Below are 72089 nucleotides of genomic sequence, written 5' to 3'. Positions count from 1 at the left end.
GTCGCCCGCGAGGGGCCTCCTCGTCGCCCGCGAGGGGCCTCCTCGTCGCCCGCGAGGGGCCTCCTCGTCGCCCGCGAGGGGCCTCCTCGTCGCCCGCGAGGGGCCTCCTCGTCGCCCGCGAGGGGCCTCCTCGTCGCCCGCGAGGGGCCTCTTCGTCGCCCGCGAGGGGCCTCTTCGTCGCCCGCGAGGGGCCTCTTCGTCGCCCGCGAGGGGCCTCTTCGTCGCCCGCGAGGGGCCTCTTCGTCGCCCGCGAGGGGCCTCTTCGTCGCCCGCGAGGGGCCTCTTCGTCGCCCGCGAGGGGCCTCTTCGTCGCCCGCGAGGGGCCTCTTCGTCGCCCGCGAGGGGCTCCTTCGTCGCCCGCGAGGGGCCTCTTCGTCGCCCGCGAGGGGCCTCTTCGTCGCCCGCGAGGGGCCTCTTCGTCGCCCGCGAGGGGCCTCTTCGTCGCCCGCGAGGGGCCTCTTCGTCGCCCGCGAGGGGCCTCTTCGTCGCCCGCGAGGGGCCTCTTCGTCGCCCGCGAGGGGCCTCTTCGTCGCCCGCGAGGGGCCTCTTCGTCGCCCGCGAGGGGCCTCTTCGTCGCCCGCGAGGGGCCTCTTCGTCGCCCGCGAGGGGCCTCTTCGTCGCCCGCGAGGGGCCTCTTCGTCGCCCGCGAGGGGCCTCTTCGTCGCCCGCGAGGGGCCTCTTCGTCGCCCGCGAGGGGCCTCTTCGTCGCCCGCGAGGGGGCCTCTTCGTCGCCCGCGAGGGGCCTCTTCGTCGCCCGCGAGGGGCCTCTTCGTCGCCCGCGAGGGCCTCTTCGTCGCCGCGAGGGGCCTCTTCGTCGCCCGCGAGGGGCCTCTTCGTCGCCCGCGAGGGGCCTCTTCGTCGCCCGCGAGGGGCCTCTTCGTCGCCCGCGAGGGGCCTCTTCGTCGCCCGCGAGGGGCCTCTTCGTCGCCCGCGAGGGGCCTCTTCGTCGCCCGCGAGGGGCCTCTTCGTCGCCCGCGAGGGGCCTCTTCGTCGCCCGCGAGGGGCCTCTTCGTCGCCCGCGAGGGCCTCTTCGTCGCCCGCGAGGGGCCTCTTCGTCGCCCGCGAGGGGCCTCTTCGTCGCCCGCGAGGGGCCTCTTCGTCGCCCGCGAGGGGCCTCTTCGTCGCCGCGAGGGGCCTCTTCGTCGCCCGCGAGGGGCCTCTTCGTCGCCCGCGAGGGGCCTCTTCGTCGCCCGCGAGGGGCCTCTTCGTCGCCCGCGAGGGGCCTCTTCGTCGCCGCGAGGGGCCTCTTCGTCGCCCGCGAGGGGCCTCTTCGTCGCCCGCGAGGGGCCTCTTCGTCGCCCGCGAGGGGCCTCTTCGTCGCCCGCGAGGGGCCTCTTCGTCGCCCGCGAGGGGCCTCTTCGTCGCCCGCGAGGGGCCTCTTCGTCGCCCGCGAGGGGCCTCTTCGTCGCCCGCGAGGGGCCTCTTCGTCGCCCGCGAGGGGCCTCTTCGTCGCCCGCGAGGGGCCTCTTCGTCGCCCGCGAGGGGCCTCTTCGTCGCCCGCGAGGGGCCTCTTCGTCGCCCGCGAGGGGCCTCTTCGTCGCCCGCGAGGGGCCTCTTCGTCGCCCGCGAGGGGCCTCTTCGTCGCCCCGCGAGGGGCCTCTTCGTCGCCCGCGAGGGGCCTCTTCGTCGCCCGCGAGGGGCCTCTTCGTCGCCCGCGAGGGCCTCTTCGTCGCCCGCGAGGGGCCTCTTCGTCGCCCGCGAGGGGCCTCTTCGTCGCCCGCGAGGGGCCTCTTCGTCGCCCGCGAGGGGCCTCTTCGTCGCCCGCGAGGGGCCTCTTCGTCGCCCGCGAGGGGCCTCTTCGTCGCCCGCGAGGGGCCTCTTCGTCGCCCGCGAGGGCCTCTTCGTCGCCCGCGAGGGGCCTCTCGTCGCCCGCGAGGGGCCTCTTCGTCGCCCGCGAGGGCCTCTTCGTCGCCCGCGAGGGGCCTCTTCGTCGCCCGCGAGGGGCCTCTTCGTCGCCGCGAGGGGCCTCTTCGTCGCCCGCGAGGGGCCTCTTCGTCGCCCGCGAGGGGCCTCTTCGTCGCCCGCGAGGGGCCTCTTCGTCGCCCGCGAGGGCCTCTTCGTCGCCCGCGAGGGGCCTCTTCGTCGCCCGCGAGGGGCCTCTTCGTCGCCCGCGAGGGGCCTCTTCGTCGCCCGCGAGGGGCCTCTTCGTCGCCCGCGAGGGGCCTCTTCGTCGCCCGCGAGGGGCCTCTTCGTCGCCCGCGAGGGGCCTCTTCGTCGCCCGCGAGGGGCCTCTTCGTCGCCCGCGAGGGGCCTCTTCGTCGCCCGCGAGGGGCCTCTTCGTCGCCCGCGAGGGGCCTCTTCGTCGCCCGCGAGGGGCCTCTTCGTCGCCCGCGAGGGGCCTCTTCGTCGCCCGCGAGGGGGCCTCTTCGTCGCCCGCGAGGGGCCTCTTCGTCGCCCGCGAGGGGCCTCTTCGTCGCCCGCGAGGGGCCTCTTCGTCGCCCGCGAGGGGCCTCTTCGTCGCCCGCGAGGGGCCTCTTCGTCGCCCGCGAGGGGCCTCTTCGTCGCCCGCGAGGGGCCTCTTCGTCGCCCGCGAGGGGCCTCTTCGTCGCCCGCGAGGGGCCTCTTCGTCGCCCGCGAGGGGCCTCTCGTCGCCGCGAGGGGCCTCTTCGTCGCCCGCGAGGGGCCTCTTCGTCGCCGCGAGGGGCCTCTTCGTCGCCCGCGAGGGGCCTCTTCGTCGCCCGCGAGGGGCCTCTTCGTCGCCCGCGAGGCCTCGAGGCCTCTTCGTCGCCCGCGAGGGGCCTCTTCGTCGCCCGCGAGGGGCCTCTTCGTCGCCCGCGAGGGGCCTCTTCGTCGCCCGCGAGGGGCCTCTTCGTCGCCCGCGAGGGGCCTCTTCGTCGCCCGAGGGCCTCTTCGTCGCCCGCGAGGGGCCTCTTCGTCGCCCGCGAGGGGCCTCTTCGTCGCCCGCGAGGGGCCTCTTCGTCGCCCGCGAGGGGCCTCTTCGTCGCCGCGAGGGCCTCTTCGTCGCCCGCGAGGGGCCTCTTCGTCGCCCGCGAGGGGCCTCTTCGTCGCCCGCGAGGGGCCTCTTCGTCGCCCGCGAGGGCCTCTTCGTCGCCCGCGAGGGGCCTCTTCGTCGCCCGCGAGGGGCCTCTTCGTCGCCCGCGAGGGGCCTCTTCGTCGCCCGCGAGGGGCCTCTTCGTCGCCCGCGAGGGGCCTCTTCGTCGCCCGCGAGGGGCCTCTTCGTCGCCCGCGAGGGGCCTCTTCGTCGCCCGCGAGGGGCCTCTTCGTCGCCCGCGAGGGGCCTCTTCGTCGCCCGCGAGGGGCCTCTTCGTCGCCCGCGAGGGGCCTCTTCGTCGCCCCGCGAGGGGCCTCTTCGTCGCCCGCGAGGGGCCTCTTCGTCGCCCGCGAGGGGCCTCTTCGTCGCCCGCGAGGGGCCTCTTCGTCGCCCGCAGAGGGGCCTCTTCGTCGCCCGCGAGGGGCCTCTTCGTCGCCCGCGAGGGCCTCCTTCGTCGCCCGCGAGGGGCCTCTTCGTCGCCCGCGAGGGGCCTCTTCGTCGCCCGCGAGGGGCCTCTTCGTCGCCCGCGAGGGGCCTCTTCGTCGCCCGCGAGGGGCCTCTTCGTCGCCCGCGAGGGGCCTCTTCGTCGCCCGCGAGGGGCCTCTTCGTCGCCCGCGAGGGGCCTCTTCGTCGCCCGCGAGGGGCCTCTTCGTCGCCCGCGAGGGGCCTCTTCGTCGCCCGCGAGGGGCCTCTTCGTCGCCCGCGAGGGCTCTTCGTCGCCCGCGAGGGGCCTCTTCGTCGCCCGCGAGGGGCCTCTTCGTCGCCCGCGAGGGGCCTCTTCGTCGCCCCGCGAGGGGCCTCTTCGTCGCCCGCGAGGGGGCCTCTTCGTCGCCCGCGAGGGGCCTCTTCGTCGCCCGCGAGGGGCCTCTTCGTCGCCCGCGAGGGGCTCTTCGTCGCCCGCGAGGGGCCTCTTCGTCGCCCGCGAGGGGCCTCTTCGTCGCCCGCGAGGGGCCTCTTCGTCGCCCGCGAGGGGCCTCTTCGTCGCCCGCGAGGGGCCTCTTCGTCGCCCGCGAGGGGCCTCTTCGTCGCCCGCGAGGGGCCTCTTCGTCGCCCGCGAGGGGCCTCTTCGTCGCCCGCGAGGGGGCCTCTTCGTCGCCCGCGAGGGGCCTCTTCGTCGCCCGCGAGGGGCCTCTCGTCGCCCGCGAGGGGCCTCTTCGTCGCCCGCGAGGGGCCTCTTCGTCGCCCGCGAGGGGCCTCTTCGTCGCCCGGAGGGGCCTCTTCGTCGCCCGCGAGGGGCCTCTTCGTCGCCCGCGAGGGCCTCGCCCAGGGGCCTCTTCGTCGCCCGCGAGGGGCCTCTTCGTCGCCCGCGAGGGGCCTCTTCGTCGCCCGCGAGGGGCCTCTTCGTCGCCCGCGAGGGGCCTCTTCGTCGCCCGCGAGGGGCCTCTTCGTCGCCCGCGAGGGGCCTCTTCGTCGCCCGCGAGGGGCCTCTTCGTCGCCCGCGAGGGCCTCTTCGTCGCCCGCGAGGGGCCCTCTTCGTCGCCCGCGAGGGGCCTCTTCGTCGCCCGCGAGGGGCCTCTTCGTCGCCCGCGAGGGGCCTCTTCGTCGCCCGCGAGGGGCCTCTTCGTCGCCCGCGAGGGGCCTCTTCGTCGCCCGCGAGGGGCCTCTTCGTCGCCCGCGAGGGGCCTCTTCGTCGCCCGCGAGGGGCCTCTTCGTCGCCCGCGAGGGGCCTCTTCGGTCGCCCGCGAGGGGCCTCTTCGTCGCCCGCGAGGGGCCTCTTCGTCGCCCGCGAGGGGCCTCTTCGTCGCCCGCGAGGGGCCTCTTCGTCGCCCCGCGAGGGGCCTCTTCGTCGCCCGCGAGGGGCCTCTTCGTCGCCCGCGAGGGGCCTCTTCGTCGCCCGCGAGGGGCCTCTTCGTCGCCCGCGAGGGGCCTCTTCGTCGCCCGCGAGGGGCCTCTTCGTCGCCCGCGAGGGGCCTCTTCGTCGCCCGCGAGGGGCCTCTCGTCGCCCGCGAGGGGCCTCTTCGTCGCCCGCGAGGGGCCTCTTCGTCGCCCGAGGGGCCTCTTCGTCGCCCCGAGGGCCTCTTCGTCGCCCGCGAGGGGCCTCTTCGTCGCCCGCGAGGGGCCTCTTCGTCGCCCGCGAGGGGGCCTCTTCGTCGCCCGCGATGGGGCCTCTTCGTCGCCCGCGAGGGGCCTCTTCGTCGCCCGCGAGGGGCCTCTTCGTCGCCCGCGAGGGGCCTCTTCGTCGCCCGCGAGGGGCCTCTTCGTCGCCCGCGAGGGGGCCTCTTCGTCGCCCCGCGAGGGGCCTCTTCGTCGCCCGCGAGGGGCCTCTTCGTCGCCCGCGAGGGGCCTCTTCGTCGCCCGCGAGGGGCCTCTTCGTCGCCCGCGAGGGGCCTCTTCGTCGCCCGCGAGGGGCCTCTTCGTCGCCCGCGAGGGGCCTCTTCGTCGCCCGCGAGGGGCCTCTTCGTCGCCCCGCGAGGGGCCTCTTCGTCGCCCGCGAGGGGCCTCTTCGTCGCCCGCGAGGGGCCTCTTCGTCGCCCGCGAGGGGCCTCTTCGTCGCCCGCGAGGGGCCTCTTCGTCGCCCGCGAGGGGCCTCTTCGTCGCCCGCGAGGGGCCTCTTCGTCGCCCGCGAGGGGCCTCTTCGTCGCCCGCGAGGGGCCTCTTCGTCGCCCGCGAGGGGCCTCTTCGTCGCCCGCGAGGGGCCTCTTCGTCGCCCGCGAGGGGCCTCTTCGTCGCCCGCGAGGGGCCTCTTCGTCGCCCGCGAGGGGCCTCTTCGTCGCCCGCGAGGGCCTCTTCGTCGCCCGCGAGGGGCCTCTTCGTCGCCCGCGAGGGGCCTCTTCGTCGCCCGCGAGGGGCCTCTTCGTCGCCCGCGAGGGGCCTCTTCGTCGCCCGCGAGGGGCCTCTTCGTCGCCGCGAGGGGCCTCTTCGTCGCCCGCGAGGGGCCTCTTCGTCGCCCGCGAGGGGCCTCTTCGTCGCCCGCGAGGGGCCTCTTCGTCGCCCGCGAGGGGCCCTCTTCGTCGCCCGCGAGGGGCCTCTTCGTCGCCCGCGAGGGGCCTCTTCGTCGCCCGCGAGGGGCCTCTTCGTCGCCCGCGAGGGGCCTCTTCGTCGCCCGCGAGGGGCCTCTTCGTCGCCCGCGAGGGGCCTCTTCGTCGCCCGCGAGGGGCCCTTCGTCCCGCGAGGGCCTCTTCGTCGCCCGCTAGGGCCTCTTCGTCGCCCCGCGAGGGGCCCTCTTCGTCGCCCGCGAGGGGCCTCTTCGTCGCCCGCGAGGGCCTCTTCGTCGCCCGCGAGGGGCTCTTCGTCGCCCGCGGGGGGCCTCTTCGTCGCCCCGCGAGGGGCCTCTTCGTCGCCCGCGAGGGGCCTCTTCGTCGCCGCGGGCCTCTCGAGGGCCTCTTCGTCGCCCGCGAGGGGCCTCTTCGTCGCGGCCCGAGGGGCCTCTTCGTCGCCCGCGAGGGGCCTCTTCGTCGACTCCACAGCATCAGCCCCCCACTCTGGATGTGACAAGGGTAGGTGACATTCTCATCACTTCTCTCCCTTACTTGGCCCGTCTCCGTGGTCTCCCTGTGGTTCCGTCATTCCAGATCTGTTGTGGAGATGGTTGCTCCCTCCTCACAGCATCAGCCCCCCACTCTGGATGTGACAAGGTAGGGACATTCTCATCACTTCTCTCCCTTACTTGGCCCGTCTCCGTGGTCTCCCTGTGGTTCCGTCATTCGCAGATCTGTTGTGGAGATGGTTGCTCCCTCCTTTCTCGTATCTGTGGTGATGGATTCCACCTCCGGGATCCGTCCCATCGCCTTGGCCGCTCACATTCCGTACTGCCATTGTTTCCCCTAGAACTTCATCCACCAACGGGGCAAAAATGCCCTTTTCTCACATTGAGTCCCTGGCTGAGAGTCTCCGTGACCACTAGTAGGCCCCAGCTCTTTCCATCTCCTCCTGTCTGTGTTCTTGCCAGTGCCATGGAGGAGGACAAGCTAATTTCCTTATTCAGCCAGCAGCATGGGGAGACTCAAAGATGGCACACAAGCGAATTCAGCACACAAATGTCTGCATGGATACCCAAGCGCTTAATTGAAAAAGTAGTAGAACCCCTCATGGTTTTTTTGTTTTCCACCCTGCTCTAATGTGAGTGTTTTAGGCAGAAGCCTCCTGGTGCAGGAGCGACTCACAGGACTCTCTGTGCCCCGTGGCCATTCGGTTGTCCCCGTCGAGGTGGTTTCTTGGGTCAAGGCAGGCATGAGCTTGTCGTGGGCTGATTTCTGAGCACGGTCTTCTTTGGCGCGTCGCGTGGGGCAGGAGCTGCGGCTGGGGACACCGAGGTGCTCAGGAGCCTGCCCTGTGTGTGGGTGGCCAAGAAGGCCAGCGGTGCTGCGGGTGCATGAGGAGCAGAGTTGCCAGCAGGTGGAGAGAGGGGATGGTTCCCCTCTGCTCGTCCCTGCTGAGCCCACGGCTCAGCTGAGAGAAGAGAAGGCTGAGAGAGACCTTCTTGATGGGCACAAATCTCTTAAGGGAGTGTGTCACAAGGTCAGGACCGTTTGGGGACTCTTTGTTTGTAGCGCTAGGGCTTGGGCTTCAGAATATTCTGGAGGAGTGAGCTCTGGGAGTAGAATCTTGTTTCCTTGGGCTGTGATTTCCTTCTGACTCTCAGGCTGGTTCAAAGTGAGAGGAAAAGCTCCGCTCTTGGAGTCTGTTCTTTCCTCACATGCTTTCACAGACATCCTGCAGCCATTTAGAAATCATCCTGAGGAGTCCGTGTGTGGTGAATGACTACACGGACTCCAATTTGTAGTTAATCAGTATCAGAATCCCTTATTGGAATCCCTTATTGGAATTCCCCATTATTGGAATCCCCCCCTTGCTCCAGTGAACACCTTATATATTAAGGCAGTGTCTGCTCGAGCCGATCACAGACATTTGCATTAAAGGCCAGGTCATTGTCCCTCCATGTTGATTAAGAATAGAAATGTTGGTGCCATATCCTCCAGTCCTGTAAATGCTTTACCACCGATCATAATCGTTAGCATGGATTGCCCTGGTAATACTTTCTGTGTCCAAAAAATACCCGGTGCCCCTGCACTACCCAACACTCCTTCTTGCCTTTGTTTATTGTCTGCCACATCAGCATGATACGGTAATAAAATCAAGTGTGCAATGCACTCCCCTTTCGGGATAGTACAGGGAGGATTTGCAGCCCAGACCGTTATTTTAATCTGCCCAAGAAAATGGGATCGCTAATTCCAGGCAATAAGAAAAGTCCTGACTTGGTGGCTGAAGAATGTCCAATTAACAGACCGCATCCGTTGCGAGGTAGGGGCCATGTACCGAGGCAGGTTTAAGGTTTACTGATCCATCTGATATTGTAGCCGTTGTCGCTGTGGCCAGATCCAGCCCGGCGCTGCGGGCTGTGCTGTGTCGGAGGCGCTGAACGGTTTTTGCGCCGAAATTCAGTGTGGTTTTTTTTGCATTTTCCATGGCAAGCTGAAGTAACAAAATCTCATCTTGGAGAAGGGACAGATGATCTCCAGAAGCTGCTCCCCATATAACTCACCTGTCTGGTCAGTTTGGAAACCAGATGGGAGGTGGCGACTGACAATTGGTTATGGGTGCCTCAGTGCTGGTACTGCCCCATTAACAGCTGTGTACCAAATATTGCAAACTTAACGGCTTCCTTACAAGCAGCTGCACACCCGTAGATGGCAGCACTAGATGCAAAGCACATGTTTTTCACAGTTCCCTTACCAGAGAAGAACAGGGAGAAATTTGCTTTTGGGTGGCGTGGCACACAATACACATTCAAACGACTCCCACAGGGTATAAACATTCACATCCCATTGCACCCACTGCATTGGCTGAGCTTTTACAGGCAGTCTCACTTCCACAGGATGTGAAATTGTACCAGTTCATAGATGACATCTAATTGGGGGTGATTTTCCCAAAAAGGTTGGGAAAGCAGCCACAGCAGTATGGCAAATCCTACCTGAAGCTGACATTGAGGTACCACCTGAGGAATGCCAGGGACCAAGCAGAGAGGTAAAATTCCTAGGGACTTGGTGGATAGCTGGCAATGCAGGGATTCCTGCAGATACCTTAAGAAAAATTGAAGAGCTGCAAATGCCCCGATCAAGGAAAGAATTACAAGGATTGATGGGAACTTTAGTATATTGGAGGAAGCACCTACCTGGATTTTCTATCATGGCCCGTCCATTATATTCGCTCTTAAAGAAAGGCAAACCTTGGAAGTGGGAATTAGAGCACAAAGAGTCAGTGAAAACTCCAACTGGAGAATTAGAAACATTTGAGTCACTGGGACCAGAACACCCCCACAACACTCTTACAGCTGAATGGGGTTTCGCTGATCATGCTACTTACTGTAAGTTACAACAAGTAACTTATTGTTACTAAGTTACAGTAACTTACTGTTACTTACTGTAACTTCCTTCGTCGCCCGCGAGGGGCCTCTTCGTCGCCCGCGAGGGGCCTCTTCGTCGCCCGCGAGGGGCCTCTTCGTCGCCCGCGAGGGGCCTCTTCGTCGCCCGCGAGGGGCCTCTTCGTCGCCCGCGAGGGGCCTCTTCGTCGCCCGCGAGGGGCCTCTTCGTCGCCCGCGAGGGGCCTCTTCGTCGCCCGCGAGGGGCCTCTTCGTCGCCCGCGAGGGGCCTCTTCGTCGCCCGCGAGGGGCCTCTTCGTCGCCCGCGAGGGGCCTCTTCGTCGCCCGCGAGGGGCCTCTTCGTCGCCCGCGAGGGGCCTCTTCGTCGCCCGCGAGGGGCCTCTTCGTCGCCCGCGAGGGGCCTCTTCGTCGCCTCCACAGCATCAGCCCCCCACTCTGGATGTGACAAGGTAGGGACATTCTCATCACTTCTCTCCCTTACTTGGCCCGTCTCCGTGGTCTCCCTGTGGTTCCGTCATTCGCAGATCTGTTGTGGAGATGGTTGCTCCCTCCTTTCTCGTATCTGTGGTGATGGATTCCACCTCCGGGATCCGTCCCATCGCCTTGGCCGCTCACATTCCGTACTGCCATTGTTTCCCCTAGAACTTCATCCACCAACGGGGCAAAAATGCCCTTTTCTCACATTGAGTCCCTGGCTGAGAGTCTCCGTGACCACTAGTAGGCCCCAGCTCTTTCCATCTCCTCCTGTCTGTGTTCTTGCCAGTGCCATGGAGGAGGACAAGCTAATTTCCTTATTCAGCCAGCAGCATGGGGAGACTCAAAGATGGCACACAAGCGAATTCAGCACACAAATGTCTGCATGGATACCCAAGCGCTTAATTGAAAAAGTAGTAGAACCCCTCATGGTTTTTTTGTTTTCCACCCTGCTCTAATGTGAGTGTTTTAGGCAGAAGCCTCCTGGTGCAGGAGCGACTCACAGGACTCTCTGTGCCCCGTGGCCATTCGGTTGTCCCCGTCGAGGTGGTTTCTTGGGTCAAGGCAGGCATGAGCTTGTCGTGGGCTGATTTCTGAGCACGGTCTTCTTTGGCGCGTCGCGTGGGGCAGGAGCTGCGGCTGGGGACACCGAGGTGCTCAGGAGCCTGCCCTGTGTGTGGGTGGCCAAGAAGGCCAGCGGTGCTGCGGGTGCATGAGGAGCAGAGTTGCCAGCAGGTGGAGAGAGGGGATGGTTCCCCTCTGCTCGTCCCTGCTGAGCCCACGGCTCAGCTGAGAGAAGAGAAGGCTGAGAGAGACCTTCTTGATGGGCACAAATCTCTTAAGGGAGTGTGTCACAAGGTCAGGACCGTTTGGGGACTCTTTGTTTGTAGCGCTAGGGCTTGGGCTTCAGAATGTTCTGGAGGAGTGAGCTCTGGGAGTAGAATCTTGTTTCCTTGGGCTGTGATTTCCTTCTGACTCTCAGGCTGGTTCAAAGTGAGAGGAAAAGCTCCGCTCTTGGAGTCTGTTCTTTCCTCACATGCTTTCACAGACATCCTGCAGCCATTTAGAAATCATCCTGAGGAGTCCGTGTGTGGTGAATGACTACACGGACTCCAATTTGTAGTTAATCAGTATCAGAATCCCTTATTGGAATCCCTTATTGGAATTCCCCATTATTGGAATCCCCCCCTTGCTCCAGTGAACACCTTATATATTAAGGCAGTGTCTGCTCGAGCCGATCACAGACATTTGCATTAAAGGCCAGGTCATTGTCCCTCCATGTTGATTAAGAATAGAAATGTTGGTGCCATATCCTCCAGTCCTGTAAATGCTTTACCACCGATCATAATCGTTAGCATGGATTGCCCTGGTAATACTTTCTGTGTCCAAAAAATACCCGGTGCCCCTGCACTACCCAACACTCCTTCTTGCCTTTGTTTATTGTCTGCCACATCAGCATGATACGGTAATAAAATCAAGTGTGCAATGCACTCCCCTTTCGGGATAGTACAGGGAGGATTTGCAGCCCAGACCGTTATTTTAATCTGCCCAAGAAAATGGGATCGCTAATTCCAGGCAATAAGAAAAGTCCTGACTTGGTGGCTGAAGAATGTCCAATTAACAGACCGCATCCGTTGCGAGGTAGGGGCCATGTACCGAGGCAGGTTTAAGGTTTACTGATCCATCTGATATTGTAGCCGTTGTCGCTGTGGCCAGATCCAGCCCGGCGCTGCGGGCTGTGCTGTGTCGGAGGCGCTGAACGGTTTTTGCGCCGAAATTCAGTGTGGTTTTTTTTGCATTTTCCATGGCAAGCTGAAGTAACAAAATCTCATCTTGGAGAAGGGACAGATGATCTCCAGAAGCTGCTCCCCATATAACTCACCTGTCTGGTCAGTTTGGAAACCAGATGGGAGGTGGCGACTGACAATTGGTTATGGGTGCCTCAGTGCTGGTACTGCCCCATTAACAGCTGTGTACCAAATATTGCAAACTTAACGGCTTCCTTACAAGCAGCTGCACACCCGTAGATGGCAGCACTAGATGCAAAGCACATGTTTTTCACAGTTCCCTTACCAGAGAAGAACAGGGAGAAATTTGCTTTTGGGTGGCGTGGCACACAATACACATTCAAACGACTCCCACAGGGTATAAACATTCACATCCCATTGCACCCACTGCATTGGCTGAGCTTTTACAGGCAGTCTCACTTCCACAGGATGTGAAATTGTACCAGTTCATAGATGACATCTAATTGGGGGTGATTTTCCCAAAAAGGTTGGGAAAGCAGCCACAGCAGTATGGCAAATCCTACCTGAAGCTGACATTGAGGTACCACCTGAGGAATGCCAGGGACCAAGCAGAGAGGTAAAATTCCTAGGGACTTGGTGGATAGCTGGCAATGCAGGGATTCCTGCAGATACCTTAAGAAAAATTGAAGAGCTGCAAATGCCCCGATCAAGGAAAGAATTACAAGGATTGATGGGAACTTTAGTATATTGGAGGAAGCACCTACCTGGATTTTCTATCATGGCCCGTCCATTATATTCGCTCTTAAAGAAAGGCAAACCTTGGAAGTGGGAATTAGAGCACAAAGAGTCAGTGAAAACTCCAACTGGAGAATTAGAAACATTTGAGTCACTGGGACCAGAACACCCCCACAACACTCTTACAGCTGAATGGGGTTTCGCTGATCATGCTACTTACTGTAAGTTACAACAAGTAACTTATTGTTACTAAGTTACAGTAACTTACTGTTACTTACTGTAACTTCCTTCGTCGCCCGCGAGGGGCCTCTTCGTCGCCCGCGAGGGGCCTCTTCGTCGCCCGCGAGGGGCCTCTTCGTCGCCCGCGAGGGGCCTCTTCGTCGCCCGCGAGGGGCCTCTTCGTCGCCCGCGAGGGGCCTCTTCGTCGCCCGCGAGGGGCCTCTTCGTCGCCCGCGAGGGGCCTCTTCGTCGCCCGCGAGGGGCCTCTTCGTCGCCCGCGAGGGGCCTCTTCGTCGCCCGCGAGGGGCCTCTTCGTCGCCCGCGAGGGGCCTCTTCGTCGCCCGCGAGGGGCCTCTTCGTCGCCCGCGAGGGGCCTCTTCGTCGCCCGCGAGGGGCCTCTTCGTCGCCCGCGAGGGGCCTCTTCGTCGCCCGCGAGGGGCCTCTTCGTCGCCTCCACAGCATCAGCCCCCCACTCTGGATGTGACAAGGTAGGGACATTCTCATCACTTCTCTCCCTTACTTGGCCCGTCTCCGTGGTCTCCCTGTGGTTCCGTCATTCGCAGATCTGTTGTGGAGATGGTTGCTCCCTCCTTTCTCGTATCTGTGGTGATGGATTCCACCTCCGGGATCCGTCCCATCGCCTTGGCCGCTCACATTCCGTACTGCCATTGTTTCCCCTAGAACTTCATCCACCAACGGGGCAAAAATGCCCTTTTCTCACATTGAGTCCCTGGCTGAGAGTCTCCGTGACCACTAGTAGGCCCCAGCTCTTTCCATCTCCTCCTGTCTGTGTTCTTGCCAGTGCCATGGAGGAGGACAAGCTAATTTCCTTATTCAGCCAGCAGCATGGGGAGACTCAAAGATGGCACACAAGCGAATTCAGCACACAAATGTCTGCATGGATACCCAAGCGCTTAATTGAAAAAGTAGTAGAACCCCTCATGGTTTTTTTGTTTTCCACCCTGCTCTAATGTGAGTGTTTTAGGCAGAAGCCTCCTGGTGCAGGAGCGACTCACAGGACTCTCTGTGCCCCGTGGCCATTCGGTTGTCCCCGTCGAGGTGGTTTCTTGGGTCAAGGCAGGCATGAGCTTGTCGTGGGCTGATTTCTGAGCACGGTCTTCTTTGGCGCGTCGCGTGGGGCAGGAGCTGCGGCTGGGGACACCGAGGTGCTCAGGAGCCTGCCCTGTGTGTGGGTGGCCAAGAAGGCCAGCGGTGCTGCGGGTGCATGAGGAGCAGAGTTGCCAGCAGGTGGAGAGAGGGGATGGTTCCCCTCTGCTCGTCCCTGCTGAGCCCACGGCTCAGCTGAGAGAAGAGAAGGCTGAGAGAGACCTTCTTGATGGGCACAAATCTCTTAAGGGAGTGTGTCACAAGGTCAGGACCGTTTGGGGACTCTTTGTTTGTAGCGCTAGGGCTTGGGCTTCAGAATATTCTGGAGGAGTGAGCTCTGGGAGTAGAATCTTGTTTCCTTGGGCTGTGATTTCCTTCTGACTCTCAGGCTGGTTCAAAGTGAGAGGAAAAGCTCCGCTCTTGGAGTCTGTTCTTTCCTCACATGCTTTCACAGACATCCTGCAGCCATTTAGAAATCATCCTGAGGAGTCCGTGTGTGGTGAATGACTACACGGACTCCAATTTGTAGTTAATCAGTATCAGAATCCCTTATTGGAATCCCTTATTGGAATTCCCCATTATTGGAATCCCCCCCTTGCTCCAGTGAACACCTTATATATTAAGGCAGTGTCTGCTCGAGCCGATCACAGACATTTGCATTAAAGGCCAGGTCATTGTCCCTCCATGTTGATTAAGAATAGAAATGTTGGTGCCATATCCTCCAGTCCTGTAAATGCTTTACCACCGATCATAATCGTTAGCATGGATTGCCCTGGTAATACTTTCTGTGTCCAAAAAATACCCGGTGCCCCTGCACTACCCAACACTCCTTCTTGCCTTTGTTTATTGTCTGCCACATCAGCATGATACGGTAATAAAATCAAGTGTGCAATGCACTCCCCTTTCGGGATAGTACAGGGAGGATTTGCAGCCCAGACCGTTATTTTAATCTGCCCAAGAAAATGGGATCGCTAATTCCAGGCAATAAGAAAAGTCCTGACTTGGTGGCTGAAGAATGTCCAATTAACAGACCGCATCCGTTGCGAGGTAGGGGCCATGTACCGAGGCAGGTTTAAGGTTTACTGATCCATCTGATATTGTAGCCGTTGTCGCTGTGGCCAGATCCAGCCCGGCGCTGCGGGCTGTGCTGTGTCGGAGGCGCTGAACGGTTTTTGCGCCGAAATTCAGTGTGGTTTTTTTTGCATTTTCCATGGCAAGCTGAAGTAACAAAATCTCATCTTGGAGAAGGGACAGATGATCTCCAGAAGCTGCTCCCCATATAACTCACCTGTCTGGTCAGTTTGGAAACCAGATGGGAGGTGGCGACTGACAATTGGTTATGGGTGCCTCAGTGCTGGTACTGCCCCATTAACAGCTGTGTACCAAATATTGCAAACTTAACGGCTTCCTTACAAGCAGCTGCACACCCGTAGATGGCAGCACTAGATGCAAAGCACATGTTTTTCACAGTTCCCTTACCAGAGAAGAACAGGGAGAAATTTGCTTTTGGGTGGCGTGGCACACAATACACATTCAAACGACTCCCACAGGGTATAAACATTCACATCCCATTGCACCCACTGCATTGGCTGAGCTTTTACAGGCAGTCTCACTTCCACAGGATGTGAAATTGTACCAGTTCATAGATGACATCTAATTGGGGGTGATTTTCCCAAAAAGGTTGGGAAAGCAGCCACAGCAGTATGGCAAATCCTACCTGAAGCTGACATTGAGGTACCACCTGAGGAATGCCAGGGACCAAGCAGAGAGGTAAAATTCCTAGGGACTTGGTGGATAGCTGGCAATGCAGGGATTCCTGCAGATACCTTAAGAAAAATTGAAGAGCTGCAAATGCCCCGATCAAGGAAAGAATTACAAGGATTGATGGGAACTTTAGTATATTGGAGGAAGCACCTACCTGGATTTTCTATCATGGCCCGTCCATTATATTCGCTCTTAAAGAAAGGCAAACCTTGGAAGTGGGAATTAGAGCACAAAGAGTCAGTGAAAACTCCAACTGGAGAATTAGAAACATTTGAGTCACTGGGACCAGAACACCCCCACAACACTCTTACAGCTGAATGGGGTTTCGCTGATCATGCTACTTACTGTAAGTTACAACAAGTAACTTATTGTTACTAAGTTACAGTAACTTACTGTTACTTACTGTAACTTCCTTCGTCGCCCGCGAGGGGCCTCTTCGTCGCCCGCGAGGGGCCTCTTCGTCGCCCGCGAGGGGCCTCTTCGTCGCCCGCGAGGGGCCTCTTCGTCGCCCGCGAGGGGCCTCTTCGTCGCCCGCGAGGGGCCTCTTCGTCGCCCGCGAGGGGCCTCTTCGTCGCCCGCGAGGGGCCTCTTCGTCGCCCGCGAGGGGCCTCTTCGTCGCCCGCGAGGGGCCTCTTCGTCGCCCGCGAGGGGCCTCTTCGTCGCCCGCGAGGGGCCTCTTCGTCGCCCGCGAGGGGCCTCTTCGTCGCCCGCGAGGGGCCTCTTCGTCGCCCGCGAGGGGCCTCTTCGTCGCCCGCGAGGGGCCTCTTCGTCGCCCGCGAGGGGCCTCTTCGTCGCCCGCGAGGGGCCTCTTCGTCGCCCGCGAGGGGCCTCTTCGTCGCCCGCGAGGGGCCTCTTCGTCGCCTCCACAGCATCAGCCCCCCACTCTGGATGTGACAAGGTAGGGACATTCTCATCACTTCTCTCCCTTACTTGGCCCGTCTCCGTGGTCTCCCTGTGGTTCCGTCATTCGCAGATCTGTTGTGGAGATGGTTGCTCCCTCCTTTCTCGTATCTGTGGTGATGGATTCCACCTCCGGGATCCGTCCCATCGCCTTGGCCGCTCACATTCCGTACTGCCATTGTTTCCCCTAGAACTTCATCCACCAACGGGGCAAAAATGCCCTTTTCTCACATTGAGTCCCTGGCTGAGAGTCTCCGTGACCACTAGTAGGCCCCAGCTCTTTCCATCTCCTCCTGTCTGTGTTCTTGCCAGTGCCATGGAGGAGGACAAGCTAATTTCCTTATTCAGCCAGCAGCATGGGGAGACTCAAAGATGGCACACAAGCGAATTCAGCACACAAATGTCTGCATGGATACCCAAGCGCTTAATTGAAAAAGTAGTAGAACCCCTCATGGTTTTTTTGTTTTCCACCCTGCTCTAATGTGAGTGTTTTAGGCAGAAGCCTCCTGGTGCAGGAGCGACTCACAGGACTCTCTGTGCCCCGTGGCCATTCGGTTGTCCCCGTCGAGGTGGTTTCTTGGGTCAAGGCAGGCATGAGCTTGTCGTGGGCTGATTTCTGAGCACGGTCTTCTTTGGCGCGTCGCGTGGGGCAGGAGCTGCGGCTGGGGACACCGAGGTGCTCAGGAGCCTGCCCTGTGTGTGGGTGGCCAAGAAGGCCAGCGGTGCTGCGGGTGCATGAGGAGCAGAGTTGCCAGCAGGTGGAGAGAGGGGATGGTTCCCCTCTGCTCGTCCCTGCTGAGCCCACGGCTCAGCTGAGAGAAGAGAAGGCTGAGAGAGACCTTCTTGATGGGCACAAATCTCTTAAGGGAGTGTGTCACAAGGTCAGGACCGTTTGGGGACTCTTTGTTTGTAGCGCTAGGGCTTGGGCTTCAGAATATTCTGGAGGAGTGAGCTCTGGGAGTAGAATCTTGTTTCCTTGGGCTGTGATTTCCTTCTGACTCTCAGGCTGGTTCAAAGTGAGAGGAAAAGCTCCGCTCTTGGAGTCTGTTCTTTCCTCACATGCTTTCACAGACATCCTGCAGCCATTTAGAAATCATCCTGAGGAGTCCGTGTGTGGTGAATGACTACACGGACTCCAATTTGTAGTTAATCAGTATCAGAATCCCTTATTGGAATCCCTTATTGGAATTCCCCATTATTGGAATCCCCCCCTTGCTCCAGTGAACACCTTATATATTAAGGCAGTGTCTGCTCGAGCCGATCACAGACATTTGCATTAAAGGCCAGGTCATTGTCCCTCCATGTTGATTAAGAATAGAAATGTTGGTGCCATATCCTCCAGTCCTGTAAATGCTTTACCACCGATCATAATCGTTAGCATGGATTGCCCTGGTAATACTTTCTGTGTCCAAAAAATACCCGGTGCCCCTGCACTACCCAACACTCCTTCTTGCCTTTGTTTATTGTCTGCCACATCAGCATGATACGGTAATAAAATCAAGTGTGCAATGCACTCCCCTTTCGGGATAGTACAGGGAGGATTTGCAGCCCAGACCGTTATTTTAATCTGCCCAAGAAAATGGGATCGCTAATTCCAGGCAATAAGAAAAGTCCTGACTTGGTGGCTGAAGAATGTCCAATTAACAGACCGCATCCGTTGCGAGGTAGGGGCCATGTACCGAGGCAGGTTTAAGGTTTACTGATCCATCTGATATTGTAGCCGTTGTCGCTGTGGCCAGATCCAGCCCGGCGCTGCGGGCTGTGCTGTGTCGGAGGCGCTGAACGGTTTTTGCGCCGAAATTCAGTGTGGTTTTTTTTGCATTTTCCATGGCAAGCTGAAGTAACAAAATCTCATCTTGGAGAAGGGACAGATGATCTCCAGAAGCTGCTCCCCATATAACTCACCTGTCTGGTCAGTTTGGAAACCAGATGGGAGGTGGCGACTGACAATTGGTTATGGGTGCCTCAGTGCTGGTACTGCCCCATTAACAGCTGTGTACCAAATATTGCAAACTTAACGGCTTCCTTACAAGCAGCTGCACACCCGTAGATGGCAGCACTAGATGCAAAGCACATGTTTTTCACAGTTCCCTTACCAGAGAAGAACAGGGAGAAATTTGCTTTTGGGTGGCGTGGCACACAATACACATTCAAACGACTCCCACAGGGTATAAACATTCACATCCCATTGCACCCACTGCATTGGCTGAGCTTTTACAGGCAGTCTCACTTCCACAGGATGTGAAATTGTACCAGTTCATAGATGACATCTAATTGGGGGTGATTTTCCCAAAAAGGTTGGGAAAGCAGCCACAGCAGTATGGCAAATCCTACCTGAAGCTGACATTGAGGTACCACCTGAGGAATGCCAGGGACCAAGCAGAGAGGTAAAATTCCTAGGGACTTGGTGGATAGCTGGCAATGCAGGGATTCCTGCAGATACCTTAAGAAAAATTGAAGAGCTGCAAATGCCCCGATCAAGGAAAGAATTACAAGGATTGATGGGAACTTTAGTATATTGGAGGAAGCACCTACCTGGATTTTCTATCATGGCCCGTCCATTATATTCGCTCTTAAAGAAAGGCAAACCTTGGAAGTGGGAATTAGAGCACAAAGAGTCAGTGAAAACTCCAACTGGAGAATTAGAAACATTTGAGTCACTGGGACCAGAACACCCCCACAACACTCTTACAGCTGAATGGGGTTTCGCTGATCATGCTACTTACTGTAAGTTACAACAAGTAACTTATTGTTACTAAGTTACAGTAACTTACTGTTACTTACTGTAACTTCCTTCGTCGCCCGCGAGGGGCCTCTTCGTCGCCCGCGAGGGGCCTCTTCGTCGCCCGCGAGGGGCCTCTTCGTCGCCCGCGAGGGGCCTCTTCGTCGCCCGCGAGGGGCCTCTTCGTCGCCCGCGAGGGGCCTCTTCGTCGCCCGCGAGGGGCCTCTTCGTCGCCCGCGAGGGGCCTCTTCGTCGCCCGCGAGGGGCCTCTTCGTCGCCCGCGAGGGGCCTCTTCGTCGCCCGCGAGGGGCCTCTTCGTCGCCCGCGAGGGGCCTCTTCGTCGCCCGCGAGGGGCCTCTTCGTCGCCCGCGAGGGGCCTCTTCGTCGCCCGCGAGGGGCCTCTTCGTCGCCCGCGAGGGGCCTCTTCGTCGCCCGCGAGGGGCCTCTTCGTCGCCTCCACAGCATCAGCCCCCCACTCTGGATGTGACAAGGTAGGGACATTCTCATCACTTCTCTCCCTTACTTGGCCCGTCTCCGTGGTCTCCCTGTGGTTCCGTCATTCGCAGATCTGTTGTGGAGATGGTTGCTCCCTCCTTTCTCGTATCTGTGGTGATGGATTCCACCTCCGGGATCCGTCCCATCGCCTTGGCCGCTCACATTCCGTACTGCCATTGTTTCCCCTAGAACTTCATCCACCAACGGGGCAAAAATGCCCTTTTCTCACATTGAGTCCCTGGCTGAGAGTCTCCGTGACCACTAGTAGGCCCCAGCTCTTTCCATCTCCTCCTGTCTGTGTTCTTGCCAGTGCCATGGAGGAGGACAAGCTAATTTCCTTATTCAGCCAGCAGCATGGGGAGACTCAAAGATGGCACACAAGCGAATTCAGCACACAAATGTCTGCATGGATACCCAAGCGCTTAATTGAAAAAGTAGTAGAACCCCTCATGGTTTTTTTGTTTTCCACCCTGCTCTAATGTGAGTGTTTTAGGCAGAAGCCTCCTGGTGCAGGAGCGACTCACAGGACTCTCTGTGCCCCGTGGCCATTCGGTTGTCCCCGTCGAGGTGGTTTCTTGGGTCAAGGCAGGCATGAGCTTGTCGTGGGCTGATTTCTGAGCACGGTCTTCTTTGGCGCGTCGCGTGGGGCAGGAGCTGCGGCTGGGGACACCGAGGTGCTCAGGAGCCTGCCCTGTGTGTGGGTGGCCAAGAAGGCCAGCGGTGCTGCGGGTGCATGAGGAGCAGAGTTGCCAGCAGGTGGAGAGAGGGGATGGTTCCCCTCTGCTCGTCCCTGCTGAGCCCACGGCTCAGCTGAGAGAAGAGAAGGCTGAGAGAGACCTTCTTGATGGGCACAAATCTCTTAAGGGAGTGTGTCACAAGGTCAGGACCGTTTGGGGACTCTTTGTTTGTAGCGCTAGGGCTTGGGCTTCAGAATATTCTGGAGGAGTGAGCTCTGGGAGTAGAATCTTGTTTCCTTGGGCTGTGATTTCCTTCTGACTCTCAGGCTGGTTCAAAGTGAGAGGAAAAGCTCCGCTCTTGGAGTCTGTTCTTTCCTCACATGCTTTCACAGACATCCTGCAGCCATTTAGAAATCATCCTGAGGAGTCCGTGTGTGGTGAATGACTACACGGACTCCAATTTGTAGTTAATCAGTATCAGAATCCCTTATTGGAATCCCTTATTGGAATTCCCCATTATTGGAATCCCCCCCTTGCTCCAGTGAACACCTTATATATTAAGGCAGTGTCTGCTCGAGCCGATCACAGACATTTGCATTAAAGGCCAGGTCATTGTCCCTCCATGTTGATTAAGAATAGAAATGTTGGTGCCATATCCTCCAGTCCTGTAAATGCTTTACCACCGATCATAATCGTTAGCATGGATTGCCCTGGTAATACTTTCTGTGTCCAAAAAATACCCGGTGCCCCTGCACTACCCAACACTCCTTCTTGCCTTTGTTTATTGTCTGCCACATCAGCATGATACGGTAATAAAATCAAGTGTGCAATGCACTCCCCTTTCGGGATAGTACAGGGAGGATTTGCAGCCCAGACCGTTATTTTAATCTGCCCAAGAAAATGGGATCGCTAATTCCAGGCAATAAGAAAAGTCCTGACTTGGTGGCTGAAGAATGTCCAATTAACAGACCGCATCCGTTGCGAGGTAGGGGCCATGTACCGAGGCAGGTTTAAGGTTTACTGATCCATCTGATATTGTAGCCGTTGTCGCTGTGGCCAGATCCAGCCCGGCGCTGCGGGCTGTGCTGTGTCGGAGGCGCTGAACGGTTTTTGCGCCGAAATTCAGTGTGGTTTTTTTTGCATTTTCCATGGCAAGCTGAAGTAACAAAATCTCATCTTGGAGAAGGGACAGATGATCTCCAGAAGCTGCTCCCCATATAACTCACCTGTCTGGTCAGTTTGGAAACCAGATGGGAGGTGGCGACTGACAATTGGTTATGGGTGCCTCAGTGCTGGTACTGCCCCATTAACAGCTGTGTACCAAATATTGCAAACTTAACGGCTTCCTTACAAGCAGCTGCACACCCGTAGATGGCAGCACTAGATGCAAAGCACATGTTTTTCACAGTTCCCTTACCAGAGAAGAACAGGGAGAAATTTGCTTTTGGGTGGCGTGGCACACAATACACATTCAAACGACTCCCACAGGGTATAAACATTCACATCCCATTGCACCCACTGCATTGGCTGAGCTTTTACAGGCAGTCTCACTTCCACAGGATGTGAAATTGTACCAGTTCATAGATGACATCTAATTGGGGGTGATTTTCCCAAAAAGGTTGGGAAAGCAGCCACAGCAGTATGGCAAATCCTACCTGAAGCTGACATTGAGGTACCACCTGAGGAATGCCAGGGACCAAGCAGAGAGGTAAAATTCCTAGGGACTTGGTGGATAGCTGGCAATGCAGGGATTCCTGCAGATACCTTAAGAAAAATTGAAGAGCTGCAAATGCCCCGATCAAGGAAAGAATTACAAGGATTGATGGGAACTTTAGTATATTGGAGGAAGCACCTACCTGGATTTTCTATCATGGCCCGTCCATTATATTCGCTCTTAAAGAAAGGCAAACCTTGGAAGTGGGAATTAGAACACAAAGAGTCAGTGAAAACTCCAACTGGAGAATTAGAAACATTTGAGTCACTGGGACCAGAACACCCCCACAACACTCTTACAGCTGAATGGGGTTTCGCTGATCATGCTACTTACTGTAAGTTACAACAAGTAACTTATTGTTACTAAGTTACAGTAACTTACTGTTACTTACTGTAACTTCCTTCGTCGCCTGCGAGGGGCCTCTTCCCCTGACACATTCATCCTCCACAGCATCAGCCCCCCACTCTGGATGTGACAAGGTAGGGACATTCTCATCACTTCTCTCCCTTACTTGGCCCGTCTCCGTGGTCTCCCTGTGGTTCCGTCATTCGCAGATCTGTTGTGGAGATGGTTGCTGCCTCCTTTCTGGTAACTGTGGTGATGGATTCCACCTCCGGGATCCGAGAATTAGAAACATTTGAGTCACTGGGACCAGAACCGCCCCCATGACCCTCTTACAGCTGAATGGGGTTTCGCTGATCATGCTACTTACTGTAAGTTACAACAAGTAACTTGTTACTAAGTTACAGTAACTTACTGTTACTTAGTGTAACTTGCTTACAGGCTGGCCCTGATGGAACAAAAAGATATTTATTGTTTAGTTTGACTGCCTTTAAAGGGAACTGCAATATTCTGAATGGGAGAAAAGGGACTTTTATCCTTAGTCCAAGCAGTTAAACAGGTTGAGAAAATGCATCAAGAACAACCTGTGCAAACTAGAGGACTGTTTGATTTACTAGAAGCAATTCTAAAGGGGACTGCTCCCCCAGAAGGAATTGAACCAAACCCCACTACCACAAAATGATATGCCTACCTAACAGGAGTTGCAGAAAATATGCAGCTCACTTTACAGGCATCTGCAATTTGGGAACCTTAGTATGCCCTTCAAACAGATCCTTTAGCACTGGGATGAGCTCTTAAACCTTCAGGAATTCTGAATGTACCATCCGTCATTGATGGAACACCAACAGAAAACATGTGGTTTAGAGATACTTCAGCAAAAAGTTTAAATGGTAGACAGCTATAAAAGGCTGTTGCATTAAATATTACCACTGGTGAAGAAGTAATAGAAGAAGGTGAAGGCAGTGCACAAGCAGGAGAGTTAAGAGCAGTAGTTTTAGCTACACAAAATGGAGCAAGGGTTGTCTGTGTAGGCTCCAATGCTGCGTGGGCTGGTGCCACACAATGGCTTTGTGGATGGGAAGCTCTTAACTGGGAAGGAAATAGAACCCCAGGTTGGAGCCCAGGCCTCCAAGAGCAGGGAGCCTGGAGCCAGCAGGCCAGGACAGGGGCTGTAGGGCATGGGGGCAGAGCCATCCTCTTTCCCACAGCACATTTTGTGGCCTGGCTCATGGGCAAACTAGCACAGGGCTCAGTGCGCACAAAATGCGCTCACAGCTGAAGCGCAGCTGGGGCTGGAGCTTTGCAGAGAGTAGGGTCCTTTTCTTGCCCTGGGGTATCTCAAGAGAGCGCGCTTTGGGCCAAAGCTGCCCTCCTCCTCTCCTCTGTCTCCTTTCCCCACCTCCTTATTCCTGTGTTCCAGGCTGCTGGAAGGAGGGAACATCCTGCCCCTCATCAGGACAATGTGGCTCTTGGAGGATGTCAGGCTGCCCTCTGGGCCTGAATCCATAAGCAAGATTCAGAGGCTGAAGAACCACGGCAGCTTCGTTGTGGGAAGCTGAAGAGAGGGCTGAAGGAGTCCAGCAAGAACGGGGCCAGCTGCTTCCTGAGGGGTGGTCGCTGCAGCGTTGCCCGCAGTGACGCAGGCTGCTCCGCGCACGCAGTTGCTCCCTGTGTGCCACGTGCCGCTGGCCTGGCAGTGCTGCCTTAGAGCTCATCTACCCTCAGCCTCCCGGTCTCCTGCCTTGCTTGTGCCCTTTTGCCCTGCAGCACCCGCTCCCTCCCATATCCCGACCCCAGCGAGTCCTTCTACTGCCCCTCTGTGCGATGGATCCACTTGGCTACAAAAGAAATGCTGGTGATGTTGTTGCCATCCCTGAGTGTGTCCCAGCCCTGATGGGCCCTGTGCTCACCCAGGGGCTGGGGCACTCAGCTCTGCATCTCACAGCCTCGTGTCCCTGACACCCAAGAGCTGCCCTTTGCCCATGGCCTGGGCACTGCGGGGACTTGTTGTCTCAGGCCTCTGAGAGTGTCAGGGCTGCCCCGCACTGGGGTTGTGGCACCTTCCTCTTTGGGCATCCCCTGAGCCACGTTCCAAGGGAAATCCGAGAGGGAGCTTTTTGCTGGTGCTCCCCTGCACCTGGAGCCTGAGAAGACGGCTCTGCACAGACATAGCTGCAGTGGGGATGCTTTTGTGCCTGAGCTCCCTGGGAAACAACACACAACACCCAAAGAATGGCACAGGAATATTTACTTAAACAACAGCAACATCAACAATGAAAACAACAATGTGCACAATAACCACAACATCAACAATTAAAAGAACAATAAAGGTAATAACATCAAAAACAACAGCAATCAAAGCAACAGCAACACCAATATCAACAATAACAACAGCAGAAAGAGTAGGTTATTGCTGTGAGGCCTGATGAACTGGCTCTTCCTTGCAGCCTCCAGCATGAACAGAGCCTTGGCTTGCAAGGCAAAAGGAGGTGGTGGCCCTTGCAGGGCTCTGCAGGCCCCCAGCCGCCCGACTGGGCCGTGCATGGGCAGTCGGTAACTCGGGGGCTGCTCCAGCTGCTTCCCTCCAAGCTGCTGTTCCTGGGCAGGTCCCCGTGCCTCCTGCCTTCCCCTGGGCAGGGACTGCATGACACGTGCAGCTCAGGAGAGCCTGGGAAACCTGACGGCCTCCACAGAGGCTTCCTGTGGCCCTGGGAAAAGAGAGGAAGGCAAGCGGTGAGAAACGCTGCAGGGCCTGTTGAGCAAGCTCATCTCAGGCTGCTTCCCTCCTGCTGGTCAAGCTGCGAGGGGCCCTGTAGGGCAAGGAGGTGGCACTGTGGAGCCCAGACCCCCAGAGGAGGCTGAGAGCCGCTGAGGCTCAGAGCAAGGCGGCTGCAAGGGGGACGCGTGCAGGGGCCACAGGAAGGCTGGCGGAAGGACCAGCAGTGCGTGAGGAAGGGCTGCCCTGCTGCAGCCCTGACAAGCCAGAGACAGCAGCGCTGCGGCTGCCTGAGCGGAGGTGCCGAGTGCCTGGAGCCCTTGGAGAGGCCGGCCAGAGCTTTGGGCCTTGTGGTCCCGCTGGCACAGAGGGAGGGCTGGCGCCTCTCCAGGGCAGCGGGGAAGCCCCCGCCGCAGGGGCTCGACCCGAGGGACCCGGCTCCCCCAGCAGCCCCAAGGGGAGGGCGGTTCTGCGCGGGCTCTTTGCGGTGGACACAACTTACCCGCCGGCGTCCTGAAGCGCTCCCTGGGGCTGGAGGTGCGCGCCCACTGCCACCAGCGAGCCTGCCGAGGAAGAGAAGGGTTGGAAGGAGCTCGTGTGGCTTCTGCGGGGCAGGCAGCTTTGGGGGTGCAGGAGGCAGTGGCCCCTGGCCTGGATGGGAGGCCACGGAGCACCCACTGCTTCTCCTTGCCCTTTGTGGCCTGCCCAGAGCTCTTGTTCCCCATGGCCCCTGCTTGCTCCCAGCCCCACAAGGCAGCACTTCCTACCTGCTCTTCCTTGGTGCCCTCTGTTTCCACCAGGAAAACGAAATGCGCGCCGCCCTGCCCAATGGCCGGGATCCTCCGGATGTGGCGGGGATGGGGGCTGTTGCGCAGCTCGGGGAGCCTTTCTGGTGGCTTGGGGGTGCATTTCTCTGCCTCCAGGACATTTCGCGGCTCTCTCTCCCGATGGAAGATGCGGGAGAAGGTGTCCGCGCTGCAAGAGAGCAGAGAGAGCCCCGAGGTTGCGCACTGGGCAGCAGCGTCCTTGCTGAGAGCTGCCCCGGGCACCTGGCAGGGCCCCAGAGGCAGCCAGGCCCTGGGCGGCAGCAGCAGCCTGGGCTGGCATTGGCCTCCCGGCTGCCTGCTGAACTCGCCCCAGCTGGGCGGGCAAGTGCCCCCGACGCAGCGTGCGGCTGGCCCTGGAGCAGGGCTGTGCGAGAGCTGCCAGGGGCTTTTTGCCATCTGCAGAGAGGGTCAGTGCGGGGCAGGCGCACGCGGGCCCGGGACACTGCTCAAGGGCAGCTGGTGGCCAAAGGGTGGCCCAGGCAGCTCCTGTCTGCAGCTCCCCCTCCACAGAGGCTGAAGTGGCGGCTCAGCCCGGGGTGTCTGGGGCTCTGGGGGCCGGGAGGCTGCGCGAGGGCAGCGCCCTGTGCTGGGTGCGCAGCACGAGCAGCGCTCACCTGTCCTGGGGAGCCCCCAGCTTCCTCCTGCGCTGCCCGCCCTGCTCCAGGCTCTGGTAGTCGGGCGCACGCAGCAGGGGAGGTGCCGGGCGCCGCGCAAGCGTGCGCGGCCCCTTCCTGGCGGGCTCGGGGAGCGCCTGGGACGCATCCCTGGCTCCGCTGCCCGCAGCACGGCCTGGCCTCCGCACGTGCGCCATGCTGCCGCCGTGGCCAGGAGGCGCAGACTGGCGGGCGCCGCGAGCCAGGGCGACAGCACAGCAGCCCCTCCGTTGTGACTGCAGCAGCTCCTCTGTGACTGGGAGCTCCTTGGCAATGGGGTGGGGTGGCAGTGGGGAGGGGGACGGGGGAGCGCCGAGTGCCCCTCTTGTGCCGTCCCCAGCAGGACTGGGCTCTGCTTGTGGCCCTTCAGGCTATGGGGACTCTGCAGGGTGGAGGCCGTGGCCGCCTGTGCCAGCTGAAGGCCCTCTCTTGGGGCCCCAAAAGTTGCCCCGTGCCCTCGTGTCTGGGCAGGCTCCAGGCCCTGCAGATGCAAACGGCCACACGAGGCCTGGAGCTGGTTGTGCTGGGCTTGCCTCAGCCACTGCCATGGGGCAACTTTTGGGGTGCCCTCTGTTTCCACCAGGAAAAGGCACTGCGCGCCGCCCTGCCCAATTAATGCAACGTAGTTCCTTTTTCACCCCTGAAGTTGCTAGTAATGAAGCAACCAAAAATTCCCTGCCTAAGATAAGATTTCAGTCCAGGAAGTCTTTCAGCTTCATAAAAAAAAAAAAAAAAGAAAGAAAAAGGCCCAGTCTTGTACAGAGCGTCAGGGCCAGGAGCAGTTCTTCGCGTCGCCCTGTGCCTCCACATCCCAGCTATTCCCAGGAATGTGGAAGGCTTCAGGAACGGGCGGCTCCTGTAGCAGGGAGGCAGAGCTTGGGGCCGCAGCCCTGCACCCTGCGGCTCTCCCCATACAGGTCCTGGCGCCCGGACACGCGATTGGGGACTCGCTCTGCCCAGGGGCTGCCCGGCCTCGGCGCCCGTCACCCGAAACGTTGACCGGCGCTGCCTGGTGCTCCCGCACCACCCCCAGCTACACAAAATCCAACTTCATGGCACAGAACAGCATTTTGAATCAGCACAGGTTCAAGAGGTTCAAACTGTTTAAAGTTATTTTGTATTCTTTGTAGGAATATCCATAAAGGATCTCAAAGGTATCTGTGTCAGTACATATACAAGAACCTTCAAAAATTATTCACAGAACAAAAATAAATCTTCTTTAGAACAAACCCAGGCAATGAAATGCAGAGATGGATCTCACAGACCACACAGTCCAGTCCTTCTAGCATAAAAATACAGCTTGAAAAATAGGTTTGTTACTTTTTTAAGGTGTTCTTTGCTGAAACGTGTAATCCTCTTAAAAGATCATCTATTAAAAAAATCATGCAGCTGGAGCGATTAAAAAGCCCAGCAACAGGAAAGGTGCTCCCTAAACACAAAATTCGCCCACATTAACAGGCAGATATCAAATCAGCCTCAGGTTCTGCTGTCTAAGCTTTGCTCTCTGGAATCAGCAAGGGCACAGCAGACACACCACTACCCCACATGACACATTCACATGCATCACTCCCGCTGGGTCCCACTTCCCACAAGTGACTTGTGTTGACCGGGTGTTGTCCTGGCCTGGTGGCCAAGCGGGCTGACGCGGAGAGTCAGATGAGGTGAAATGCTACGCAAGCGAGATGGGGCAAGCTCCATGGCAAGCGTGCCATTCCCTTGCCATTCCGAGCCATGGTTGAGCGTGCACAGCTGGGCTGCTTGCACATGGCCACTGACCTATGCTGCTAAGAAGCACAGCTGCTCCAGAACTGCCAGGCCCACGCTTGGAGCAGTGTCCACACAATGCCCCACTGTTCCTTCACCACTTGGGTTCTCCTCAAGTAGAAAAGTCCTGTGATTTTGACTTTTCAAAGCCTGCTCTCAGACAGTAGGGTCTTTATTGTACAAAACTGCCAATTCTCTCCTAGGAGGCAGTAAGTCATGTGTGCAACACCATGGCCAGTACTGCCTTGGGAGCTAGATCATAACATTGGGACAGGAAGATAGGGAAGAATGATGGGTTCTAGGCACAGGGCACTCAGCTCCTGGAGATACTGAGTTCCTTACCTGCGCATCAGTGATTTTCTGCTTCACATCAATGATTTTCTGCTTTGCATCAAGGATGGCTTGCATCTCAGCATGATCCTTTTTCAGCTCCTCTTCAACTGCCATGAGTCTGATGTGCAAAAAGAGAGAATTAGGACAGTTTAAAACTATTCCTGGGTGTTTTGGCTACTCTGGGGCTGTTGCTTTGACTTCTCCGGTTGTCCTCTTTTCTGCAAGAAGTCTGCTGCATTCAAGAAAGGTTATCGATCCTTCTCACAGCCCCAACTGGCTGAATTTATTGTATTCAAAGTGGTCATTGCCAATAATCTAACTGTCCTGTAAAACCACCCCATGAGTACAGTTTTCAAACAAAGCAAATGGACCAGTTAGAGGTATAGCAGAGACTGGGGTTAGAAATTCCTAAATCTTTTTGTCTGCTCTCCTGACAATCTGAAGCAAGTCTCAACACTCGTATCTCAGTTTCCTCATCTCTAAGGCAGGAGTGGTGTCAGTCCAGGAATATCAAGCCCACACAACTGCTCTCTTTATTGTCAAGGATAAATGTGACAAGGGGGAGCTTCCTGCTCTCCATGTTCTGCAGACTTTGCAGCCAAGTCTCACCTGCTGATGATGCTCTTCATCTGGCTGTCTTTCTCCTCTTGCTGCTGGTGTAGCCTCTCCTCCCTGTCTACCAGCCTGGACTTGTACTGCATGAGCAGCCTCTGTATATTTTCCTCCTGCACGAGGAGGAGCAGCTTGTACTTCTCCAGCCGGAGGCTGGACACCTTCAGGCGCTTCTTCAGCTTCGCTATCTCCTGCTCGTACCGTGCAGGGACGGGAGCAGAGCAGGAAAGAGTCAGATGCAAAGCAGAAAGGAACCCATTGGATTATTATGTTCTGCTGCTGCTGAGAGAAAGCCACCGCTCGCTTTCATTAAAAATAAATTGATGGGAGCAAAGGAAATGACAAGCAGACAACTGTGGGCAGCCACAAAGGAGTACGGAGGCTCCCACTGAGCATTAGGTTATTCCCACACTGTGGAATGTCTTCCTGTAGCCCAGTTTAAGCCCTCAAATAGCTCTGACATGGCTCCTCAGTCCTGCCTGGTAACAACCCCACTTACCCCAGACCCAAGGAGTTCCCAGCCACAAGCTGCTAATGGTGCTCAGCTGTAAACAGATGTCCTGGGGTGACCAAACTTGTGAAAGGGACCCAAATAACTCATTTCTCAGGACCTGAGGAACATGAAACCAATTGTTCCAGGCTGAAGGCAGGGCCCATCACTCACTACGTATAGTCTGCAAATTTACTTAGCTGACGTTTGTTTTTTCCACCTGCCACCTCTGGATAATCACTTGTGCAATAGTACAATGAATCTCAGCACATTCCACTTCAGGTTTGGTTCATTCACCTTTCTTAAATTGTTTCTGTTGCTACTTCTTGTCCACCAAATATTCTCCTCTTTTCATCCCGCCCTCTCAGAATACCAAACCTCTTATTTGGAAAAAATCCTTTATTTGGAAAAAAAGTCACATCTCACATTTACTTTGGGAAATAAATACACTTAAAAAAGTGCATCTCAGGAGATGACGGACGTTTCTGGCTAGCCCTGAAATACTCCATCTAGATGACAGACATTTGCCTTGGGTGAAGCTCAAGACAAAATCCGAACGCAGCTGCTGATCAAGATTGAATTGCATTTGCAGAGACTTGTACCAGCACTTAGGGCATACCAAACTGCACTCAGCTGAGTTAATGATCATTTTTAATGGAGTTCACGATGACTAATACATATTGCAAGTGCAGAAAAATGGCAGCATATTGTAACTATAATATTGTCATGAAAGACATCCAGTTGAGCACTGAGGTGGCATGATTTACGATGCAGGTAAATGCCAAATATCAGCCTGTAATGTAGGAACTCTCAGATATGTCTGCGTGCACCCATTTGACATGGCACAGCCTGCACCTAGATTAATCTGTAGTGTGGGATATTGTTCTACAAAGAGTGTCCAGTGGGAAGACCAGTGTGTGACCCTGGCACAGCAGCACCTGGAAACCACTTTGGAAGCAGCTGAAGGGTGCTGGAAGCCAGAAAGGCTGTCGCGTGCTGAATAAACCCTACCTTCTCAGCATGCTTGGCTTCATCGTGGTTCTGCTCTACGTCCTCCTCCACTTCCTTGTACTGTCCGTTATCGAGGACCCATGCAGCTGTCCTCTCCATTGGTGACATCGTGGCAGAGTCCACAGGTGTGTGAACCTGCAGCAGAGATGCCTGTAAGCGTTTGTCAAAGAAAATATGTATGAATCAGCACTGAAAGCACATTTATTCAGAGCAGAAAACATGGCCACCAAGCTATTAGTCTCAAAGCCTTCCCCAAACCCCTCTTCCGGAGATGCCTTATCCTCACTAGACTTTGGACACACAGCATTCATGTGAGTTCCTCAAAAACAAATAAAACCCAAAAAGACACCTACAAAAATCAAAAGTGAAGGAAATCTATGAAATCCTGAATTTCTTCCTTGCCTAGGTGAGCTCCTGTCTTTCTGGGGAAGTTCTTATTTGCAAACCCAGTTATCACCCACCCCCTGCTTAGCTTTGCAGCAAGGCTACTGCAATCCTAGGTTTCTCTCACACCACAAACAGAGCAAGGCGGCGTCACTCGCCGCCCGCGAGGAGCGGGAGGCCGGTTTCTTCGGAGGGTTGGGAGCCAGCGGGACAGCAGCCTTGGCCACCGGCTCCGGGGAGCACCGGCCCACGCGACTGCGACGGGATGCAGCGCTGCCTGGAAGCGGCAAAGAGCTGCGACGTCCTCATTTCAGGGTCTCCCAGACTTAGATGTTTTATTGCAGCAAGCACGGCGATAAAGGCGGACACGAGGAGAAGGAACTGAGCAAAACCTGTTGGTTTCACGGAAAGTCTCCAGAGAGCCAGCAGAAGTGGAGGGCAAGGACTTTAGCTGTGAAAGGGTTATGAGCTATTCTAGTATAGGGGAAAAGAATAAAGAGAGAGGCTCTCTAGGAACGTGTATTAATCCCCCTCTATGCCCCCCTGGCAGAGGAACACAGTGACACTTCTGTTCCCACCTACCTCCCCAATGGAAATGGGAGGCAAAGCTGACCTCTCCCAGCAAGCAAAGGGATTGCCTCTGCGCTCAGGAACAAGTGGGGCTTGCAGAGAACAGAGTCCAATAATTATAACGCCCACAAAGCTCGCCCGGGAAGAACATGCCAAGCTTCTGCTCTTATTGAAATTAAAAAAGAAGGAAAGAAAGAACAGAAAGAAAAAAAAAAGGAGAAAAGAGAATTCCACAGCCCAATTTGCAATTAAAAGGAGGCAATGGAACTTGTCTCCCAAAACACTGCGGCCGCTCGGCTTGGCACACACCGAGACGTGTCTGCGGGGTAAGGGTGAGGGAGGAACAAACCGATCTCTGTGAGGGAAGCAGGAGCGAGTGCTCCAGCGAATCCAGAGAAAACAATAGACAGCAATTTACCCAGTGGTATTTTGTATTTATTCATGTCTCTTTTTAGGTGGCTCTGATTTTAAATGAGCACCATGGGGCAAACACACTCTCACGCCTCCGTTCTGCGGGTCTGCACCTGGCTGCTGCTGTTCTGGTGGGGTAGGGCGACAGGAACGGGCCCGTCGGGTGCCGCGCGCCACCGCGACAAGTCCTCGCTCTGCGTGCTGTGCTTGCTGGAGTCTTCCAGGCTGCTGTTGCTGGGCACACTGAGTTTGAAGTCTTTGCTGCTGCTTCGGCTCCAGGAGCTGGCAGTGCTCAAGTACTCCAGGCTGGAGTCCACCGAGGCCTTCAGCATTGGCACGGGAGGGTTGTTGAGGTGCTAAACTGGGCTCTGGAAGGAGAGGGGCTGGAGACTGCCCTGTCGGTTCAAAGCAGGGCGCAGAGGCCTTCTCACCTGGAGAGCGCTCTGGGGTGTGCTCTGTGTCTCCCACAGCTGCTTGATGGTGGCCACCTGGGCCACGGAGACCTGGCTGCCCGCCGGGTGCAGCGGCTCCTCGCTCACGAGCGCGGCGTGCTCGCCATGGGCTGTGTGTGGGTCCTGCAGGTCCACGAGGGAGATGCTGCGGCCGTTGGGCAGGATGCTCTCCATTTCGTCCTCATCCGAGTAACTCGTGCTCTGGGTAGATGCCTGCTGAGCCAACAGCAAGGTCTTGCCTCTAAAATATCCATCTACATTTTCCTGTGTTGGAGATTTCATCTTATGCAAGTCACTGTGGAGTAAAAAGGAATTTGGTTATTTTTTAACTGAGTCGCATCCTCACGAGATCTGTCCCAGAGAAGCCTCTCTACCTCATTTAACCCCCCCGCCAACTTCCTCGCTCTGAAAGACTCAAGGAACCAGATTTCCTTTTATGAGCTCTTAGTGTTTCAAGTTGCAACACACTCTTCCTTAATTACCACTTACCTTATATCCCTGCAGAAACTGGGTTTCCCTTGACCTGATGGCCTGACCAGCTGGAGGAAGGTGGCACAGTTCATGGCACTGATGGATTTACCCCGACTTATGGAAATGGTGGAACTGGTCTTTTACATGCTCCCTTTGCCTGTTTTTCCAAGCTTGCTGAGCTGTCTTTATAACAAAGGTTTTATTGCCTTGACACTATGAGTGCAAACTCTGCGCATGTATATGACGGAAACAGATAAACAAGACCACAAACCGTTATCAGCCTAAGATTAACTGAGATTAATATACATTATCCTTCAGAGTCAAGGACATTTAGATTTACTCTGACGCACAAAGCTCAGTGCCTTCTTTTAAACAATGCGCTGTGAGAAAACAAATATCCAACAAATCATGATCTTGACAGACCCTTCTAGCAACAAAAATCATTAGTAACACATTGCAAGTCACCTCAGCTCTCCAGTTGCAAAAGACACGAATACAGACAAAATTATGCAGCTCCAAAAGTGCAAATATGGAACAGTTTTAAGTACTTTCACAAAAAAAAAAAAAAAAAAAGCTGACATGGAGCTCAGCTTCTCTGACTCGTCAGCTTTACTTGTTAACAAGGTTTTAATGATCTGGGGTCTTGCAGGGAATGTAGCTGGGGAAGAACAACCCAGACTCTGCTCTTGTGCAGTTCAATGGCCCCAGTGCTCAGAGCTGCAGCCGAGTGTCTCCCATGGCAAGCAGGGAGTGCAGCTCTGGCAAGGGCCCCTCTAAGCTAAAAGCTAATGCAAACGTCACAGAAATGGACGAATCTCAGCGGGTTTGGCCCTGGTCTTCCAGGAGAGCAGTTCTGCCTGGCCAGGACGTGACTTCAGCCCAAGTTGGGCAGGGGAGGGTCCAGCCAGGTGCCTCAACTTGCATCCAAAAGAACCTCCCCCCAACATTTCCATTTCCCAGCCAAGCACTCGAGTGCTGCCCTCTCTGCCTGATTTGGGTGTCTGCACCAGCAGTGGGGCCCAGCTGCCCCCAGCAGCCGCCCCGGGGACTCCCGGAGCCGGCGGGGCCGCAGCGGGAGCGCGAGGGAACCGTTGGGCAATGGCCCTACCGCACATTCCTCTCCCAAGCTGCTGGGCACTCTCTCCCCAGCGCAGCTCCGCCTGCTCCCCGATGTCTCCTAGTGTTTACGGTCGCTACGCTACAATCGCCGCGTTCGCCCTCCCAGGCCTCCGCTCCGCTTTACCTCATCAAGCTGGGAAACAACCTCACACAAGAGGGAATGCAGAACAGAGAGCTCTCTGCCCACGTCGATGTAGCCCTCAAATCCGGGCATGTTGGAGATGCTGTCTGGATTAGAAATCTCGAGCAGAAAATGCTTCATTCCTCCCCACTCATGTTCCAGAAAGTCATTCATGAAGGCCATGTACTCTTCCTTGTTACCAAACCTGCAAGAAAGGGGAGGGAAAACTCAGTCAACAACCACCACAAAAAAGCACAAGAGTAAAATAACTGTCTGAAAACACTTCGTGGTGATCTTTTGACTTGCCTTTCTGAAAAGGTGTCTGGGAAGGGGAGAAAATGGGCAATTTAAGAGATTCCCTGCTTTCTCGACTTGGTTAAATACTAGTAACTCGCCACTCATACTGTCAACAAGGGGGTTGGTAACATCTCTTCCCTCCCACAGACTTGGTTTCTCTCCAGCACCTTCCCTGCACCCCTTTCCCTAACAGAGAAGTGCCCCTGGACCTACATTCAGCTGGGAACCTGGGAGGTGGAAGGGGAAAAAAAAACATGATCCTTGGCAGGAACGACACTTTTTTTTTTTTTTAATAGCATAAAACAGGCACACACAGGCATGCTAAACCATTAACCTCTTCGTGCTTTTCTCCTGTGTCCCTCTACTGAATTCAGTGCAGCTCCAGTCTGCATTCAAATTGACTCTGCCTAACTCAGCTCTGGGCTGTTCCAAAGAGAACGGAGGAAATTTCTTCCTTTCTAAAGTCTGTTCCAATTTGCCCAAGAATCAGCAGTCTGCAAAAATGACCACTAGGCAGGGCTCTCCTTACTTGACCTGATTTGCACCTCTAGAAGCAGAGATTTCGAGGTCATTCCCACCACCTACTTAGCAAAATTGGCCAGATTCTGAATCACTTTAGCAATAAGAGTGAGGGCGCGGGATGTCCGGTCGTCAGGATACTCCTGCATGAGGTAGAAGAGGCTGGGGGACATGATAGCAGGACTCAGGAAGCGCAGGAAGAGTGAGGCGCTGATCAGGCGCTCGCTGATGTCCTCCTTGCCCCTGCTCAGGCACTGCTGCTTCCACGATGCAAACACCTCCTTCAGCTCCCGAGGGAACACGCTGAAAAACAGCAAGCAGAGACACAAAACCGTGTGGGCAATGACAGGCAGAAAGTCAAAATGGTGACCAATCACTTGAAATAATTAACTGTGAGAAATCATCATTGACTCATATTTTCACTTCACCTCTCTAGGCCAGAAAATGTCATTAGACATCTATTCTTAGATCATCATTTAATCTGGTAATTCTTAAGTACTGGTTAAATCATCCCTTGTTCAAACATGTGAAATGAAGCTGTTTTCAGACCCACCGATGTGCAGACTAAAAACCACCACGACCACGCTGGAACAGAGTGCTCCAGATATTTAAAACAAACTGGATCAAAATGAACTATATAACTCTGTATGAACTATAATTGAAATTTGTATTTTGTTTGTAAAGCTCTTCCACTGCTTTGCATATACTGCCCTGAAGCAGAAAGGACATTTTTTTTTCCAAGGACACTCAGTAGCAGAGATTAATAAAAATCTTTCAGCCAGTGTGATTTCCCACACTTTTTGGTTTTACCATTCTAAAGGGGCTGAGAAAGAGTTGTCTATACATATCAAACCCAGTTTTTATTCCAAGCTCCCGCTAAGCTGTCTTTTCCCTTAACTCCCTCCTTGTTCAGGCACAACTCACTATCTGTCCCCTGCAGAGGATTTCAGCAGAAGCTCCCGCTGGAACCCCCTGACTGCCTGACTTTAGGCAGAAAAGTCACCCATGATATTGCGCCCCAGGTAATAAGGCAGTGAGAAAAGGAAACAAGGCAGTCTCAGAAGATAGATGGCTATTTCCTAGCACGACTGCTGGCTTCACATCCTCAGAAGAGGAATTCACACCTTCCACTCAAAAGAGCTGTGAGGGAGAAGGAGGAGAGAGCACCTCACCAGTAGGAATTGATGATCTTGCAGAAGGCCAGCTCGCAGCACTTTCTCAGGTTGCTCTGATGGTCTGTTAATTCACTGGGTGAGCACTTGCTGGGATCCACTTCGCAGTTTTCATCTGACTCATACTGAGCTTTGATGAACTCTCCTGGGCACAGGGAAGAGGATGACAGACCACAGTCACTAGAGGAACAGCCTCCCTGATGCACCTTTCAATCCTGCTTGTGCCTTTCCAGAGCAACCTCGCTGCCTTGCGACATGGCCTCCAGACACCAGACCTTGGCGGCCTGGCTCCTCTGGCTCTCCCAGAGGAATGAGGCTTTGCTACTCGTCCTCAGGCCTTCCCCAGGAAATGCACTTGACAGTGATGTTTATTTTTATTATCTCTAAACTCGCCCTCCTTACATTTCAAATCTGTCTCAGGAATAAGACTAATACTCCAGTGCGAGATCAATCCTGCTTGTTTTCTCAGTTTCTTACAGGAACATCTCACAATGCCTCTGTCGCCTGCATCTTCCAAAGCCCTTTGCGTTTCTGTAGTCCTTGGACACACATTCGAAAAAGGATGAGGTTTCTTTTGCTTAATATATTTAAATGCACCATTCACCGTTTTTTCTCTTTTTTTTTTTTTTTTTGGACTTATGCTAAGAAATGTTTTTTAAACTGCTGCTGTTCACCAGACAAAACCTTCATTCATTTGTTTAATGATTCAGTGTCTTCCGAGTTCACCTCCTGCCATGTCCTTGCCGGCTCCGAGCTAACACCCCAAGGCTTGTTCGTGCAAAGGGGTTTTGTTTTTCGACCTCTGTTTTCTTAAAAAGCCTTAACCAACCATCAAGCCCGTCCAAGCTAAAGCCAGCAGTGCTCTTGCAAGCAGATCAGCTGCCACATTTTCTTAAACTGTTTTGCTTAGGTCCAAAATCTTCCTGCTGAGGGCATCTAGATCACTTACTTGCTAAACCATGAGCATCACTTCTGCGGGTGAGCTCTGTTTTAACTGTTGCTTCCTGGGTTATTTTTTTCCCTTAAATGTCTTTGAAAGACATTCTTTGTGGTCCACGAGGCTCTGTATTAATCGTGTATTGAGACGCTCTCGCAGATAAAATAAACAGCTCACACCAACGTAATGTCACTAACTCTTTTAAAGAGCACGGCATCGGAGTGAACTGCCTAGCGACATTCAGCACGTGATGAAGAATGAGAGGGATATATTGTCACGAGCAGCCTTGCCCTGGGCACCAGACAGGGTGCACAACCGACGGCGTATTTCCATCTCTAACATCGGTGATTTACAGTCTTATCACTCAGCACCAATGTTCTAGACCACGGGATAAAAGCCATTAATTTTCATTCCTGCTTCACCACTACAGCTGTGGTCTTTGGATGGGTCACCTCCCAGATCCCAGCACACAGAGTCCAGTCCAGTTCCTTGACTTCTTGTTCTCTGCAACTGGATTAGCCCTTGCAATACCAAAAAAAAAAAAAAAAAAAAAAGACAGGTTGGCACTTTCTTACCTAGTGCATCGTGAAGATACTTTTGCCCTACCAATTTTAGGTATTCCTCAACAGCTTTGGTAGCAAGTGTGTTCTCCCTGAAGATCAAGACATCGTGCTCCCCACAACGATCTATCTCAGACATCACCAAATCTGTCAAGAAGTCCTGAAGAAAAAAGTAACATGGGCAGAGGTTATTCTAACTGGACTCAGTCACGCTAGGCAGAAACCAAGGAGGAAGGATAAACACAGGAGCAAGAGGATCACTGAAATAACTGTCTAGCTTTGGACATGGGGTGCCAAGGACTGCTTTTCATGCTGAACACAGACAAACTATACATTTAAAAACCCAAGATGGAAGTTAGGAATCAATTCTTGCACCTCAGCAAAATTTAATTAAGAAGAACGGCTTACAACAACTTAATTCACAAAATGAAAACAGCTCTGGACTTGGAAAAAAATGTTGGCATACTTGCTGTGGATCTACATGGCATGGAAGTAGCAATCGAGTTTCATCACTGTGAAAAACCACTTAATATAGGGCTTAGTCCTATAGTAATATTTCTTTCTTCAAGTGATAAGTGCTTATGAGCCAAGGACACTCGGCACATCACAAGAAACACTCAGTACTTAACGAATCTCCAGGACAGGAGCTGTACTTTTGTCCGAGGTTTTTTACTTTTCAAAAGAAAAAAATATCCACGATCCTGAATTAGGACTAAATGATAACTGTGACTTGCTAGTGCTGCTGCAAACATTGGTGTCCTCCAAAGAGCGCTGCAGCAAGGCATCCTAGCCCTACTGATTATACAAAACTAATGTATCAGTACAAAATATTCAGAACAGACTAGTGCAAATATTCAGAACAAATTAGCTATTGCTTTCTGATGAAATTTGACAGAAATATTTTCACATAGTGCAGGCTGGGACCATGCATCTCTATCAGCACCACCACAGTGTGAGCTGCAAAGGTTCCTTGGCCCAGGCTGCTCAATGTGTCTAGAAAAGAGACCTTCAAAAATACTGTGGCACTGCAAAGACAAACTGATCACATCAACGTGCCTACTCCTTGCAGCTAGCACTGCAGGAATCCAAGGGCTGCTTTCCAAAAGCATTTTAGTACCATCCTAGAGGAGTTATCCCAGCTAGCAACTTCCCTGGATTCGAGAAACAGCGCGGTGAGGAACAAGCTCTTACCAAGAGAGCCCCCCTTCAGAGGGACACGTCAAGGCGGGCAGGGTACACGACTACGGGCACACGAGAGGCTGTTTCACAGCAGCTGAGTGGGGCTGTCACCTGGATGCTGCCGACGGCTGCTCTTCCACATCTCAAACCCTCACACTTGTATTTGGGGGCGCGTAACTCACTCCGCCGGCTACAGCTGGGCACCCCTCTCACACACCCAGCTTGGCAGGAGCAGCCAGGTAAATCGATGCCTTTTAATACTTCTCAAAATTGTCTAAGCCCTACAGGACATTTTCACGCACTTTTTTCCAGCATGCACAGAGAAGTCCTGATAACATCCCTGAGCACACTAAGTCCTGATAACACTGAGCACAGCTTCTGTAAAAGCTGTTCAAACCCTGACCAAATCAAGGCTGGAAGTGATTAACTGATTCAGCCTGAGCCAACAATGGCAGTTCAGCCCATCACAGGCATTTCTGGAAGTTACTTTCTAGCTTATTTCTCTCTTAAGATTCCTAAACACTCAATGAGTCCCCAATGAGTAACATAAGGTTGGATGGTCCCTCCTACTTCAGCCACTTCACTTGGCACAGAGTATCTTCAATCTTGGCATCAATCAGGGCACTTGCTTGTTGGTAAGACACCCATCCACATGCATTTGCCCAAGCCCTTGAAAGTATTTTCTAGACCCTTTTCCTAGCTTTTGATCCCATATCCAGAAATGCCACAGGCACCTTCTGCTGCTGTGTGCGGTCAGGCCAGCCCAGGCTTCCTACTTTCTGCAGCCCCAGAGACACCCACTGCGAGCAGCAAGAGGGAGTCACTCGGACAGGGGCCGCCTGCTCTTACCTTTGCTCTCCCTGTGCTCTGCAGGATGTGCACCAAAGCACCAGCCATCTCCTCCTTTTTCCTGATGCTGATCACTGGTTCGAGCACGGAGCACAGCGTAGTGTAGTTGCTGGTAACAAACTCTGCAAATTCTTTGTATTGCTCCATGGGCAAGATGGTTATGGTCTGGTAATGGGACTTGATCTGAATGGAAGGTCCCCCTGCTTTCCCTTTCTTGGGTGCAGATGGGCTCACTGGGTACCATTTTTCCATAAACTGGTGACCAGTTACGCTGACCACAGGAATGTTGACCAAGCCCACATAGTTGTTCTTGTCCTTTTTCTTCTTCTTCTTCTCTGCATCCTTGTAGATGTGAACTGCAATACTTTGAAGAGGCGGGAGGCTGTAGAACTCAAAGTGCTCTCCCCAGAAAATGTTGTCAGCTTTTGTTTTGCTGGTGGTGCGGCAAAGAGAGTGTCATCAAGGCACGGCTCACAGAAGTACTTTTTCTTAGGGGTCAGGTCCTTTGCCTCCATGATCCAAAGACGAAGCACATTCTCAGCTCGACGGCAGTTGTCATGCATGGAAGACAGATCTCAGCTTTGATTCAGATCTCTAGGAAATTCAACATATTCTCTCCTAAAGCAGAAGCAACTTGCTGTCTTCTGCATGTCCAAGGTAGGGGCTAGAACATTTTTCTTCTCAGAAAGCTCCCAGGGAGGCAGCATGCCAGCTCTAGAGCTGACCTACCTCAAGTTTACCCATGGAAAACCTGACTTTCTTTCACCAGCTCTGAAATGCCTTTTCCTTTTGCCAGCGCTGTACTGCCCCATTAACCCATGGAGCTCCATGTCCTTTGCTTCCTTATTTCTGGAATTTCCATTACCTTATTTGGCTGCACTGCTCTGCGTATGTTTTCCATCCACTTGTCTCTCTCTGCTGCTGAGGAACAGCTGAAACATTTACTGCCAGTGGAGCAGGTTACCTGCAATATATAAGTGATCAGCTGAGATCAAGCAAGTCCAGAAGACATGGACAATCCTGCAAAAAGTAAAGATGACAACTAGGAATGTTTGAGAAACAGGGAGTAAATATGAAAAAGGCAGGAAAGCATTAGAAGATCCCAGAAAGCAGAGATGGAGAGGCCCACAGAAAACAGAGAAAAAAAAAGTCAGTTCAAATTAATATCAAACTAAAAGGAAACATATGAAGGGCCAAAGCTTACTCTTAAAAGACTCTTAAACATCTTACAATACATCTGGCTATAATCAGCCAGTCAATTATTTTTTACACTTGTTAATTGATCCATAGCTATGAAATGCTTGCAGTTTTCCCCAGAAAATCCCAGGTACTGGATGATTTGGTCACAAACAGCGCAAAGACAGAACTAGCAGTGTGTTGACACAAGGAAAAACTCCCTGGAAATGGTGACTTCAGGGAGCTAATGCCAAGTGAGTGGGAACAGCTCCTGGCCAAGGCTCAGAGAAGAGCCTGCTACCCGCTGGCTTTCTGCCAGGGCCGCTTCCAGGTTGTACTGCAGAGCTTTAGACACATGCAAAGGACTCAGCTGAAGCCACATTGACTCTCCCCTGCCACAGCTGCCTGCAATGGCCTTGGGCGCATCCAGCTTGGTGCTGCCCTTGCAGGGAAATGACTGTGTGAGCACAAACAGCCTGTTCTGGAGGCAGCCCGGGTTGAAAAGCAAAGAGGAGCTTTGCTCCCCGCTGCCCGGTGCAATGGAAATGTGCTCAGCTGCCGAAGCTTCTCCTCAAGCAACCTGGGAAGGGGCTGCGCTGCTGCAATGTGGTTCACAGTGGAAATGACACTTCTCAGTTACGGTATATTTTCAAGTGAATTTAGGTGACAGGAGGAAAATCCAGCTTAAAAGCAATAGCTACGCTTAAGGCGTACATATGTGTGCTGACTACAAATGCCTAGAGATTTCCCAAGGTAAGAGAAGTTCAATTAGAAGATGCAGTAATTGAGAATGTTTTCTCTTTGCTGACTGGCTGAAGCCATCAGGACTTGGGGATCTCATGCCAATTCGGCAGACCTCAGGAGAACATGTGTTCCCAGTTTGCTCTCAGCTGCCTCATCACAGGCCAGCATGCTCTAAGTACATTTTTGAGTACATAAGCACTCAAACTGACTGACAGCATATAATCTGCTGGGTGTATGGAAAGTGCTCACCTCAAAGCAGAAGTCTTGTCCAAGGATGCTGCTGTGAAGTGGTTTGACAAAGATTTTTTCTTCTGCCCCAAGATCCAAGGTCTCCACCGCGCTGCCCGGGCTCAGTAAAGACGCATGGGAACGGGACTCTTTCAGCTTTGGCAATCCACGTGACCTGAAGAACAACAATGGGAAAAGGAAACGTTATTTTTCTGACCACTTCTAAGAAATGTGGCAGCATCTCGCAGAAAGCTACAACTTGTTGGTGTTTCTTCAACTAGGGAAATATTTGCTAACAGCAAAAAGCACACTTACATCTCTACATCTCTAAACCAACGCAGAACGGTAGCTGCTCTTGTTGGAGCAAAAATTGCCCCTGCTAGATACAATTTTTTTTCTTAAGATATAGAGTCTTTGACCTAAAGTCAAACACACTTATTTCCCGCTTTATGGCGCTCAAGTCATTTAGCTATACTGAAGTTTTGCAATTAATGCTTCCCCTTTTCTTCCTCCCCATGTCTCCACTACTCACTTTTGGCCCCCAGCTCGACACCTGCAGCTCTTCTCTCTTTTAGCTGACCAGCTCCTGCGTCCCTTGGCTTGGGCAGGGTCACCTCCACGACACCGTTACCAGTGCAGGCTCCTCTTTGTCCCTAGAAATACCCCTCCCTCCTCCACGCATTTTGGAACCAACTACCCAAGGCACTGAAAATTTTTATGTATTCTCCCAGTTCGATTTTACGGTGACATCTGTGTGCAGTAGGAAGATCTGCTGTCAATAGCCCAGTAAACAGGTGATGGCATCTTTACCTTGGGCCCTTCTTCCCCAGGGCCGACACCGAGCTGATAAGCTACAATAAAGACACAATACTTTTAGGCCTAAACTAATGCTTTCATTTCTGAAAACAAACTACAGGTGAACTGGATTTTGCCCCAGCAGCACGCGAAAAACAACATAAGGACAGCCTCGATTTCCTTCTCAACCTCACAGGGCTTTGCTTTATAAAGCTACACAATAGTTTCTTTGAAGGCAGGGCTCCGTGTTTGTCAGAGCAAGAAAAGGTAGATGTTATCAGTCACCCTGGCCCTGGAAGCCTGCACAGCACCATGGTGCCACCGAGCACTACCTGCTTAAAACGGGAAAGGGCTGATTCACGGGGCAGGATAGGGATGTTCCTACTGCCCTGCAAGGAGAAACAAACAGGGGCAGGAAGAGCAGGAGGTGGGGAGGAAATGGGCATTCCCTGCTATGAATTCCAAATAATTACACAGACTCAGCTACTTTATGCTACCTTCTTTTGCACCCAAACAATTGGAGCTGGCTTTGCTGTTGGAAAAACCCCCAAAGAGCAGCATAGTTCAAAACACAGATGAGATCTTGTTGGCCGCCTCTTCCCTCCAGCCCTTCTCCTTCCAGCATCCTAATCTCTGCTTCAGCTTAGAAGCTTCATTCCCACATGACTTCAGAGTTGTTTTTCTTGCTATTGGATCCACCAATTGCATTTTCCAGGTGCTCTGAGATACACACTGACACTTTGGGGTAGTGGCAGGCGGTGATGGGGAGAGAAGAAACTATTTTCAAGTTTATCTTTATGATGGAACCGAGTTTCCCTTGCGGTTTGATTGATGAAGCATCCTTAGAAAAGCAGTAGACTTAACTACAACCTTTCAGCACCCCTACATGCAGCTGCCTGCGTGGCCAACCAGCGGGAGCAGAACTCCATGAAGCCTCAGGCTTTCCAACAGAAGGTACCTATGAGGTCGAGCAGTGCCTAGACACTTCCCTTCTCCAAGCAGGACTCATCAGTGCTCTTGACTTTCACGATCCTGCAGCACGAGGTTTCACCAACCCAGCAGTCAAGCCTGGCACAGGGCTCATGCTTTTGAGCCGTGCTGCTCATTCGCACAAAGGTCTCTCTCCAAAGAAAGCTCCTCTCGGCTTCTTCCTGCTCTGCTGCTCTCCGAGGACGTTCCTTTTCCATGCTGCGTGCCCTCCGCTTGCTTCGGCGGACACACGGCCAAAAGGAGGAGGATCACGTGGACACTTGTCCTTATCCAGTGTCCTCTGCACTGCTGGCTTTCCGGGTCGCTCCTTCCCAAATCCCAGTGTTGGGCCCTGCCACCCTGTTCATTTGCCTCCTGGATCCTTGTTTTTAAATCTGCGCACAGGAAACTTGGAGGACAAAGGGAACAGAGCAGTGCCGTGCTGTGCCAGCCCCCGTGGATGGAGTTTTATGCTTCACACAAAACTGGAGAAAACCCACGTGCCACTCAGGTCTAGCTGACAATTCATGCCCACGCTGGCAGACAGTAGAGGAAGATTCATTTTTGAAGAGAGGAGAGGGCTTTGTTGTGGAGCAGATCATGCATCAAAGCAAAGTCATAGCGACTCATTGTAAATATGCTTATTGACCTTCCTAAAATAGTATCCTTTCCACTGGAAGAGGATGCCTCATCAGCCCACATTTACCAGGAGTGCCATGTTACGGAAACACTTATGTCCTTTACATTATTTATGGCAGAGATTTTTGCATCACAGAACTTGAAAGAAAGCTGGTGACAGAAGTCACTAAAAGCAAAAAGTACTTTACCACAGGGTAACCTTATTTAATACGGTTATGCTCACTGCACTGTTTCATACAGCCAAGTTGCAGCTTCCTGAAAATAGGGATTTATAACAAAATTCACTCCAAACGGACTGCATGACATTGCCACGACTAAAGGGACAGCATCAGCCACCACGGGCGAGCAGCAGCCGTCCGCTCCCCAGCTCCTCACGTCAACAAGACCTCCAACACCCACAGCCATCTCCACGATTTTATGGCACTGCCTTTCAGATGGAGAAGACAGAATCATCAATTGAAATGGCACAGCATGACAGGCTCAGCTAATGAATTCTGCTCAGCTAAGGGAGAAGCAAAAATGCACTAAGCAGCAGAAGGGCAGAGAGCTCTTAAGTACAGGGCAACCTATTTTTCACTCTGTCTGATACTCCTGCTGAGCTACTGCGGAATAAAATGCACTCTAAGGTTTAATGAAGACAATTAAGAGACTTTACAAATAGTTAGGAAAAAGCAGCTTTTACCTGCCTCTTATATAATCCATTTCCAACCCAAAGTTCCAGCAAGAGACACAAGCAAGAATTTAGCAGAAGGAGCTCTTAGATGGAGAGAATTAAGCTCCTTATTGAGTTCTCTCATTTTCTGAGAAATAGATGCGCTGTTCACTGTAGGACTCCACCCTGCAGCAGCTACACAACTATGGCCTTAGCCAGGTCCCTTCGCGTGCCGGAGCGGCACCGCGCGTCCTCGAGGCTGGCCAGGGCTGCTCACTCCGACCTGCCTGCACCAGCAGCCCCGGGGCAACTGCGTGCACTAAACCACCCGATCCAGTGGTTTTCTATCATGAAATCTAAGGCCCAGTGTTTACTTGCAGGGATGCTGAAGAAGAAAAAGGTATTTGACTGCAGATGCTTAACCTGACCTTTTTTGTCAACTGTTAAGAGTAGTTAAAGGTTTCAGCCTTGTGTTGGTGCTGCATCGCATATCCTAACATATCAGTCAGTTCCAAACACACCCATTTGACAGCTGGCAATAAAATCCTTCCCTCACTTACCTCTCTGGGCTTGTGCTCAGCAATACTCACGCTGTAGGTGCACTCTGTGGGTGAGATCACCTGGGAGACGCTCTGACTCTTACCTGTCATCGGCGTTGTGCAGAGTAGGGAGACAGAGACTTGTGTTCCTGTCCAGTTTTGACTGGCTCTTTGTCCTCTTCACGGAGCCTTTCAGACGTTTACTGAAGAGGCCCTAAAATGAGAAGTCACAGCAGTGAAGCAGGGAACCTCTTGCACCGGGAACAAATCAATCAGGGCAGTGTCACTGCATCCACACTCAGTGATTCCCACTGGCCGCCATGAGGGATCTGCTGTACTGGGATTCCCCGGAGCAGAAAGAGGGGCAGGACAGGATCGTTGATGACCGTTCCCCTGCATGACAGCTCTGAATTGCAACAAGCGTTACTGCTCATGTTACAGGTGAACTTCAGTGAACTCCAATTACTACTCAAAAGACTCAAAAATTAAACAAACAACCCCCCTCCGCTATTAGCAAGCAGTAGTCTTGGGTACTCAGTATTTGACCCTATGCTCCCCTCCACACACCATGTTTTTAGTTCTTGGAGTAAGATTAGAAGATGCCTTGTGTCCATTGCATCCAAGCTCTCTTTTTGGACTGGGATACAACTAGCCTTACCAAAAAACAGGCAGTTTCAAAACTCTCAGTATCCAGACTTGAAAATCTCTGAATATTTCAGTATTAGTGACTTCAGATACTTGTCCAGGTGCTGTTTTGAAGCAAAACTCAATCCCTAATCTGGCCAGGACCTAAACATATTACATGTCCAGCTAACCTGCCTTCTAAACAACTGCTGCTGGGCTGCTGGTACCACCGCCTGCACCTCCTCCTCCGAGCCCGTGCTCCGCAGGCCCACGAGTACAGGGAGCCATGTGTTCCCCCGGCAGCGCCGCTGCAGCTCCAGCTGCTGACGGGCAGCGCCAGGCACCTCTGCGCGCGGGGAAGTTACAGCTGTTTCCAGCAGGCATCGCTCCACCCTGCGCCACAGCCCCGCGCGGGGCTTGGAAGACAACACGCATTTTAAACCATATTGCATCAGCTCCTTCCAGGGCTTGCAGGCACACGTGCGCGCGTTCCTCGGCGTGATCCGAGCAAACGGAGAGCTCTTTAATCCAGTAGGATTCAGCAGCACTTGAGGGGTGGAATCAGCTCCTCCCCTCCGCAGAGCAGCTGCACGGAGCCGCCGTGGGTGCCCCTTCCTTTACCCCCTTCATTAAGAACATTACAGGCTCAGCAAAAATAACATGCCATCACCAACCTAGAGGAACTATTCTCCTAGCCAAAAATTGAATATAGAATGCAAACCCTGGCAGCAACTTCAGAAGTATTTATATAGGTTGCTGCCCATGTTAATGCTGATGTGTCACTATTTGCAGCCTTAGATCCATCCAGGAGAAAAAAACAAACTACAGATCTACCAGAAATATTACCGGTAATATATAGCAGCAGGTACCAAAACCACCTGAAAAAATGGAAATACTCCTTCTTCCTCAGAGCCTGTTTATACATTATGGTATTTCAACCTCCATCTCCAGTTCAATGGGAAAATTTGCTCCCCTGCAGGAAAGCCGGACTCACCGGCACTTTGAAAGGAGACGTGTTCGCTGCATCCATGGAGTTGGTCTTCTCCGACGTGCTGGTCCCCGAGATGCTCTGTCTGCAAGGAGACCTCTCTGCCGGGACCTCTGAGAGAGAAGAGGAGGGAGGTGAGTGGGCGCAGGAGGGTTCTGCGCCGCACCGCGCGGGCGCCCCGGCACAGTTTTGAGTGCATTAAAACACTGCCCAATTCCTCCATCTCTGATTTACTCGCTAAATTACAACGGCATTTCCGCTCACAGACTCAAGGTTATGAATCCCACTTGCTCATAGGCAGTAAGCAGTTAAAATAAAAAAAACACTGGTGCAGATCCATACTCGCTGGTATTTATGATTCGATTGCTGTTTGTTCGCTACTATTCCAAAAACTTTATATTATTACGAGCTTTCTTCAGGGATGGCGTTACCCACGATGCCCTGGCACGCGGGGTTTGGATGGCGCCGGAGCCAGGACACGCAGCCCCCACGGGCGCCGCAGGACAAGATGGAGAATCGCGGCGGGTAAGCAAGCCGACCCTGCAGCGCGGCGCTGCGGCTCCAGGCTGCCTGTTAATTAGGGAAATAACGAGCAAAAGAAACCACAAGTCTTCAAGTCTTATGAGTAGTTTGCCTAGCAGATGCTGAGCGTGCCGACAGTTTTTGAGCTTTCTTACAAGCTTTGAGAATGAACGCTAAGGAGCTGGGGGCAACTGCAGTATTAGGCCTGGAGTTGAAACCAGTCTGGGGCAGCGTGACAGATTTGGGCTGAAGAGCCCCCGTGGTGCCCCGCAGCAGCTCACCCCCCTAACGGTGCTGTGGGGCTGCCCGCTGCGGGGACGCCGCCGAGCCCGGGGAGCCGCTGCCCGCACAGGGGTACCCGAGCCCTGCTCCCCCGCCGCGGGCGCGCAGGACGCAGCGCGAGCAGCACCTCTGGATGCAGAGCTGGCATAAAGCTCCGGTCGCACCCTCCTGCGCCGTGAGACATGGCCCCGGCGCAGGGGACGCAGCGTGAACGGCAAGCAGCAGCACACGATGCAGCGCTGCAGGGAAGCTCCCATCGCGCCCTCAGCGCAGCGGGCGGGAGCATGAAGACAAGCGCCCGGTCGCGCTGGGAACCCGCGGGACACGCAGGTGCGCGGCGCTGCGGACTGGCGGCGCCTTGTGACATCACGACAACAACGGTTCCGAGCTGCACAAAACACAGGGCCATTCCCCGGTTCCCAGGGTTCCAAACAACAGGCTGAAACTACAGCTCCTCAAAGGCAGCCCTAGGACCTGCGACAACGCTCAGTGCCTTCGCTCCCCTCCCATCACCATCCTCTGCCCCGACCACTCATCTTTGCTCCTGCATATTCAACTTATGTTTTTCGCTCACAGTTAAATTCCCATTTGGCCCACAACACACATTGGATTCCCAGAAGAGAAATGGATCTTATAAACCGGTAGAAAGGATTATAAAAGATTACATGTCCTTATTACACCGCTGCCAGCTGTGGGAAGAGTCTCGAGTGTCCCTTCTCCCCACAGCAAGTGCAGACTTTCAATAGAGGTCTAGGATGTGGAAAAAATGGAGAGCAGGAGAAATTCTCAAGAGAAAACCTGCAGTTCTTCTGTTCATTTCCCCACAATCCTTCTCTTGTGCAGCTCTACACCTTTCCCTGCTCCCCAGTTTCTCTATGGTGATTACCCCTCCATCTCCATCAGCATCTTCAGGACAGCAAGGGTCCCAACTGGCTGCTTCCCTCCTCCTTCCCGGTAATTCGCAGCCAGCATGGAGCACTGCGGGAAGACTGCTAGAGGAAAAGCATCCTGACCCTAAACAAAGGCAAGTGAAACAACAAGCTGATGGGAAACTCTGCTCAGTTCCACGAATGTCCCATGGCCCATCCACGGTCCCACGCAGCTTGGCAAAAGCAACACTCATTAATAGCAAGGGGCCTGCGCGCCACGGGGTGCTTTAGTGCCCTGTCTTGCCAGCAAACTTCAGCCAGCTTAACGTACACCTTGCTTTAATTGAGGAATTGAGTTGGAAAAGAAAGGAGTCTGCCCAAGGCTGCAGCAATGCAGAGCAAAGGAGGGAGGGGGCAACTGTGGCAAAAATAGGAAGATCTTGTTGCAGATGTCAGAAATGAAAGAGTGAGGAGTGACGAATTGTGCAGCAAGTCTCCAGAGAAGGAGCTTGGGCTGGCTGGGGACAGACCGTGCTGCTTCCACATCATCCAAGTGGAGGTCCCTGACGGACGTCGGAGTATTTTGGCAAATCTCTGGCGCTAGGACCCACGTGTGGCACCCTGCTAATTTCCTCCTCCTGATTCGCACTGCCCAAGAGGCCCCCAGGCTGCTGCCATTCCTTCTGCTCTCAGGACGGTACCGCCGGTCCCTTCACTCTCTAGCAGCCCTTCAGCAGCAGCACGAGCTGAAAACGATCTCTTGTTTGCCAGGACCAGGGGCGCCAGCCCTGCAGCGATCAGACATGATGGTAACAGGGGGGAAAAGAAATCCATTTTTGCTTTCCTAAATTCTCATTAAAGCCCATTAAAATGCAAACAGACTTGCATTGTTTCTTCTCCATGAGTGATCACTTTGCTGTCCCTGGGCTACATGACTGTCTCTTTGTAAATCCTCTGCACATGAGAAGAATCAAGCTGTAGGTTTAGGTGCCATCAACCTAGGAAACCTTACTACATATATATACTTATATATACAGGAATAAGTGCACATATTGTAAAATATTAGATGTATTTTTGACAATGATCTCCACTTTTTTGCATTCACATTCAGCTTTCATATTCAGCTTTGAATTACCAAAGTGAAGGCCCGTGTGCCTCCAAAGACAAATGTGACATTACAGATGCTGACAACCCCATCGCCACCCAGAAAGCATTGCGCGTGCAAATCATACAGCCGGGCTGCATCAAGCTATTTGCAGCAGAAACTACTCTACGTGTTTTCAATCCAGCCTAGGGGAGCTTCGGCTGTCGGGTTTTGGAGGGGTGGTAGGCTCCGTATTCAAAATGCTACACATACACAATAAAATTGATTTTGTGCACGCACAAACTTCTCAATCAGCACATGTGAACCAGTCACATCTTTGTGAAAATAACTCAAAACTCCTGCTCTGCTCAAGTAATTTTCCCTAGACAAGCCCGCTGACACTTTACTCTTATATAGAATGGCCTCCGCTTCTGCTGACAGACTTGGGGCATTCATGGAAAGCTTAGCGGAAGCCCCACAACCAAAAAGGGGAAAATTAAGTGTCCTGGAAAGAAGCTGCTTCCTTTGGCAAATGTTAAACTAGCCAGCTAAGCACTGGCTCCTCGTTCTTGGCTCCATGCCCAGGTGCCACATTCTTCCTCCCAGGCCTTTGCATTAAAAGGCATTTACTGACTCAAGACATCCCCTGCCCTGAGAAATGGTAACTAAGAGGCAGCTCTGCGTGACAGTGACACACCAGTGTCACCTGCTTGGAAGTGATGGTCAGGAACTGGGAAAAGCCACAGCTGGACAAGCCACTCGGCTCCTTCGCAGAGGCCTTGCAGCGCTTCTGCATTCCTCTCCTGTCCTGGATCACGTTTTGGACAAGAAAACAGACTCTCAGGATCACTCAGCGCTACCCCAGGTTGGTAAGAAGCTCAGTACAGCAACGGCCTGGCATTTTAAGACATCAGTGGCCTAAACCATAGTGCCTTTATGAGGGAGCAGCAGAGCCAACAGGAAACGTGCCACCACAGCACTGCAGCCCGTGCGCCAGCACATGCAGCGCCCAAGCCTCCCTCCTCAGCAGGGCACAGCAACTGCTCATCGAGACAAGCTATTTTTGCAGGACACAGCCAATATATGCGAGTAGTACCCTGGGATAAGGCGTGGAACAGGAAAAAAATATCTGGGATATATCTGAGTTTATCTTCCTAGAATATAAACACCCAAGGACTATCTATCTAAGTGCATCATTTCCTATAATTAATAATGAAACAACAATCCCACGGATAATCCTTAACAAGTCACTCAGCAGTTTAATGAGCTTTGGGGATAACCCTTTGGACTGACCTGCCCCGGCCACCTCTCACTCGCAGCTCCCAGACGTGGCTGCTCCAACAGAGTTTCTGGAACCATCGCGCTGAGGTTAACAGAGAAGGATTTAAGATATTTAATTCTTTGACTAGTAAGAAATGAGAAGTTCCCAGCTTTGGGAAGGGTTTCCTTTGCCCCACTATCTGGAAGCTCCAGCTGACACACCATTACCACCCTTCAGCAGGGGACTCTGGATGCCCCAGATGCCTCACACTGGAGGTGGGGTAGCTTTTTGAGAGTTAAAATAAGCTTAAAACACTTCTTAGATACAAAGACTTATTCAAACAGGCTCTTCTGTGCTTCCTGCTCTTTACTTTCTGGGTCTTGCAAGCAGAGAAGGGCTCAGCTCTTTCTGCTCTATTTTCACACTCGTTTTGTTTCAACGCAGAGATCTCCCGCACATCCCCTGCAAAAACCAACCCTTTTACAAGACTCCACCATGCCTAAATTAAACAGCATTAAATGGACCCTTTTTCTCAAATGGTCTAAAACTCACTTTTCCTGCCTAGCCGCTAGGACATACTCAGATTTCAGGTCGCACACCCTATTTAATACGTTGTGGTGGTTTGGATGGCACAAGTTTGGATGTGTACGTTTGGAGGGCACAAGTTTGCAAAGCTGCAACAGGCACCCCGTACTTGGTTTGCACCCGGGATGACAACACGAGCACATTCAAAACACTTGAGCCACGTGAGACAACGGTGTTACTCTGCAGCAGCTCTGCTTAGAAGGGGGTTGTGTGGGAGTGTTTGGCCATCCTGCATTTTTTTTTAATAAAGCTTTCACTTCGGTTTGCCATGTGGCTTCATGGGTAAATAATTCCTTAAATGGGTTTTGCTACTGAAATCAGGCTTCCGGGGAATGGCAAGCCTGGAGGAGGTTTTCCAGAAAGAGTGTCAAGATATAGACAGAGGATGACTGCACACCAGTTCCTTACCCAGCAACTTACTGTTACATTCAAGAAATAGCCCAGCCTTCATTTCTCAGCCTTCCGATTTTTATCTTTTCCACCAGCTCTCCCTTGTGCTCTTCTTTCCACGTAAGAACTATCAAACAAATCAATCAATGGATTAAATGATACAACCTTTCCCACTGTATTTGCTCTTTTACCACAGTAGACTAGACCATCCCCATTCCATTCCAAGCTGTATGTATTTTAAGAGATTACATATTGCTGACATTAAGAGGAGAGTTCCCACATATGAATTCTTGCTCTGAAGCTGCATGCTACACTGCTAGGCACATTCAGCAGCACGAGATCCACGGAGGTCATACAGAAGTGATCAGTGACGTACAAAAAAACCTCAAGAAAGCAGTGAAAAAACTTGTATTTGAAGTTCAGAACTACAGAGCCATCAATGAGATGAGAAAAACAAAAGAAAAAGACACAAACAAACAAAAACGAACAACCAAAAAACAGCCTTCTCTCCACATCTTGATTTCAGAGCTTTTCAACAGGGCACAGCAGATGCCAAGAGTCGACTGCAGCTTCTTCTGATGCAGCTGGCACAAACTCTGCCTTTACTTGCCGGGTACACTCCACAGTTTAGGTAGAGCTCTTGAAATCTGACAGCAAGAAAGCTGTAATTTATCAAGGGCAGTTATTTTTGAGCCTTTAACCCAGGAAAAAGCTGCATTTAGCTCAGGGAAGAACTGGCCACTGCCTGTGATTGTTTCAGAAAACAGTGACAGTGTCAAAAGCTTCACACAGGCCTTTTTAAGCTTTTAAAAAAGGAGAGGCACAAGCGAGAAACTCTTTGCTTACATATGTTTATCCTTTGCTTAACTAATCCCATTATAACTTCCAATCCCAAAGCAACTTTCAGTGCTAACTGCATGCACACTTTAAATTTGCTCAGCCTTCTTCCTACGCTCTTGCCTGATTTGCTACCTCCTCACAGGCCCTTTTAAGCCTGGGAATCTCATTCCAAAGTTAATTTTATCTTCCTTTTATCTGATAACAGCCTTCAGGATGGCATATTTAATCGTGCTACCAGCAAAAACGAACAACAAGGGAATCTGAATGCTTTATGCGCCTGCAACATCTGGAGTAATTAGGGTTTATTTACTAACCCTATCTCTGAAAAGTTTAGGTGAATTAATAATTCAGCAATTAATAATTTAACACAGACAGTGCAACACAAAAAAAAGCAGCAAGCTCTTCACACGTATGTCACTATGCAGAAAAAATGTGCCTTTCCTCCAACAAAGCTTGACTCCGCTCGTAACTGAACGGAGAGAAATTCAGTCCATCCCTAACAAACCTGCTTGAAACAGCAGGGACATCCACAGGAAACACAGAAAATCCCTCAACCCTTTGCTCGGGCTGTAAAGACTCTCCAAGTGCAAACACGGACAGGACACTAAGAATCACTACTCTTAGACCAGTTTTAAAGCCAGTGTAGAAGGTGGAACATTTCGCTAACTCCTGAAGCAGCTGAATGTTAAATCCATTGCTCATCTGGGAAGGAGAGTCTAATCCGCTCTCCGGCCGGGAATGCAGCCTGCGCGCAGGGAACGGCGGCGGAGCCGTCGCCGCACCGAGCCGGGCGACAGAATTCCCGCCGGAGCTCGTTCAGCCGCGGAGCTGGGAACGGCACGGAGGCACGGCCGCTTCCTCTTGTACATCACCTTTAGAGTCGGCTTAAAAGACCACGCGATTTCATGCATGGTCCCTTACTGGAAAGGTCCCCACAGTGTTAGCTGGGGCATTCTCAAATGGAAGATATTCCTTATTGTGCTTAAAAATCCCCTATGTTGGTGGAGATTCCTGTTACACTGGCACTACCGACCCACCAAGAGAGCAATGAAAGATGGTGAAACCATAAACCTGCGGCTTTTTGCTACTTGGGAGCTTTGAGGGGACCACTTCAGCTTTCACTTAGCAGCTTTTTGTAGCCAGCACCATCCTGCCTTCCGACGATACAGCAGCATCCTTCCCACCGCTGAAATAAGGGGCATCCTCATTCCCAGCATTAACTGGAAGAAAATGCAGTAGAAAGTTAGCCAAATCCTTCTTTACTGCCACAGTTCTTTCATGTGGTAAGTTTTCCATACAGTTTGCCTTTTTTTTTTTTTTTTTATTTTACAAGGCAAACACTCATAATGTTTAAAAGCAGCCAACTTCAGCTGACTTAAACAACTCTTCAGCTAGGGTAGGACTCAAACTATTTTCAAATATTCCAAACTCAAATTATTTCCTGCAAACTGCTTTCTGGATTTGCATTTTCTCCTGCAGTTGAAGACCAGCAGACAGCCAAATTAAATCACGTTTAAGAAGTGGCAGGATCTCAAGAGAAGAGAGTGAAACACAGTTTCATTCTTACAGCTGGCAGGATGCCGCTTACCCTTGACTTTCTTTCTGTGTTTTTCTTTTTTGTTTGGTTGCTTTTGTTTTCTGTTTTAAAATAAAGACCTAAACCTTAATATATCCAGTTTAATCAGCAATTCTCAAGTTATTCACAAATTCACTTCCATAACCACCCTTAACCATATATACACAGAGGAGTCATTAAAAAACATAGTGGCTGAGAGTAAATGGCAGGTAAGAGCTGCTGAAAGACCTGTGACCATCCCTGCTCTCGTGAGGAAGACCACCTTCCTGAAGAAGGGACAGACCGAGACTCTTCCATACTGTTCATCAAAACCTCTGGAAAAGAGCTGCTGCCTGGGTCTGTGGTTGAACAAATGCATAAATTGGAACTAGACAAGCCCCAAAATGAAGAAATAAGTGTCAAGTAAAGTAACTACAGGAAAAAACAAGGTAGACTAGTCAGTCAAATTAAAGGAATGTTCTTACATTTCGAGCTGCCCAATACATCTGCATTTTCATGAGGATCAACATCTCTCAAATTGTGTAACATACAGTTAAGGGATTCTGACTTCCGAGAGAATATTAATCCTCTGTAAGAAGCAGCTGGAAGATGAGAAGTACACGGCTAACTGAATCTGGGGTTGCATGCAAACGCTGACTCTCATGCCAGGGCATGGGCTCTCGTAACAAGTCCTTGCCTGGGACATGCTATAACAAAAGGAGCTTCAGGCTTTGCCTCTGAGTGCAAGAAGCAAGAAGTGACCTCAGCACAAACTGCTGTGCCTTATGGACTATACATGCTCCAGGCCTAAAACATGTTAGCCAATAGAGGTACCCAGTCAGCTACGCCATTAATAGTCAAAACACTTACTCACTGCAAAGAGTTTAAGAGTTTGCTAAATAGCTTCATCCTCCGTCAACATGAGAAACCAAAGCACCAAAAAACAAAAAAGCACCAAAACACCATGGCACCTCCTGAACACTCAGTTAAATCACATTTCCCTAAGGAGAACTAATTGGGAAAGAAAACGGATTTGTCATTAGTCTGATAGCACAAATGCTCATTCTCTGGCAGTTGTTTTTACCATTCATTTCATTTTATATTTCATAATGATTTGACAGCTTGATACACAAACTCCTGCTGGCGCAAGGTGCAACGTACACAGAACAGCTATCCTCACCTCCAGCTTCTCTATCTGGCTTGTATTCTAAGGCATTGCTACAGTTTAGATCAAGATCTTTCAGAAAATCTCCTGCAGTTATATATTGGTGCAAGTCCATTTTAGAGAGAATTGTTGAAAGGTCCATTGGCTGTTTAATAACTGTGATATAATCAGGCACCTACAAATTAAATAGATGGGTTCAGAGGTTTTATTAGACTTACACAATATCTACCCACATTATTTTAATAAATTCAAATAAATGACTTCTTAAAAACACTGAATATTTGTGACATTATGAGCAGATAGTGGAATTAACCACTTAGCTGCTTGAAAAAGGAAGGGCTCTTTGAAAGGGCTTTGAAGAGACACACTGGAAGGGAGAAGAAAGGCAGCAGGAAGCTGGGGAGTGTGTGTGGGACAGCGAAGGGAACAGACATGCAGAGCAGGATTTGCTTCCTTCAGCTTCAGAACATCGCAGTAAATACATTAGATTGAGCCACCCGAGCCAGGCTCTGCTCTGGGCAGCAGGAAATCCGCTGCCGGAATTGCCCTTTGGAAGCAGCTGCTCTAGGCATCTCCCTTAGGAGGAGATACCTGGAGCAGAGCTAATTTGGTCTTTACTGGGAGCGTGAGAGGAGCCTCAAGGCTAGTTTAGATGAGGACACCTCTATTTGTTTAGACTATTCACATGTCAAGAGCCTGGAAGGGAAAGACGAGGGATGCCTAGAGGAACAGGGCCCTTGCTGATACACAGCTGTATTAAAATTGTAACTAACTCTGAAGTATAAGTCTGTTAAGATGGGTGCACAGTCAGTAAATTAAATGAGAAAAAGAGGGACTTGGAAGTTTTGGGGGAAAGATGAAACCACATGTCATTTATGGCTGATCCTGTACTGAGGAGCCAGAGACAAAATGGCAGGTGGAATCTTGAATTTTTTTTCAAACATCTGCTGTTCTCCTGTTCCCAGAGGAACCACTGACAGCCAACAAACACGTGGCAAGAGGTTTAGGCTTTATTCCAACAGCTCCAAAGAAATCTGACTGTTTATTTCAGAGTTGTAGCATACCTACATATCAAAGTCTTTCCCCAGGCAAACTCTGGTAGTAACTGGTCTGACTTTCTAGGAGGAAACCAGGGCTTTCAGTGACTATTCAAAAAAAGGACATGGAAGAGCCTCAGGGAGTCAGCAAAATAAAATACAAAACACTTTTTGCTCCTCCCAAAATAAATCCTTTTAGTGCAGTGCTAAAGATAAGCCTTTCGCTAGAGCACACCAACACTGGGCAGTTAAAAATACACCCAGACAGTACAGTATTACAGACCCAGAGCAGTTTACCTCATCTGCATCAACAGGGTTTGTGAAGGCCTTGAAACGTCTGTCAGTAGCAAGTCTGAGCGTAACATCCCTTAAGAAAACGCTAAGTGCACCAAGGGACTCCTCCTCCTGCTCCTCTGCCCCTTGCGTTTCTCCCTGTGGTGGTTCCCGAGATTCAGGCAGCGGCGCCACCAGCAGCACTTCCAGGGCCTGCCGAGCTTAAGGGAACCAGACAAGTTTATTCCATCGGCAGCACTCAAATAGGAGCACACACAGAGTTACTGATAGGAAACCCACTACCAAAACAAATATTGTAAGGCTGTTAACATACAGTTAGCAAATTTTTATCTATAGAATAGGCTCACCTGCTTTCTTTCTAGATGCAGGAGGTTTAGCAGCTTGACTTAAAATTAAGTCCTCAAAAAAGTTGCTTCTCTCTTCCTTAGCAGGCAACGGGATATCGAAAACTTCTCCATAATCTTCAATAAACAACTCCTGTATCTATGGCATGAGAAGGAAAGACATTTCAGGTACAAGATCACTACGTCAAAAAGAGGATTTTTTAAATTAAGCTTAATAATGATCTGAATAATAACAATAATAATAATAATAATAATAATAATAATAATAATAATAATAATAATGTTATCTTCCTGGTGATCAAAGGCTAGATTTCTTTAGCTCAGGATGGCAAATAAAATATCTTCTTTGAGGAAAAGCTCTAGAATTTAAGCTCAGGGAATGGACGAGCACAGGATGCACTGACAGAGTGATGACATTCCCCACCTTTGAGGTTTCCTGCTGAAATGGAAGCGAGTCCCTTGACTCACAAAACAACCGAGACAAACGTTCTCAGCGCTGCTTTGTGTCTAAGAAAAATTACATGATTCAGAAGGGTGCCCTCGTAATTAAAGGATCCATTTGCTTGAGGGAGGACAGTATTCGTATACTTAAAGGATTCATAAAATGAAACTGAATAGAAGAATTGGGAAAAGTGTTGATAGAAATACATCTTGGAGATCCATGTACGATACGTTTGCTGTTGCAAGCAACAAATCAAGAGCAAATGCTGGAATGTTCTCTAATAAGGTTGTAAAGGTAGTTTTCACCGTAACGCCCGCCGTTTCCCATCACACATTGATCCGTGGAATATAAATTATACTTGGTGCTCTAATGTGATGCCCCTAATGACCTCACAATGAACAACATCACAATAGACGACCTCACAATGGACGACCAGACAATGGACGACCTCACAATGGGACTCCTGTGACCTCACAATGGACGACCTCACAATGGATGACCTCACAATAGACCACCTAACAATGGGCCTCTCGTGACCTCACAATGAAAGACCTCACAATGAATGACCTCACAATGGATGACCTCACAATAGGCCTTTCATGACCTCACAATGGATGACATAACAGTTGATGACCTCACAATGGGGCTCTAATGAGATCACAATGGATGACCTCACAATAGACCACCTCACAATGGGCCTCTCGTGACCTCACAATGGAAGACCTCAAAATGGATGACCTCACAATAGGCCTTTCATGACCTCACAATGCATGACATAACAGTTGACGACCTCACAAGGGACCTCTAATGACATTACAATGGATGACCTCACAATGGACAACATCACAATGGGCCTCTAATAACATCAAAATGGATGAGCTCGCAATGGATGACATCACAATGGATGACCTCAACAATGGGACTCTTGTGACCTTACAATGGAAGGCCTCAAAACGGATGACATCACAATAGACGACATCACAATGGATGACCTCACAATGGGAATCTTGTGAACTCACAGTGGAAGACCTCACAATGGATGACCTCACAATGACGACCTCACAATAGGCCTCTAATGACATAACAATGGATGACCTCACAATGGACGACATCACAATGGATGACCTCACAATGGGACTCTTGTGACCTCAAAATGGAAGACCTCACAATGGATGACGTCACAATGGACGATCTCACAATGGGCCTCTAATGACATCACGATGGATGACCTTACAATGGACGACATCACAATGGATGACCTCACAATGGACGACCTCACAATGGGCCTCTAATGACATCACAATGGATGACCTCACAATGGACGACATCACAATGGATGACCTCAAAATGGGCCTCTCATGACCTCACAATGGACAACCTCACATTGGATGACGTCACAATAGGGCTCTCGTGCCCTCACAATGGATGACCTCACAATGGATGACCTAACAATGGGCCTCTAATGACATCACAATGGATGACCTCACAATGCACGACATCACAATGGATGACCTCACAATGGAACTCTTGTGACCTCACAATGGAAGACCTCACAAAAGACGACCTCACAATGGACGACCTCACAATGCGCCCCTAATGACATCACAATGGATGACCTCAAAATGGACGACATCACAGTGGATGACCCCACAATGGGACTCTTGTGACCTCACAATGGGACTCTAATGACATCACAATGGATGACCTCACAATGGACGACATCACAATGTGCCTTCTCATTACATCACAATGGATGACCTCACAATGGACGACATCACAATGGATGACCTCACAATGGGACTCTTGTGACCTCAGAATGGAAGACCTCACAACGGATGACCTCACAATGGATGACCTCACAATGGGCCTCTAATGACATCACAATGGATGACCTCACAATGGACGACATCACAATGGATGACCTAAAAATGGATGACCTCACCATGGGCCTTTCATGACCTCACAATGGATGACATCACAATGGATGACCTCACAATTAACGACATCACAATGGATGACCTCACAATGGACAACCTCACAATGGGGCTCTCGTGACCTCACAATGGACAACCTCACATTGGATGACCTGACAATAGGGCTCTCGTGCCCTCACAATGGATGACCTCACAATGGATGACCTCACAATGGACGACATCACAATGGGCCTCTAATGACATCACAATAGATGACGTCACAATGGACGACCTAACAATGGGCCTCTAATGACATCACCATGGATGACCTCACAATGGACAATATCACAATGGATGACCTCACAATGGGACTCTTGTGACCTCACAATGTAAGACCTCACAATGGATGACCTCACAATGGAGGACCTCACGATGGGCCTCTAACAACACCACAATGGATGACCTCACAATGGACGACCTCACAACGGGCCTCTAATGACATCACAATGGATGAGCTCACAATGGACGAAATCACAATGGATGACCTCTCAATGGGCTTTTCGTGACCTCACAATGGAAGACCTCACAATGAATGACCTCACAATGGACGACATCACAATGGGCCTCTAATGACATCACAATGGATGACCTCACAATGGACGACATCACAATGGACAACCTCACAATGCGCCTCTAATGATATCACAATGGATGATCTCACAATGGAGGACCTCACAACGGATGATCTCACGATGGGACTCTTGTGACCTCACCATGGAAGACCTCACAATGGACTAACTCACAATGAACGACCTCACAATGGGACTCTTGTGAACCCACAATGCAGGACCTCACAACGGATGTCGTCACAATGGAAGACCTAATAATGGGCCTCTATTGACATCACCATGGATGACCTCACAATGGACGACATCACAATGGATGACCTCACAATGGGACTCTTGTGACCTCACAATGGAAGACCTCACAATGGATGACCTCACAATGGGCCTCTAAAAACATCACAATGGATGACCTCACAATGGACGACCTCACAATGGGCCTCTAATGACATCACAATGGATGAGCTCACAATGGACAACATCACAATCGACAACCTCACAATGCGCCTCTAATGATATCGCAATGGATGATCTCACAATGGACAACCTCACAATGGATGACCTCACAATGGGACTCTTGTGACCTCACAGTGGAAGACCTCACAATGGACGACCTCACAATGGACGACTTCAAAATGGATGACCTCACAATGGACGACCTCACAATGGGACTCTTGTGACCTCACAATGGAAGACCTCACAATGGATGACCTCACAATGGACGACATCACAATGCATGACCTCGCAATGGGACTCTTGTGACCTCACAATGGAAGACCTCACAATGGATGACCTCACAATGGACGACATCACAATGGATGACCTCACAATGGGACTCTTGTGACCTCACAATGGTCCTCTAATGACATAACAATGGATGACCTCACAATGGACGACATCACAATGCAAGACCTCACAGTAGGACTCTTGTGACCTCACAATAGAAGACCTCACAATGGATGACCTCACAATGGACGACCTCACAATGGGCCTCTAATGACATCACAATGGATGACCTTAAAATGGACGAAATCACAATGGATGACCTCACAATGGGCTTTTCGTGACTTCACAATTGAAAACCTCACAATGAATGACCTCACAATGGACGACATCACAATGGGCCTCTAATGACATCACAATGGATGACCTCACAATGGACGACATCACAATGGACAACCTCACAATGCGCCTCTAATGACATAACAATGAATGACCTCACAATGGACGACCACACAATGGACGACTTCACAATGGATGACCTCACAATGGACGACCTCACAATGGGACTCTTGTGACCTCACAATGGAAGACCTCACAATGCATGACCTCACAATGGAAGACCTCACAATCGGCCCCTAATGACATCAAAATGGATGACCTCACAATGGACAACCTCACAATGGATGACGTCGCAATGGGACTCTTGTGACCTCACAATGGATGACCTAACAATGGGCCTCTAATGACATCACAATGGATGACCTCACAATGGACGACATTACAATGCATGACCTCACAATGGGCCTCTCGTAACCTCACAATGGACAACCTCACATTGGATGACCTCACAATAGGGCTCTTGTGCCCTCACAATGGATGACCTCACAATGGACGACATCACAATGGGCCTCTAATGACATCACAATGGATGGCCTCACAATGGACGACATCACAATGGATGACCTCACAATGGGACTCTTGTGACCTCAAAATGGAAGACCTCACAATGGATGACGTCACAATGGACGATCTCACAATGGGCCTCTAATGACATCACGATGGATGACCTTACAATGGACGACATCACAATGGATGACCTCACAATGGACGACCTCACAATGGGCCTCTAATGACATCACAATGGATGACCTCACAATGGACGACATCACAATGGATGACCTCAAAATGGGCCTCTCATGACCTCACAATGGACAACCTCACATTGGATGACGTCACAATAGGGCTCTCGTGCCCTCACAATGGATGACCTCACAATGGATGACCTAACAATGGGCCTCTAATGACATCACAATGGATGACCTCACAATGCACGACATCACAATGGATGACCTCACAATGGAACTCTTGTGACCTCACAATGGAAGACCTCACAAAAGACGACCTCACAATGGACGACCTCACAATGGGCCTCTAATAACATCACAATGGATGACCTCACAATGCACAACATTACAGTGCATGACCTCACAATGGGACTATTCTGACCTCACAATGGAAGACCTCACAATGGAAGACCTCAAAATGGATGACCTCACAATGGAAGACCTCACCATAGGCTTTTCATAACCTCACAATGTAAGACATCACAATGGACGACATCACAATGGGCCTCTGATGACATCACAATGCATGACCTCACAATAGACGACATCACAATGCATGACGTCACAATGGGACTCTTGTGACCTCACAATGGAAGACCTCAAAATGGACGACATCACAATGGACGACCTCACAATGGGCGTCTAATGACACCACAATGGATGACCTCACAATGGGACTCTTGTGACCTCACCATGGAAGACCTCACAATGGATGACCTCACAATGCATGACCTCACAATGGGCCTCTAAAGACAACACAATACATGAACTCACAATGTACGACATCACAATGGATGGCCTCACAATGGGCCCCTCGTGACCTCACAACAGAGGACCTGACAATGGACGACCTCACAATGGGCTTCCCGTGAACTCACAATGGACGACCTAAAAATGGGCCTCTAATGACATCACCATGGATGACCTCACAATGGACGACATCACAATGGATGACCTCTCAATGGGCCTCTAATGACATCACAATGGATGACCTCACAATGGACGACATCACAATGGATGACCTCACAATGGGACTCTCGTGACCTCACAATGGAAGACCTCACAATGGATGACCTCACAATGGATGACCTCACAATGGGCCTCTAACAACATCACAATGGATGACCTCACAATGGACGACCTCACAATGGGCCTCTAATGACATCACAATGGATGAGCTCACAATGGACGAAATCACAATGGATGACCTCTCAAGGGGCTTTTCGTGACCTCACAATGGAAGACCTCACAATGAATGACCTCACAATGGACGACATCACAATGGGCCTCTAATGACATCACAATGGATGACATCACAATGGACGACATCACAATGGGCCTCTAATGACATCACAATGGATGAGCTCACAATGGACGAAATCACAATGGATGACCTCTCAATGGGCTTTTCGTGACCTCACAATGGAAGACCTCACAATGAATGACCTCACAATGGACGACATCATAATGGGCCTCTAATGACATCACAATGGATGACATCACAATGGACGACATCACAATGGACAACCTCACAATGCGCCTCTAATGATATCACAATGGATGATCTCACAATGGACCACCTCACAATGCATGACCTCACAATGGGACTCTTGTGACCTCACAGTGGAAGACCTCACAATGGACGACCTCACAATGGATGACTTCAAAATGGATGACCTCACAATGGACGACCTCACAATGGGACTCTTGTGACCTCTCAATGGGCCTCTAATGACATCACAATGGATGACCTCACAATGGACGACATTACAATGCATGACCTCAAAATGGGCCTCTCGTAACCTCACAATGGACAACCTCACATTGGATGACCTCACAATAGGGCTCTTATGCCCTCACAATGGATGACCTCACAATCGACGACATCACAATGGGCCTCTAATGACATCACAATAGATGACCTCACAATGGACGACATCACAATGTGTGACCTGACAATGGACAGCATCACAATGGATGACCTCACAATGGAACTCTTGTGACCTCACAATGGACGACCGCACAATGGGCCTCTAACGACATCACAATGGATGACCTCACAATGGACGACATTACAGTGGATGACCTCAGAATAGGAATCTTGTGACCTCACAATGGAAGACCTCACAATGGATGACCTCACAATGGACGACATCACAATGGGCCTCTAATGACATCACAATGGATGACCTCACAATGGACGACATCACAGTGGATGACCTCACAATGCGACTCTTGTGACCTCAAAATAGAAGACCTCACAATGGAAGACCTCACAATGGATGACCTCACAATGGACAACGTCACAATGGGCCTCTAATAACATCACAATGGATGACCTCACAATGCACAACATTACAGTGTATGTCCTCACAATGGGACTATTCTGACCTCACAATGGAAGACCTCACAATGGATGACCTCACAATGGATGACCTCACAATGGGCCTCAGATGACATCACAATGCATGACCTCACAATGGACAATATGACAATGGAAGACCTCACAAAGGACGACCTCACAATGGACGACCTCACCATAGGCTTTTCATAACCTCACAATGGACGACATCACAATGGGCCTCTGATGACATCACAATGCATGACCTCACTATAGAGGACATCACAATGCATGACGTCACAATGGGACTCTTGTGACCTCACAATGGAAGACCTCAAAATGGACGACATCACAATGGACGACCTCACAATGGGCCTCTAATGACACCACAATGGATGACCTCACAATGGGACTCTTGTGACCTCACAATGGAAGACCTCACAATGGATGACCTCACAATGGATGACCTCACAATGGGCCTCTAAAGACAACACAATAGATGAACTCACAATGTACGACATCACAATGGATGGCCTCACAATGGGACTCTCGTGACCTCACAATGGAAGACCTCACAATGGACGACCTCACAGTGGGCCTCTAATGACATCACAATGGATGACCTCACAATGGACGACATCACAATGGATGACCTCACAATGAGGCTCTTGTCACCTCACAATGGAAGACCTCACAATGCATGACCTCACAATGGACGACCTCACAATGTGCCTCTAATGACATCACAATGGATGACCTCACAATGGACGACATCACAATGCATGACCTCACAATGGGACTCTTGTGACCTCAAAATGGAAGACCTCACAATGGATGACCCCACAATGGACGACCTCACAATGGATGACCTCACAATGGGACTCTCGTGACCTCCCAACGTATGACCTCATAATGGGCCCCTCGTGACCTCACAACGGAGGACCTGACAATGGACGACCTCACAATGGGCTTCTCATGACCTCACAATGGATGACCTCACAATGGACGAACTCACAATGAACGACCTCACAATGGGACTCTTGTGAACCCACAATGCAGGACCTCACAATGAATGACGTCACAATGGACGACCTAACAATGGGCCTCTAATGACATCACCGTGGATGACCTCACAATGGACAACATCACAATGGATGACCTCTCAATGGGCCTCTAATGACATCACAATAGATGACGTCACAATGGACGACCTAACAATGGGCCTCTAATGACATCACCATGGATGACCTCACAATGGACAACATCACAATGGATGACCTCACAATGGGACTCTTGTGACCTCACAATGGAAGACCTCACAATGGATGACCTCACAATCGAGGACCTCACAATGGGCCTCTAACAACACCACAATGGATGACCTCACAATGGACGACCTCACAACGGGCCTCTAATGACATCACAATGGATGAGCTCACAATGGATGAAATCACAATGGATGACCTCTCAATGGGCTTTTCGTGACCTCACAATGGAAGACCTCACAATGAATGACCTGACAATGGACGACATCACAATGGGCCTCTAATGACATCACAATGGATGACCTCACAATGGACGACATCACAATGGATGACCTCACAATGGGACTCTCGTGACCTCCCAACGTATGACCTCATAATGGGCCCCTCGTGACCTCACAACGGAGGACCTGACAATGGACGACCTCACAATGGGCTTCTCATGACCTCACAATGGATGACCTCACAATGGACGAACTCACAATGAACGACCTCACAATGGGACTCTTGTGAAACCACAATGCAGGACCTCACAATGAATGACGTCACAATGGACGACCTAAAAATGGGCCTCTAATGACATCACCGTGGATGACCTCACAATGGACGACATCACAATGGATGACCTCTCAATGGGCCTCTAATGACATCACAATGGATGACCTCACAATGGACGACATCACAATGGATGACCTCACAATGGGACTCTTGTGACCTCACAATGGAAGACCTCACAATGGATGACCTCACAATGGGACTCTTGTGACCTCACCATGGAAGACCTCACAATGGACTAACTCACAATGAACGACCTCACAATGGGACTCTTGTGAACCCACAATGCAGGACCTCACAACGGATGTCGTCACAATGGACGACCTAACAATGGGCCTCTATTGACATCACCATGAATGACCTCACAATGGGACTCTTGTGACCTCACAATGGAAGACCTCACAATGGATGACCTCACAATGGATGACCTCACAATGGGCCTCTAAAGACAACACAATAGATCAACTCACAATGTACGATATCACAATGGATGGCCTCACAATGGGACTCTCGTGACCTCACAATGGAAGACCTCACAATGGACGACCTCACAGTGGGCCTCTAATGACATCACAATGGATGACCTCACAATGGACGACATCACAATGGATGACCTCACAATGAGGCTCTTGTCACCTCACAATGGAAGACCTCACAATGCATGACCTCACAATGGACGACCTCACAATGTGCCTCTAATGACATCACAATGGATGACCTCACAATGGACGACATCACAATGCATGACCTCACAATGGGACTCTTGTGACCTCAAAATGGAAGACCTCACAATGGATGACCCCACAATGGACGACCTCACAATGGATGACCTCACAATGGGACTCTCGTGACCTCCCAACGTATGACCTCATAATGGGCCCCTCGTGACCTCACAACGGAGGACCTGACAATGGACGACCTCACAATGGGCTTCTCATGACCTCACAATGGATGACCTCACAATGGACGAACTCACAATGAACGACCTCACAATGGGACTCTTGTGAACCCACAATGCAGGACCTCACAATGAATGACGTCACAATGGACGACCTAACAATGGGCCTCTAATGACATCACCGTGGATGACCTCACAATGGACAACATCACAATGGATGACCTCTCAATGGGCCTCTAATGACATCACAATAGATGACGTCACAATGGACGACCTAACAATGGGCCTCTAATGACATCACCATGGATGACCTCACAATGGACAACATCACAATGGATGACCTCACAATGGGACTCTTGTGACCTCACAATGGAAGACCTCACAATGGATGACCTCACAATCGAGGACCTCACAATGGGCCTCTAACAACACCACAATGGATGACCTCACAATGGACGACCTCACAACGGGCCTCTAATGACATCACAATGGATGAGCTCACAATGGATGAAATCACAATGGATGACCTCTCAATGGGCTTTTCGTGACCTCACAATGGAAGACCTCACAATGAATGACCTGACAATGGACGACATCACAATGGGCCTCTAATGACATCACAATGGATGACCTCACAATGGACGACATCACAATGGATGACCTCACAATGGGACTCTTGTGACCTCACAATCGAAGACCTCACAATGGATGACCTCACAATGGATGACCTCACAATGGGCCTCTAAAAACATCACAATGGATGACCTCACAATGGACGACCTCACAATGGGCCTCTAATGACATCACAATGGATGAGCTCACAATGGACGAAATCAAAATGGATGACCTCACAATGGGCTTTTCGTGACCTCACAATGGAAGACCTCACAATGAATGACCTCACAATGGACGACATCACAATGGGCCTCTAATGACATCACAATGGATGACCTCACAATGGACAACATCACAATCGACAACCTCACAATGCGCCTCTAATGATATCACAATGGATGATCTCACAATGGACAACCTCACAATGGATGACCTCACAATGGGACTCTTGTGACCTCACAGTGGAAGACCTCACAATGGACGACCTCACAATGGACGACTTCAAAATGGATGACTTCACAATGGACGACCTCACAATGGGACTCTTGTGACCTCACAATGGAAGACCTCACAATGGATGACCTCACAATGGACGACATCACAATGCATGACCTCGCAATGGGACTCTTGTGACCTCACAATGGAAGACCTCACAATGGATGACCTCACAATGGACGACATCACAATGGATGACCTCACAATGGGACTCTTGTGACCTCACAATGGTCCTCTAATGACATCACAATGGATGACCTCACAATGGACGACATCACAATGGATGACCTCACAATGGGACTCTCGTGACCTCACAATGGAAGACCTCACAATGGATGACCTCACAATGGATGACCTCACAATGGGCCTCTAACAACATCACAATGGATGACCTCACAATGGACGACCTCACAATGGGCCTCTAATGACATCACAATGGATGAGCTCACAATGGACGAAATCACAATGGATGACCTCTCAAGGGGCTTTTCGTGACCTCACAATGGAAGACCTCACAATGAATGACCTCACAATGGACGACATCACAATGGGCCTCTAATGACATCACAATGGATGACATCACAATGGACAACCTCACAATGGGCCTCTAATGACATCACAATGGATGAGCTCACAATGGACGAAATCACAATGGATGACCTCTCAATGGGCTTTTCGTGACCTCACAATGGAAGACCTCACAATGAATGAGCTCACAATGGACGACATCACAATGGGCCTCTAATGACATCACAATGGATGACATCACAATGGACGACATCACAATGGACAACCTCACAATGCGCCTCTAATAATATCACAATGGATGATCTCACAATGGACGACCTCACAATGCAGGACCTCACAATTGGACTCTTGTGACCTCACAGTGGAAGACCTCACAATGGACGACCTCACAATGGATGACTTCAAAATGGATGACCTCACAATGGACGACCTCACAATGGGACTCTTGTGACCTCTCAATGGGCCTCTAATGACATCACAATGGATGACCTCACAATGGACGACATTACAATGCATGACCTCAAAATGGGCCTCTCGTAACCTCACAATGGACAACCTCACATTGGATGACCTCACAATAGGGCTCTTATGCCCTCACAATGGATGACCTCACAATCGACGACATCACAATGGGCCTCTAATGACATCACAATAGATGACCTCACAATGGACGACATCACAATGTGTGACCTGACAATGGACAGCATCACAATGGATGACCTCACAATGGAACTCTTGTGACCTCACAATGGACGACCGCACAAAGGGCCTCTAACGACATCACAATGGATGACCTCACAATGGACGACATTACAGTGGATGACCTCAGAATAGGAATCTTGTGACCTCACAATGGAAGACCTCACAATGGATGACCTCACAATGGACGACATCACAATGGGCCTCTAATGACATCACAATGGATGACCTCACAATGGACGACATCACAGTGGATGACCTCACAATGCGACTCTTGTGACCTCAAAATAGAAGACCTCACAATGGAAGACCTCACAATGGATGACCTCACAATGGACAACGTCACAATGGGCCTCTAATAACATCACAATGGATGACCTCACAATGCACAACATTACAGTGTATGTCCTCACAATGGGACTATTCTGACCTCACAATGGAAGACCTCACAATGGATGACCTCACAATGGATGACCTCACAATGGGCCTCAGATGACATCACAATGCATGACCTCACAATGGACAATATGACAATGGAAGACCTCACAAAGGACGACCTCACAATGGACGACCTCACCATAGGCTTTTCATAACCTCACAATGGACGACATCACAATGGGCCTCTGATGACATCACAATGCATGACCTCACTATAGAGGACATCACAATGCATGACGTCACAATGGGACTCTTGTGACCTCACAATGGAAGACCTCAAAATGGACGACATCACAATGGACGACCTCACAATGGGCCTCTAATGACACCACAATGGATGACCTCACAATGGGACTCTTGTGACCTCACAATGGAAGACCTCACAATGGATGACCTCACAATGGATGACCTCACAATGGGCCTCTAAAGACAACACAATAGATGAACTCACAATGTACGACATCACAATGGATGGCCTCACAATGGGACTCTCGTGACCTCACAATGGAAGACCTCACAATGGACGACCTCACAGTGGGCCTCTAATGACATCACAATGGATGACCTCACAATGGACGACATCACAATGGATGACCTCACAATGAGGCTCTTGTCACCTCACAATGGAAGACCTCACAATGCATGACCTCACAATGGACGACCTCACAATGTGCCTCTAATGACATCACAATGGATGACCTCACAATGGACGACATCACAATGCATGACCTCACAATGGGACTCTTGTGACCTCAAAATGGAAGACCTCACAATGGATGACCCCACAATGGACGACCTCACAATGGATGACCTCACAATGGGACTCTCGTGACCTCCCAACGTATGACCTCATAATGGGCCCCTCGTGACCTCACAACGGAGGACCTGACAATGGACGACCTCACAATGGGCTTCTCATGACCTCACAATGGATGACCTCACAATGGACGAACTCACAATGAACGACCTCACAATGGGACTCTTGTGAACCCACAATGCAGGACCTCACAATGAATGACGTCACAATGGACGACCTAACAATGGGCCTCTAATGACATCACCGTGGATGACCTCACAATGGACAACATCACAATGGATGACCTCTCAATGGGCCTCTAATGACATCACAATAGATGACGTCACAATGGACGACCTAACAATGGGCCTCTAATGACATCACCATGGATGACCTCACAATGGACAACATCACAATGGATGACCTCACAATGGGACTCTTGTGACCTCACAATGGAAGACCTCACAATGGATGACCTCACAATGGAGGACCTCACAATGGGCCTCTAACAACACCACAATGGATGACCTCACAATGGACGACCTCACAACGGGCCTCTAATGACATCACAATGGATGAGCTCACAATGGATGAAATCACAATGGATGACCTCTCAATGGGCTTTTCGTGACCTCACAATGGAAGACCTCACAATGAATGACCTGACAATGGACGACATCACAATGGGCCTCTAATGACATCACAATGGATGACCTCACAATGGACGACATCACAATGGATGACCTCACAATGGGACTCTCGTGACCTCCCAACGTATGACCTCATAATGGGCCCCTCGTGACCTCACAACGGAGGACCTGACAATGGACGACCTCACAATGGGCTTCTCATGACCTCACAATGGATGACCTCACAATGGACGAACTCACAATGAACGACCTCACAATGGGACTCTTGTGAAACCACAATGCAGGACCTCACAATGAATGACGTCACAATGGACGACCTAAAAATGGGCCTCTAATGACATCACCGTGGATGACCTCACAATGGACAACATCACAATGGATGACCTCACAATGGGACTCTTGTGACCTCACAATGGAAGACCTCACAATGGATGACCTCACAATGGGACTCTTGTGACCTCACCATGGAAGACCTCACAATGGACTAACTCACAATGAACGACCTCACAATGGGACTCTTGTGAACCCACAATGCAGGACCTCACAACGGATGTCGTCACAATGGACGACCTAACAATGGGCCTCTATTGACATCACCATGAATGACCTCACAATGGGACTCTTGTGACCTCACAATGGAAGACCTCACAATGGATGACCTCACAATGGATGACCTCACAATGGGCCTCTAAAGACAACACAATAGATGAACTCACAATGTACGATATCACAATGGATGGCCTCACAATG

General features: G+C 51.8%; 1 protein-coding gene across 1 annotated transcript; it reads right to left on the bottom strand.

Annotated features, from left to right (window-relative positions):
• Window positions 1–24866: 24866 nt before the first annotated feature.
• LOC148595550 (ras GTPase-activating protein nGAP-like) lies at window positions 24867–48070 on the bottom strand. The gene is given in 20 exon segments (XM_088520388.1): window positions 24867–24916; window positions 25427–25487; window positions 25692–25899; window positions 26047–26147; window positions 28511–28619; window positions 29111–29314; window positions 30616–30764; window positions 31878–31887; window positions 32070–32726; window positions 34105–34347; window positions 35025–35261; window positions 36131–36275; window positions 37643–37787; window positions 39656–40101; window positions 40104–40212; window positions 40521–40619; window positions 41825–41978; window positions 45502–45611; window positions 47016–47122; window positions 47890–48070. Coding segments are annotated over 20 exon segments (3525 nt in total).
• Window positions 48071–72089: the final 24019 nt, after the last annotated feature.

This window comes from Tinamus guttatus, unplaced genomic scaffold (assembly GCF_059628265.1).
Source record: "Tinamus guttatus ecotype Peru unplaced genomic scaffold, ASM5962826v1 Tinamus_guttatus_pri_ptg000087l, whole genome shotgun sequence".
In the NCBI taxonomy this organism is placed as follows: Eukaryota; Metazoa; Chordata; class Aves; order Tinamiformes; family Tinamidae; genus Tinamus; species Tinamus guttatus.
Note: the sequence above shows the minus strand (reverse complement) of the source record. Positions and strands in the feature narration are given on the sequence as shown.